Source organism: Lycium barbarum, chromosome 11 (assembly GCF_019175385.1).
Source record: "Lycium barbarum isolate Lr01 chromosome 11, ASM1917538v2, whole genome shotgun sequence".
Taxonomy (NCBI): Eukaryota; Viridiplantae; Streptophyta; class Magnoliopsida; order Solanales; family Solanaceae; genus Lycium; species Lycium barbarum.
The window spans coordinates 9,739,227-9,805,327 of NC_083347.1; the positions used below are offsets into that span (position 1 = coordinate 9,739,227).

At 32.9% G+C, this 66,101-nt stretch overlaps 3 protein-coding genes, 3 long non-coding RNA genes and 1 pseudogene across 6 annotated transcripts in view; all 7 read right to left on the bottom strand.

Annotated features, from left to right (window-relative positions):
• Nucleotides 1-5,324: 5,324 nt before the first annotated feature.
• Nucleotides 5,325-6,957, bottom strand: LOC132617539 (heavy metal-associated isoprenylated plant protein 16-like). The gene is made up of 3 exons (XM_060332557.1): nt 6,808-6,957; nt 6,581-6,665; nt 5,325-5,739 (listed from the first exon to the last, which is right to left on the bottom strand). Exons 1-3 carry the CDS (start codon nt 6,811-6,813, stop codon nt 5,456-5,458), a joined length of 375 nt encoding a protein of 124 aa, XP_060188540.1. The 5' UTR covers nt 6,814-6,957; the 3' UTR covers nt 5,325-5,455.
• Nucleotides 6,958-13,195: 6,238 nt separating this feature from the next.
• LOC132618480 (uncharacterized) lies at nt 13,196-17,419 on the bottom strand. Its single transcript, XR_009574142.1, has 3 exons — nt 16,958-17,419; nt 15,799-15,858; nt 13,196-13,969 (listed from the first exon to the last, which is right to left on the bottom strand). It is a non-coding gene; the product is annotated as an uncharacterized LOC132618480 (long non-coding RNA).
• Nucleotides 17,420-32,024: 14,605 nt separating this feature from the next.
• On the bottom strand, nt 32,025-32,710 carry LOC132619405 (glucose-6-phosphate/phosphate translocator 2, chloroplastic-like; annotated as a pseudogene).
• Nucleotides 32,711-46,515: 13,805 nt separating this feature from the next.
• On the bottom strand, nt 46,516-48,802 carry LOC132618548 (uncharacterized). Its single transcript, XR_009574167.1, has 2 exons — nt 48,011-48,802; nt 46,516-46,808 (listed from the first exon to the last, which is right to left on the bottom strand). It is a non-coding gene; the product is annotated as an uncharacterized LOC132618548 (long non-coding RNA).
• Nucleotides 48,803-53,371: 4,569 nt separating this feature from the next.
• Nucleotides 53,372-54,944, bottom strand: LOC132618673 (heavy metal-associated isoprenylated plant protein 16-like). Its single transcript, XM_060333692.1, has 3 exons — nt 54,712-54,944; nt 54,407-54,491; nt 53,372-54,003 (listed from the first exon to the last, which is right to left on the bottom strand). Exons 1-3 carry the CDS (start codon nt 54,715-54,717, stop codon nt 53,759-53,761), a joined length of 336 nt encoding a protein of 111 aa, XP_060189675.1. The 5' UTR covers nt 54,718-54,944; the 3' UTR covers nt 53,372-53,758.
• Nucleotides 54,945-56,508: 1,564 nt separating this feature from the next.
• Nucleotides 56,509-58,841, bottom strand: LOC132620345 (uncharacterized). The gene is made up of 2 exons (XM_060335008.1): nt 57,038-58,841; nt 56,509-56,960 (listed from the first exon to the last, which is right to left on the bottom strand). Exon 1 carries the CDS (start codon nt 58,237-58,239, stop codon nt 57,541-57,543), a length of 699 nt encoding a protein of 232 aa, XP_060190991.1. The 5' UTR covers nt 58,240-58,841; the 3' UTR covers nt 56,509-56,960; nt 57,038-57,540.
• Nucleotides 58,842-64,547: 5,706 nt separating this feature from the next.
• LOC132617839 (uncharacterized) overlaps nt 64,548-66,101 on the bottom strand; it is a 2,173-nt gene continuing 619 nt past the window's right edge. Inside the window, exons 2-3 of the long non-coding RNA XR_009573853.1 lie at nt 65,967-66,014; nt 64,548-65,000 (exon numbers count right to left, since the gene is read on the bottom strand). This is a non-coding gene — a long non-coding RNA (uncharacterized LOC132617839). The remainder of the gene's footprint in view (nt 65,001-65,966; nt 66,015-66,101) is intronic.

Genomic DNA, 66,101 nt, shown 5'->3' on the forward strand with positions numbered 1-66,101 from the left:
TTATTAGTTGGCCAGGTAGCAAGTATACAACACATTTACCATCAAAGGATGATGTGGTGCAGCGGATGGGACTGCTCTTCCTTTAACTGGAAGTCTCGGATTTGAGTCCTGAGAATGAAAAAAAACTTAGTATGGAGCGCTTCCCCCGAACATGGCCTTATGCAGCGGGAATCCAGACCATAAGCAGTAACTGGGCCTTCCACTCAAGGCGAAATGTCAAATTCTGCCCTGTAGAAATGCATTATGAGTGGGCTAAGCTTTTTAGTTCCCTGAAAGAAGGCCCAACTGTTTTCGGCAAAATAAAACAAATAAAACTCAAACTTTTACAGGAATAACACAAACGTTTTCCAAATTTTTTTCTCAAACCTAGTTCGGAAACACTTCCATTGTTTCTAGAGTTTATTTTCAAGAAATAGTCTCAAAAAAAAAAAAAAAAAAACGGTTCTTTAGTAATTTTGGCTGAAAAGGAGATGGTTAGCGTAGATCCCTATGCCCAATACCAAAATACATAAAGCTGCAAAATACGATATTGGTTAAATGTGTCTATATCAACATTATCAAAATCTATATATAATATAAAGCTAGGCATAGACAAGGTGATGTGACACCTCTCTATGGCCACCATTGCTATTTATCTTTTTTGTCAATTTTTTGAGCTTTTACCTCATTTTGTTTTATTAAAAAAATCTAATATATTCATTGGAGAAAACCCCTAATTCATTACAAGCATAAAAAGAGTAGTTATTGCAACTAATTCAATACAAGCATAAAAAGAGTAGTTATTGCAATTAAATGGTCATTTATCCGTAAAGAAAGCTAATCATTCATCCGTAAAGAAAACATTAACTATAATATGAAGAAAGTTGTGAGGCCCTTTTCTCCATTTTTGATTATTAAGTTTCATTAAATTTTGTAACAACCATATAATTAATTCATTATGTATAAGTTATTGTATTAATTATTAAATAATGTATATATTAGTGGGGAATTGAAAAGCCACCATCAGCTTTCAAGTATTTCAATCGTGCCTTCTCCTTTCTTAATTCCTTTTAATTACTCTTCTTAAATTTCACACTTTATTGTTTGTGAATTTAATATATATTGATGTGGTATTCATAATTTGGAAAGTGAAATTATTGTCTTTAGTCTTTGTAATGCGAGAGCTAATCAAAGATTATAATCTCTATTAAATTCCCTAAACATTATGTTTAACTAATTTTTTATTAGTGTGTATAGTAATGTGCAAAAGGTAGGAGATAAAGAAACGTTATGGGTCTTCTCGCTTCCCTTTAATTAATTTTTTATTAATGTGTATTAATATGCTAAAGATATGAGATAAAAGGACAAGAACCAACCTTTCTCTCATACTACCGAGCTATTCATATGTGAATTGTGATTTATGATCATCCATTTTAGCTTCAACGTGCATTAGGAAATTCTCCAGCATGATGAGGTCCATTGTACCATTTTTCTGTTTTACTTTTCACAGTAACAATTTGTTTTATGAGATTCATGTGTTAGTGAATATATCTTTGACCTTATTTCTGTGTTATTTTCGCAAAAAAAATCAAATGGAACCATTACTTTACAGGCAAAGGTTTGTCAATGTTTTTGTTGAAAAGTTTACACTCTTACGTCCCACAATTTCTTACTCAATATTTGAAATTTTGGTGATTCATGCTATGCCATTTTCATCGAGGAGCTTGGTACGCTTGGTACCATCTACCTCAATGTTGAATGCATTTCATCTAAGGTAATTTTGAACAGTCTCTGAATTCATAATTTTATTCTACTGTATGAATTTATTTTAATTTCTTTTACAATGATAATTTATTGATTAGATTTGTTCTGAGAAACCAATCAAATCCTTTTTGCATTAGCTTTACTTGATTTCTCTACTAATTTAGGTTCTTTAATATTTTATTTAGCAAACGAAAACTATATGTAGTTATTCCTTGTTTCTATGTTTTAATTTACATCTTATCTTTTCTTTTTCTTTTTCTTTTCTTTTTTTGGTTCTTGACAAAGATAAAAATCTTTTTTTATTTTTATGTAAATATAAGGGAGAGACGAAGGAAAAATAAGTGAGGGAATTACAAGAGAATCAACTCCTCACCAATAAGGTGAAAGTCCAGGTAACAAACAATTAGACTATTAAGATCATCCACAGTGATCAGAATCTCACACTATATTACCCCTCTATTTAACTTTTTCATCTTCTTATTATTTTTATCTGCTTGATTATACCCTATATATATATATATATATATATATATATATATATATATATATAGGTCAGCTCAGTGCACTAAGCCTTCGTTATGTGCGATATTGGGGAAGGGTCAGACCATAAAAGGGTCTATTTTTCACAACCTTACCCTGCAATTCCACAAGAGGTTGTTTCAGTACAACGGAAACTTAAAATGATGGAAGTATTGACATGGTATTTCTTATAATAAATCTTTCTTACTTTTAGTAGATGGATTTCTATTACAGTGTAGCTGAATGTATATTCTGCTCGATATCAACTTATAGTTTGAGAACCGTGAAAGTTAACCATCATTATAGACTATATTAAAAACAGAATAAAGTACAAAATAATGAGATGCAAAACAACAGAATTGGTTGGTAATTTTGAGGCAAATCATAAAGGGATCGACGATTGACATCGCGAAATCATATGAGTAATCATGGGTTCCGGTCTTTGCACTTTTCATTCCCTTGAAATGTGAATGAACATGTAATTTATTGGCCATTGTTTTTCGCATCCAAAATACACATTGATTTCACACTTTTTTAAAGCTTATCTTTTGAAAGACAAACTAATGATAACTTACTTTAAGTTTCAGAAACTATACTTTGTGATCATTTTAATATTTAGATAACTGAAATTTAATAGTATTACAGATTTAAGGAGGTTTTAATACCGCGCGATGTGCGGCTAAATTCACTAGTTAAAGTATGTAATGTCAAAAAAAGTCAATGAGTTCAATTTGAGTGCGGAGTACTTTTTATTTTTATTTTTTATTGAACGCATGGTCATTACTCAAGGAAGAAACTTAACCATATAGCCTACTTACATGAAAGACCTAATTTTGTATTTATGGAGTATGACGTGGAATTATAATTTAGTACCTTGATACCAACTATGTGTACTTATGGAAATTCTTTTGATTATTTTACTTTCTCTATCTTCTATTTTTATTTTTATTTTAGGGAAAAGGGCCTTCAAGTATGGTTTATATTTTAAATTTACCCTATATTAAAGTTTGGGATCAAATTTACCCTTCCCATTAGGATACTTGATAAATTTACCCTTATATGGATGGAAGTCTGACTTGGATTCCATAACACAAAAAAAATTAGTCACATCAGATCCACATAGACTCCACGTAAGCTCCCAACCCAATTATTTTAACCCGCAATCTGTGCATACATCCCACTGAACGTGCCAGCTGGACTGATTGTCGAGGCATCATCAGTTATAAGGACATCAGGTACATAGACGATTTCCAAAGCATTTATATAGGCAAACGAATAGCTTTTAGGAGAGAATATGATTACAAGGTCATATCAAAAACTTGGTAAACAAAAGGGTAAAAATAAAGGCGAATCCAATGTCTTCATGTTTGGCTAATTGGGAATTTATAAGTGGATTGTTGAGTGAAAATTCTAGCAGTTTGATAAATGGGTGAATCATCAGAGTTTGTAATTGAATTGGAAGGGGTACCGGCTAATATATCCTGTGAAGTTGGTAAATACTTTGAAGATGATTTATCAGAAATAAAAACCCTATTACCAACATCAGTCTCTCTACATGATCCACAGTCTATTAAGAAATTATCTTTAGGATCAAATCCAAAAACACACAAAACTCCCAAAACCAATATAAATAAACTCTTCATTAACAATCCAAAACCCCAAGATTTCTTCATCATTTAAATCCCAAAAGAACACAAAGAACTAAAAATGTCAACTGTTTGCACCAAGAAACACAAAATATCAAAAACCCATCAAAAGAAAGAGCATCAAAAGGGTAAATATGTCACTTTTTTTTTTAATCAAAAGAGCTCCAAGACAGAAAAAAAGAGCTAAAAATATAAACTTTTTTCACCAAGAACCACAAAATATCAAAACTGTATGCACTTTCGGTGGTGTTTGATATTTTGTGTTTCTTGGTTAAAATAATTGGGGTTGGAAGCTTACGTGGATCTGACGTGGCTAATTTTTTTGTGTTGTGGAGTCCAAGTCAGACTTTCATCCATATAAGGGCAAATTTATCAAGTATCCTAACGGGGAGAGAAAATTTGATCCCAAATTTTGACAGAGGCATATTTAACGTTTTAAACTATAAACCATACTTGGAGGTTAAATTTGGCCCTTTTCCCATTTTTCTATTTCCTATTGTTGCCGTCACATAAATACAGGTCACAAGGGATTGTAAGCAATTATCCGTTTCTTAATATTCTATTGGAGAAAGTTTACGTAATTCTCTTCTAAACAACACAAAGCGAATTGCTTTATGACGATTTAAAACATCAAAATCCAGTTGGTTAACGAAGTTATTTGCACCGATAGTGTAACATATATTTACACCATCAGAATATTATCAGTTAACTACAAGCAAATTCTCCGGATACACATTAAATTAACAATCTAATAAATATAGTACTATTTGCTATCACAAGTTAAAATTCGCTAATAGAACCGGCAGAGCCAGAGGATTCAACATATATATATATATAAACACATGGTCTCGCTGTAAAATTACATATTTTATGTATATATTTTCTAAAATTAGTATCATACTACCTACTAGAACACATACTACAAAAAGACTAAATGGTGCACTTAGTTAAAGGTTGAGTTATTTACCTAGGGGACTAGGGACTAATTCCCGTTTAATACGTTTTTTCCTTTTTTTTTTTTTTTTTTTACTGATGAACTCATGTTCCAGATATTCTAGATTCTGTTATGTTAATTTATATATATGCATAGCGTGGCTTCTAAGTTCTAAAAATAAGGCTAGTTAGTAAGTAAACCATGCATCCATTTTATCTACTCCTCGTTCTTTGCATGACATTATAATTACATGGACGGAGACAGAAGGGTACAAGGAGTAAATAGCGTAAAAATAATTTTTTCATATATAAGTTGTTGATTTCTTGAACATAAATTTTTTTAAAAAAAGTTCCCTTGTTTGAATTCTTCACTCTGCACTGATTATAAAGTATCACATTAGTATACTGTATTAGCATTTCCTCTAGCGGTACCTTGACAGTGCGTTGATGAGACAATTTCCAAAAAGTAGAATATACAAAAGATCATCCAAAAAGGAATATTTAAACTTTGCAAAAAGGAAATCAAAACAGGTGATCGATGTTCTACTAGTTTAGATCATCAATAGCTCCAAAATACAAACCGTTTCATACAATATAATCCAAGTAATTTACATTCACATAATGGAGCAGCAAGCCGGATTGGGGTCTCTAACTTCGTAAACTTGGTATTGAGGTACGCCAAAATCGGGGTAACTATAGGGTTGTGGCTGAGGCCTCACAGGTTTTGAAGCTTCAGGATTTGCGCCAGAACCTGCAGCAACAACGGACACAACACTCACCAGTTCGGCTTGGCCCACTTTCTTCCTGAGGCAGTTGGTAAGAACTACTGGGTCAACATGCTCTCCCACTATTTCTAATTGGTAATTTTCACCTCCCTGTATGGCTGCTGATTCCACTCCTATGTAAAGCAGATCAATAAAATTAGGATACCAAATGAACGAGTTAAGCTGAATTGATTTAGTTACCGAACAAAGTTTGATTAGGATAAAGTTTGATTTTCTTTTTATTGGATATGTCTAATATATCAAATAATATTTTTTTGAAACATTTTTCCCAATTTTCTTATGAATCAACACGGGCTACATACTTGCCCAATTTAGCTCAACTTTTAGATGAATTAAGTGGAATTGTACCGAATTGACCAGCCATGCATGAAACTACGGCCAACTCAACTTTGCCTAAACTTGAATGGAATGGGTTAATCATATTTTCATGAGCTAATGAAGAAAAATGCACAATCTATAAGAACACATAGTTCTCCTAGGATTCATATATTTGTGTCACTAATCAACAGTATAATCACATGCCGTAAAGTTCACAGTCTAAGTCGTACCTGAATTACAGAATTAATTGCCCTTACGAACAATGAGTTCACGAAGGTTCTTGACCAAAGAAAAGAGAGTTGTTCTTCGTTGGAGTTGGAAAGGGAGAAGAGTAAGGAGGAGAAGAAAATCTGCAGAATTAACGTAAGGTTTCTTCTAATAGAAACCTATTTATAATTCTTTAAGGGACACAATTATTCAGAAATTTTTCCAACAGTTGTGACTCTTCTCTTGTATTTTCTATTAATATATATATATATTAAGACATGGATCCGGGTTGACCCACATGGTGACCCGAATTCAATTTCCAACAGCTAATTTAGTCACCTACAGATAAAGCCAATCTCAATAACGAGTTCCACAAGATTTTGATTGGAATCATTAAAATCAAGAAACAGGAAGGAGACGAATTAATACCTGGTTGAGAAACAGCAATCTTGAAGGCCTTGGTCCGACATCTCTGATCATTCCTATCCATGAATAATTTGATAATCACCTTTTGCTGTCCATTTTATAAAATTATGTCAGTATTCACTACTCAATCAATACCACAAATATAAGAACTAGTGCAAGGTACATCGTACATGTTATAGAAGCTAAGCCCTAGACTAAATTAAGTATACTAAAAATTAAGACATGCGTACTTTCATTTTGTACTATTGTTGATGGAAAACTCGGTTTGCAATATAGCAATTCAGTAGGGAGAGAGTAGAGGTGGAAGGTTTTGTAATTCTTGAAATGATGAGAAATTGGCTTGGAGAAAGAGTACTTCTAAATTTGGAGTATTTATAGTTGATGATAAGCACGGAAAGAACACGTATTGAAGGGAAAAAAATAACTCATCCATCCCCGCTTCCCCTCCCCCCCGCCCCCCGCCCGCGCGGCAACCCCCCGCGTCACCTATAGAAAATATGACAAAAATGGTCGTTTATAATTGACGGTCGATCTAAAGTAGTCCCTTAAATATATCGTTGAATATTTTTAGTCCCTAAAATATATTGACAATGAGCACTTTTATTTTTGTCAAATATTTTGACAAGCTTTATTTATTAGATTTGAAGGTAACTGTGAAAAAAGATACTTAACTAGAAACACAGGGGAAGTCCCATCAAATCCTAGAAAATTCATAAGACACAACAAATAGATTGAAATAGCAAAAAACTGCACTTTAAAAAGTTGCACCAAACTCTAGAAACAAAAAATAGCAGATGCTGCAAAAAAAAAATATATCCAAATGTGAGTTTTCGCTAAATCTTTTTTTTTTTCCATAGTTCACGTCAAATCTAACTGACAGTGTTCATTCGATATTTGATAGATGTAAAAAGTTCTCACTTTTGACAAATGTAAATGACTAACAACCTATTTAGCCAAATTTATTTTTCCCCCAAAAGTACTTATTTTTTCAATAAGTGCTTATTTGAAAAAAAGTGAGGTGTTTGGCCAAGCTATTGGGAGAAAATAAGTGCTTCTGGAGAGTAGCAGAAGCAGTTTTTCAGAAGCTAAAAATAATAGTTTTTGCCCAAAAGCACTTTTTTGAAAAGTATTTTTGAGAAAAATACACATAGAAGCATTTTTTAAAAGCTTGGTCAAACATCAATTGCTACTCAAAAGTGCTTTTTAAATTAATTGGCTAAACACAAACTGTTTTTTGTCAAAAGTACTTTTTTGAAAAGTACTTTTAAAAAAAATACTTTTTAAAATAAGCTGATAACTTGGCCAAACAGGCTATAAAACTACTCATGAATATATTTGAGGGACTACTTAGAACCTACCTCAAACTTAAGAGACCATTTTTGTTATTTTCCCTCATAAATACGTCATGGATATGACTTAATCAAATTGATGTGTGATGAACAAGCAAAATTTTGGGTCCCAAAAAAGTTAAATAGTCAATATTGCTTTTTGCTTTGTTATAACTTATAAGTAAATGAATTATCCTGCAATCCACACTCCACTGGAATAAAGAGTCGTCGCAGTAGGTTAAAATTAATGTAGACGCAGTGGTGGGAAAATGATGTGTTCTAGAGGTTTCCAACTGAGGTAGTTTGCAAAATTACAAACTTTAAATCTCCAGTTTATATATACTACTAGACGGCCTATGCCCGTGCTGTGCACGGGCATAACACTTTAGATTATAGTGCATCTATGTGTATGTAGTTGTTTGAATAGTGAATATATATATTATGTTTAAAACACGATTAATATAACATTTTAGTTTGTGCTCCGTATGTAAAATTTTATTATATTAATGTTTGTTACGAATACAAAATCGGCAAATTTATTAATATTTTTTAAAAGAGAAGACTTGTTTAAAAGGAAACTATTTTTTTCTCTTTGAGATAAAACAATAGCAATATTTAAGCATCAGTTGATACTTTCAATTTTAATTCGATTAATTTAAAGGTGTAAAATACTTATTATTTTTTATCAAATTTTGATTTGGATAATTCTAATTCCAATTATTAAATTAATGTTACATGTTTAAAAGGAAACAAAGTAGAAATTAATTTTCTATTTAAACGAAGAAATACTATTTTTTAATTTTTGGTAAATATTCTCGGTTTAGCTCATTTTACTTGTCATGTTGTCTTTTGGATGGTTTTTTAAGAAAACGTTGATTAGAATTATAAATTAACTAATTTACTTTATTCATTATTTGATCTCCATTTTATATTTTTTTTACGACATTAATCTCTTTTCACATTTATTAGAGTAAGAATAAAAATAAAAAAGTAATTAAGTTCTATCTTATTTTAAAATATAAATATTTTAAGTATATTTATTTTAGTGAACATAACAAATAAATGACATGGCGGAATAGCAAATACAACAGTTTAATATCTAGATTAGATCTCAGGCTAATATAAAAAATAAAATAAAAACTGTATGGTTTGACTACTTAACTTTTTGAAGGAAAGTAATTTCATTTGCTCTCATTAATGGATTGATACGCACGTGGCAATGAATCCATCATTATTGACTTAATGAGATACTTTGGAAATTACATGAATATTGTTTGATTTTTTAATATGAAGTGCACTTTTTTTTTTACATTATTAATTTGCACTATTTTTATGTATATATATATATATATATATATACACACACTATGTTCAAAACACGATTAATATAACTTTGTAGTTTGTACTTCGTATTTAAAACTTTAGTATATTAGTGTTTACAACGAATACAAAGTCTCCACTTTTTTTTTGACATTATTTCTTTTTTAATATGGGGTTCACTTTTTTTTTATATTGCTTGATTTTGTTAATATGGGGTCCACTTTTTTTTTTACAGTGAGTTTGGAGATGGTGGGTTCCACTTTTTTTTTTGTCTTTTTTTTTTAATATTGCTTGATGTTGTTTAGTATGAGGTCCACCCTTTATGGCGTGCACTTTTTTTTTTGACATTATTAGTTTGTACTATATATACTATGTTCAAAACACGATTAATATAACATTGTAGTTTGTGCTCCGTATATATATATATATATATATATACATATATTATGGGGCCCACAATTTTTTTTTTGCACTTTTTTTTTACATTGTTTGTTTTTTTAATATGAGATTCACTTTATATATATATATATATATATATATATATATATATATATATATATATATATATATTGCTTGATGTTGTCAATATGGGATACTATGTTCAAAACACGATTAATATAACATTGTAGTTTGTGCTCTATATTTAAAACTTTATTATATTTCTACCATTAAGAAGAGCCGGTTGGGCTAAAATTTTTTTTTTTTTAATATATCGCTTGATTTTGTCAATATGGGATACTATGTTCAAAACACGATTAATATAACATTTTAGTTTGTGCTCCGTATTTAAAACTTTATTATGTTAGTGTTTGCTACGAATACGCACGTGGAAATGAATCCATCATTATTGACTTAATGAGATACTTTGGAAATTACATGAATATTGTTTGATTTTTTTAATATGGGGTGCACTTTTTTTTTTACATTATTAATTTGCACTATTTTTATGCATATATATATATATATATATATATATATATTAGAATTATGGGGCCCACAATTTTTTTTGCACTTTTTTTTTGACATGGTTTATTTTTTTAATATGGGATTCACTTTTTTTTTTGTATATATTGCTTGATTTTGTCAATATGGGATACTATGTTCAAACCACGATTAATATAACATTGTAGTTTGTGCTCCGTATTTAAAACTTTATTATATTTCTACTATTAAGAAGAGCCGGTTGGGCTCACTTTTTTTTTTTTTATATATCGCATGATTTTTTCAATATGGGATATTATGTTCAAAACACGATTAATATAACATTGTAGTTTGTGCTCCGTATTTAAAACTTTATTATATTAGTGTTTGCTACGAATACGCACGTGGCAATGAATCCATCATCATTGACTTAATGAGATACTTTAAAAATTACATGACTATTGTTTGATTTTTTAATATGGGGTGCACTTTCTTTTGGACATTATTAATTTGCACTATTTTTTTAATAATAGTTATTGTTTAATATATATAGGGCCCATAATTTTTTTTAAATTGGAACGGATATATAACCATAGAATTATGGGGTCCACAATTTTTTTTTAATATTAGTTGTTTTTAAGATATATGGGTGGGGCCCACATTTAAAAAACAAATTGGAATGGATATATATATATCATAGAATTATGGGGCGCACAATTTTGTTTTAATATTATTTGTTGTTTAAGATATATGGGTGGGGTCCATAATTTTTTTTTTATTAAATTGGAAACGGACGACGAAAAGTGAGGTCCAACCTTTATAGGGTACACTTTTTTTTATATATATTATTTGTTTTTTAAGATATATGGGTGGGGCCCACAATTTTTTTTATTATTATATTGGAAACGGACGACGAAAAGTGAGGTCGACCCTTTATGGGGTGCACTTTTTTTTTTTTGACATTATTAGTTTGTACTATTTTTATGCATATAATATATACACATAATATGTTCAAAACACGATTAATATAACATTGTAATTTGTGCTCCGTATATATGTATATACTATGTTCAAACTATGTGCAAAACACAATTAATATAACATTATAGTTCGTGTTCCGTATCTAAAACTTTAATATACTATGTTCAAAACACGATTAATAACATTATAGCTCGTGCTCCGTATCTAAAAATTTATTATATTAGTGTTTGCTATAAATACAAAGTCTACACTTTTTTTTTACATTGTTTGTTGGAATGGATATATATATATATATCATAGAATTATGGGGCCCACAAATTGTTTTTATATTATTTGTTGTTTAAGATATATGGGCGGGGCCCACACTTTTTTTAAAATTATAAATTGGAAACGGACGACGAAAAGTGAGTTGCAACTCACTCTTCTATATAGTACTAACTAGATGGCCTATGCCCGTACTGCACACGGGCCCAACACTTTAGATTATAGTGTATTTATGTGTATATAGTTGTGTTTGAATAGTGATTATATATATATATATATATATACACACATATATAGGTATATGTTAAATAGTCAATATTGCTTTTTGTTTTGTTATAAGTAAATTAATTAGAGCCCGTTTGGATTGGCTTATAAGTTGCCTATAAGCTGTTTTCAGCTTTTTTGAGTGTTTGGCTGGCCAGTTTAAAGCCATTTTGTGCATAAAATAAGCTCAAAAAAATAATTGGACCATTTTGGCTTAGCTTATCTAAAGCAACTCGTAAGTTGAAAACAGCTTATAAGCCCAAAAAAATAGATTAGCCTACCCCAACTTTTTTTTTTAGCTTATAAGCTGCTTATTTTAAGCCCGTCCAAACAGGCTCTTAGTCATCTTTCCTGCAATCCACACTCCACTGGAATAAAGAGTCGTCGCATTAGGTTAAAATTAATGTAGACGCAGTGCTGGGAAAATGATGTGTTCTAGAGGTTTCCAACTGAGGTAGTTTGCAAACTTACAAACTTTAAGGGGTCGTTTGGTAGAAGGTATAAGCTGGGATATCCCGGCACTAATTTTTTATACCATGTTTGGTAGAAGGTATAAATTTATCCTGGGATAAATTTATACTTGTACCAAACAAAGTATAAAATGCATCCCATGGTATAAGCTGAGATATGCCTTCTTATACCAAGATATGGGATAAATTAGTCCGGGGATTATAATCCCGGGATAATTTTGGCCATGCACCAAACGACCACTAAATCTCTAGTTTATATATACTACTAAATGGCCTATGCCCGTACTGCGCACGGGCTCAACACTTTAGATTATAGTGTATCTATGTGTATATAGTTGTGTTTGAATAGTGATAATATATACACATACAAACATGATTAATATAACATTGTAGTTTGTGCTCCGTATCTAAAACTTTATTATATTCGTGTTTTCTATGAATACAAAGTCGGCAAAAATTTATTAATACTTTTTAAAAGAGAAGACTTGTTTAAAAGGAAATTATTTTCCTCTTTTTGAGATAAAACAATAGCAATATTTAAACATCAGTTGATACTTTCAATTTTAATTCGATTAATTTAAAAGTGTAAAATACTTATTATTATTTTTTTTTATCAAATTTTGATTTGGATAATTCTAATTCAAATTATTAAATTAATTTTACATGTTTAAAACGAAACAAATTAGAAATTGATTTTCTATTTAAACGAAGAAATACTATTTTTAATTTTTGGTAAATATTCTCGGTTTAGCTCATTTTACTTGTCATGTTGTCTTTTGCATGGTTTTTTAAGAAAACGTAAATTAGAATTAGAATTTGATTAATTTACCTTATTCATTATTTGATCTCCATTTGATATTAATCTCTTTGCACATTTATTAGAGTAAGAATAAAAATAAAAAATTAATTAAATTCTATCTTATTTTAAAATATAAATATTTTAAGTATATTTATTTTAGTAAACATAACAAATAAATGACATGGCGGAATAGCAAATACAACAATTAAATATCTAGATTAGATCTCGAGCTAATATAAGAAAAGAAAGGGAATTGTATGTATTTGCCCACTTAACCTTTTGAAGAAAAACAATAATATGGGGTTCATGTTTTTTGCTGTGCAATAATTTCATTTGCTCCCACTAATGAGTTGATACGCATGTGTCAATGAATCCATCATTATTGATTTAATGAGATACTTTGGAAATGACATGAATATTATTTGATTTTTTAATATGAGATGCACTTTTTTTTTTACATTGTTTGTTTTTTAATATGGGATTCATTTTTTTTTTAATGGAGGACGGACGACAAAGCATGGGTCTAAACCCATACTTCTATATAATTAAAATACTATAAACTATAAATAATTAATAGCTTGTTCCAATTTCTAATTTCCTAAAGTTACAAACATATTTTTTTTCTATATTATAGAAATGGAGTAAGGTTACGAACACATGCTGAAAACATTGTACTTTGTGTAACATTGAGAATACTAACCAATTTTCCATTACGTTCCATTGCCTAATTGAAAACGAAGCGCATTGTTTTTAACCATTCAACTATGGATGCTTAGCGGGGATCCACCCTCACCTCTTGTACAATTCCCACTGTGTCCTTAAGCTTTCACACGTGTCTAATCACTTGCAGATTCATACCAGCTAGTCTCATTAACTAATGCACATGTCTTTTGGACTACCCATTGATGTTAACACCCTTCTTTTTCCACTGCTTCAATTATTTGGTTTTCTTCCGTGTCTCACTTTGTTTCACTTCGTTGGGTCTTTCTGCTGCTGCTTCTTCTTCTTCTTCTCTTTCCATGTTGATCCTAGGTGTAAAGATTTGCTGAAATGTGAGTCAAGTGACAATATTTCAACATTGGTCCAAGTTAAAGCCGCTCTAATTTATCTTAAGCCAAATAAAAATCTTAATTTCCATCAGTTATGTCACAGATTCATTGAATGTATATGAACGAAATGAAAATTTTGATAAATCTATTGCCAGAGATGAGGACCTCTTGAAAGATGATGATTCATAAAAGGTGCAATGTTGGGGGATGCATTTAGTTAAGTAGGTAAAATGGCTTATCATGGGTACAAGACACTCTTTTGTTTCTTCTTTAGTATTTCTTTGAATTCTTTTAGTCTACTAAGCTCTATTTGATGGAAAAAGACTAGCATTTAAGGAAAACATATTTATGTGGTTGAGCGAGTTAATTGACGAAATTTTCTCATCCATATTGACATGAAGAGCAAATGTTGGCAGGGCCGGCTCAACAAGATAGGGGTCTAAAGCCAAATTTTAGAAAGGGGCCCTATTTTTTTTATTTTTTTTAAAGAAAAGATTGTCATAGATATTTTATTTAAAATTTATTTTTCTAGCTTTTTTAGATGCGAACTCGTGAATTATTGTTTTATAATAGATTTATTCTAATAATTCCTTTTTAATTGATAACTAGTATTCGTACCCGCGCGATGCGCGATCGGTATCAAATGAAACTAATCATAGAAAATTATTATCTTATTTTTTTGATATAATAAAAAATCACTATATATCATTGAGATATTTAAGTAAATTTGTAAAATATTAAATATAATTTTACTTATTTTAACACATTAGATTTCATTAATTTAATAAAATCCAAATCTTATTATGATTAACTTTGTTCATCAACAATCCTGATTAAGTATTGATCTATGACATATAAAAATCGTATCATTACAAAAGAAAAGCTTTATTTGACACAACTATAGTTAAATAACTCATTCTAAATGTGACTTTGAAAGCGAAAGAACTTATGAATGCTGTGTGCTAGAGTTACCCATATGATAAATTAATTTATATATTTAATTTTTTAATGTGGTACTTGAATTAGTTTATATCTGATATTTTTTCATTTGATTCTATTTATTAAGTCTTCTGTATATAATTATTATTATACGGTCTTATTCATAATATAATTATTATTCTAATTTCAAATGCTAATAAATCTTATATTCTGAGAAGTTACTTGTTAAAAGTATTAAGGCAAACATTTTGACTGAAGTATAAGCAATAACTCTTTTTCCCATTTATTTTTTACCATTTTATCAATAAATAACATCATTTAATCCCCCACCCAATTTGTATGATCTCCCAACGTTTCAGTACTATTTCACTTTTTCTCTGACAACAATGGACCAACAAATAGTAGTTGATTTTACTTTATGTCACTTCCCAAATCAATAACTATAAGTTCTTCAAATATTTAATTTGAAATCCTTCCTTTTTTTTTTTTGGCACTTTTAATGGAGTGATGTGATTTGAAAGCAATATCACATATTGAATTTGACTGCAAATCCACATAAAAATATCATATGTCCAAGAATATTAATCTTTTAACTTTTAGTTCCGTACAAAAATTTATCAACATACTTTACTGTAGGATTGTTGTTTATACTTTAGATTTTATATTTCCTTGCTCAATCCTCTCGGATACGCACCTTCCTCCCGAACAGTTGTACCCCCTTTATAGAAAAGAAGAAAAAAAAAAAAGGAAGAAGCGAGAGGAGAAGTAATAAATGACTGGAATATATATACCTGATTAAAATAATTGAATTCTTTTTTTTATGCGAAATTTGTTACATTTCAAAAATTTCAGATAGTGAACAGACATATATTCTAGGATATCATACCTCATTAATTTGTGACGATTCTCCATTTATGATTGTAGCTCAATAAATATATATCTTCATCTGCATATAATTGCAATACATTTTATATAAGTAAAACAGAATTAACATAAGATAAAAAAATATGAAAGTGGAATTCAAAGAACGAAGAGAAGGCAAGAAATGTACTAATTAAACTCTTTATATAGAGGAAAATAAGATTCAATTGTATCATATGCTCTCGTTATCTTTACAACCCCTCCCCCCCCCCCCCCCACCCCATACAAATTTGATTCAAAAACTTTATCTTTCACAGTTTGTTTTCAAATTTGAAAAATTTAATCTTTCAATTGAAATTCAAAAAAATGTATTGATGTATTCGAAAACTTCATTTCTTAGCATTAAAAATATTCCTTTCAAATTACCAAAAGATTACTTCACAGATACCAAATAAATTTTAGATGTATTTTTTTGGTGATACGAAATAAATTTTAATACTTGTCTTTAAAAAATTGTAAAAGTACAAAACAGGGAACACATTTCACATTAAAAAAAAGAAAATCTAACATTATTTTGTGTATTGCAAGGGGTATATATAAGAGGTTAAAATTGATTTTAAACTCAAGTTTGATATTCATATCGGCAGCAAGCTTTTGAAAATAGAATATATTTAAAATTCTATCGATCCTTATCCTACACAGATACGACTATCTAGATAATCCTATAAAAATGTTGAATGGTATTTGCATGAATTTATTTCTGAACTAATTTTAGATAAGACATTAAAAAATAACAATTTATACCAAACCTTTAAGCTACCTATCCTGTTTAAAATGAAATATAATACCTATAATATCCATAGTCCAACATTTACGCCTATTTGGATTAAAAACTGATTACAAATAAAAATGTTTTTACCTTTTAATTCAAATAAAATTCAAAATTTTGATGTCAACTAAAAAACATTTATCTCAATTCAATCTTGTAATCTTTCAATTAAATTTGTTTTATTTTTATTCAAATATCTTCATCTTACAATATAAATTCAAAATCAAAATTTGACACTATTAGTTTTCAAGAAGTGCTTAATAACATCCCGAATCTCATTCCAGTTGATTCATAAAATTTTCATATATTAAAGACATTCTTATGGAACCCTATATGTAGAAAATGAGAGTGTTACCTTGTATGCGGAAGTAGATTTTCGGCTTGCAGTGAAATTGAGATCTTCAATCAAAAATAGCTTATGTATTAGGAGCCTATAGAAAAAGGAAAAAAAAAAAAAAAAAAAGCAAACCATGAGTTTTCCACAATCAACATATATAACACCTACATATATTCCTAGATGCAAATAAGAAGTAAATAATTGAAAAAGACACACAACTAAAGAATTAAATTAAGCATATACCACCCAATTAATTAACATCACAAAGACAAAAACTACCGCTAAGGCTAATTATCCCACTCTAATATGTTTATATGCAGTCAAATAAATCAATGTCTGTCCTAATATTCATTGCATGTCGTCTATGGTTGGAAAGAACAGGAAATACAAAAGTAAATTGAAAGAGCATAAAAAAAAGGAGGCAACAGATGGGTTTCTCTAAGGGGAAGTACAAAAGCAAAAGAATTGTGAGAGTAGCTAGAAATCCTCCGCCTCAATATATATATCCTTCTTATTCAAATTCAAAATTAAAATCTTTTACCTCAATCTTATCTTTCACTTCAAATTCAAATTCAAATTTAAGCATTTTTTTAATAAGATAGGATTCTAAAATCGTATTTATCTTTTTGTTTATTTTTTATACTTCTTTTATATATATTTTGATACTTTCTTCTTCTTTTCTCTAAATAAAGTGATACCAGATTGCCGTTACGATATTGCGTATAATATGGAAGATATCTTTGTAATAAGTAACTCATATCATTTTAAGAAGGATACTAATATTTATCTATTTATTTATTTTACTAAGCCAAAAAAATACGTACTAAATTTTGTTAAAAGAATCCCTCGTCGTTTATACATATAGGAGTAGTAGTTGATATTTGTTCAAATTCAAATAATTAGCTTCTTATCCGTTCAAAAATTTTAGCTTGCAATTTAAATTCAAAAGAATTATCAATAGATTAAAAAATTAATCTTTTAATTTAAATTCAATGTTATTACATAGTGAAATAAAGTTTATCTTAAAATTGCCAAATGGCTTGTTATTAGCTGGCCACTTGGCTTAACCACATTGTTTGTACCTCTTTTTTTTTTTTTTATATATGTATAGATATAGTTAATCCATTCAATCTCTCTTGAGGCATTGTTAATCTTAAATAAGATTTTATTAATTTTAGTTTGAAAAAACTTCTTTCGGCCGAGGCAACAGTTGCAGGAACTGTTAACATTATTCTATAAGCAATATATGTATTAGGAAAAAAATCAAGTCTTTTTATTTGATTGAGTATTTCGATTAGATCATTATCTTCTATTTGTATTTTTTCTCTGAACACTTTTAATTCAGAAAATAAATCTAAACCATCAATATCAGAATAACTATTTAGTGTTAATGAAAGTTCAAAGGTTAAGACAATATTTGTTTCAAACTCTCATCATCCAGTGATCTCAATTTTTTTACCATTAAATAGAAAATCAAAAATATTTTCATATGCTTCAAATTATTATAAATCTATCAAGAGCTCCTTTTTGGGAATTAATTAATTGTTCACATTTTCTCTTTTTTTCTTTTTTTTCTCTTTTTGCATGACCGGATGGATATTTTCTAGTTGACATATTTAAATTGAATAAATAATAATAACTAAAACAAGAGTACATACAAGAATATTGACGATGACAAATTTTCAATGAAAAATATAATATAAAGTGAGAATGATAAATCTGGCTCAAGAATTTGATAAGTTGATATAATGATATTGAAATAGTGTTGCGCTGCTTCAATGTTATGATTGTTTCTTGCAATGTTGAAATTTTGAAGACCACGCCAAAAAAATAAATCTTGGCTTTAGTAAGTTTTGAGTAGAATTTCGGGGTTTAGGTATTTAGAAGATTTGAGAATGGAATAAGAATAATAAGAAGAGTAAAAAGGTAAAGAGAGAATAAAAATAATAATCTGATTGTTATATAAATGAGAAATTATTTCCTTCCCAATGCAAGTCCAACCATTCCACTCCCCAAAAAGTGATTGTTCTCTCCTAAAATAACTCTTTTAACGGTAGGAGACTAGGATTTCTTTTCAAATAATAATATTATGTAGAGTACTTTTTTAGGAAAAGTGGGTCCCCCAATATTAAATGGAGAAAAAGTGGATGTTGAACTTCCTCCTAAAAATAGTTTTCACGTGTACCTTTTATTTTTAATTTTAATATAAGGATATTTTTAAAGTGGGCCCCACAAAAAGATGGGGCCCCAAGCAATGGTTTGACTTGCTTTATTGATGAGCCGGCCCTGAATGTTGGTTGCTTAATTCTAATCAACTAAACAAGAGCCTTCAACCAATGGTTGTACTAGAGTATAGTATTACGGAAATAAAAAGTACTACTTATATATATCATTATGCAATTAAAAGGGAGAAAAATGGAGGGCTGCAAAATGAAAACATATAGGATTCATGATAACTTTTTTTAAAAACTTATCTTTCAATAAAAAGAAAAGCAAGTTAAATGCAAGAAGTGGGAACCAACTAGAATAAGATGCCTACTTCAATTGGACCTTCATAAAGAGACAGGTACCAGAGGGAGAAGGATAGTCAAAGAATATGTGTTGTGACAGAAATTAAATGAACTGGTTTACTTTTACGTATTCGCAAACACATTGATCTTGGAATTGAATTAAAAGATAACAATCCAAATCATTTGTGGCGTAGATCACTTAATCCTCTATATATTAAGATTAGAAGTGTTGCAATTTTCTTATGCAGAGGTAAGTTAAATGTTAGTAATAATTTTTTAATTTAGTTGTTATAAGAATTATCCGATAGCATCTTTTTCAATTATTAAATGTTTTATGAGTCTTTTCGAGTTAAATAGTACATAATCCCTTTATGTTGTACACTAAATATCAGCCCACTTATGCAGGGTGACTAAATGACTAGCGGTGAATGATGGAGTATATAAAGAATACAAAAAGGATGTTAAATGAGAATTGATTTGTAGGGATCTAGTAGCTCAATTGGTTGGCTATCTGAACTTTCATCTTGTTGGTGAGGATTTGAATCCACATTGTAATCCTCTTTCCCATTTTTCCTCCCCCTCCCCTATATAATAAAAACAATTTAAAAAAAATGAGAATTGATTTGTCTTTAAAAAAACGGAAAAGGTCCAAAAATACCCCTGAACTATTGAAAAAGGCTCATAAATACCCTCCTTTCACCTTTTGGTCTAAAAATACCCTTAAGGTTTGTTTTTGGCTCAAATATACCCCTCAAACTAACAAAGTTAAAGTTAACTCTTTTAAAAAGCCAAATGGCATTTTGTGATTGGACACATATATTATTTAATTTAAAAATTAAAAAATATGAACAAAACTGATTTTTTTTTTTTGCATTTTGTGAATTAATCAACGAAATATGTTTTTTTTTTTGCATTTCGTGAATAAAAAAACGAAATAGGAAATTATAAATTTTTTTTGCATTTCGTGTATTGAAAAATGAAATAGGATAAAAAAATTAATTTTGTTCATATAAAAACAAAATTGGAAAATATATTTTGTCCAATTTTCCAATTTCGTTTTTATATGAACGAAAATAATTTTTTTTTATCCTATTTCGTTTTTTAATACACGAAATGCAAAAAAAAATTATAATTTCCTATTTCGTTTTTTTATTCACGAAATGCAAAAAAAAATCATATTTCGTTGATTAATTCACGAAATGCAAAAAAAAAAAAAAAAAAAAACAGTTTCGTTCATATTTTTAAATTTTTTAGTTTTTAATTTTTAAGTTTCCACACAATTGTTTTTTTAAAAAATATGTAAATTACGGAATTTTATTATTGGCAATTTTTTTTTAAATATGGAATTTTAAATTACTGGAAATTTATTATTGGCAATTTTTTTTTTAAAATTTGGATTTTTTTTTAAATTACGGAATTTTATTATTGACCAATTACAAATTGCCATTTGGCTTTTTAAAAGAGTTAATTTTAACTTGTTAGTTTGAGGGGTATATTTGAGCCAAAAACAAACCTTAAGGGTATTTTTAGACCTAAAAGGTGGATGGAAGGGTATTTTTAGACCAAAAGGTGAAAGGAGGGTATTTATGAGCTTTTTTCAATAGTTCAGGGGTATTTTTGGACCTTTTCCGTTAAAAAAATACTGCATCAATGGTTTGGGAAAATAGAGAAATTGACATAAATGTATTGATAAGAAGGCACAAGCTCAGAGACCAATAACACAAAATACTCCAAAAGGTAAATGGAGCGTGCCGCATATCTCCCTTAAAATACATATAGTAACGGTTTAAACATGTTCTAGGTAGCATGCTTGTGGTTCTCCTTTGCTTCATATTATAGGTTTAATGGATTAGTAATTTACTTTGATTTTTTAAGTTTATTATCTTTGAATTGTTTGAACCAAGTTGTGTCTTTGATTTGTGCTGCTGCTTATCAAAGCTATAGTAACATTATTCGTTGACCTTGCACTGCTCAATTGACTTCTTTGTGCTAATATGATCTTTACACTATTCATCCAATTAATAGTTACATTTTCTAATGGTCTCATACCTACGTAAATTTATGTCGTCTTTATGCTTCCTACTTTTCCATCACTGAATCTTTTGAATCAGCCACCTTCTGGTAGTTCCTTCATCTACAACATTATTGATAGTCAAGTTAATTCTGTGGATCGTGAGCTTTCAAAGTCCACATATCCTCCAACTCTTTTCATCCTAATGGTTTCCTAGGGCAGACAATTTGAAAGTTAACCTAATGTTTTTCCAATGGCATTAGGCATACAAATTGAGAGTTCAAATGGCAGAAGACTCGAGAGATCGGAGATGGACTTCCATTAACTGTTTGAAGATATATTTAGTTTTGATAACTCTTATTTTTGTAGTAAAGAATTTCAAAAGTTGTCATTAAGATATCTAAGTTTATACCATTAATTTGGTGGCACTTCGTTAATGCTTACACGTAATTAGTATTGGGCTCATGCCCTAGCACGGGCAAGTCGTTGCTAGTCTCTGAATAATGAATAGTAATTGGGGTTTTAGTTGACTCTACATTTTATTTTGTTCATTTTCTTTTTCATGTGTCATCTGATACATACCACATAAATTTTTCGATTTACCATCTCTACATTTATTTTGCTAGATGATTCTGGAGTAAAGACAAAATATTAAACCGTGATCAAGCCTTTTTTTTCCCCCTCCTCTTAAAAAGAAGGGTATTGTTTGCAACAAATTTTAATAGCCTGTTTGGCCGAACTTATTTTTCTCCAAAAGTACTTATTTTTTTCAAAAAGTGCTTATTTTGGAAGAAAATAAGTACTTTTAGAGAAAAACAAAAACAGTTTTTCAGAAGCTACCAAAAGTAGTTTTTGCCAAGAAGCACTTTTTTGAAGAGCACTTTGTAAAAAAATACACTTAAAAGCGCTTTTTAAAAACTTGACCAAATGCTAATTGCTACTCAAAAGTATTTTTTAAATTAATTGGCCAAACACAAACTGTTTCTCACAAAAAGTACTTTTTAAAAAAGCACTAAAAAAAGTATTTTTCAAAATAAGCTGAAAAGTAAGTTGATTTTAGAAGTTTGATCAAACAGGCTATAAGTGATTGAAATAAACTACATATCACAAATAAATATGTTGAAACAGAGATTTTATTGATAAAGAATGCGGGTATAATTTTATTTATTTCCTTGATTCTTCTCTCTCAATTTTCTCCGTGATTCGAGGGCCGCTAGTAGCGTATTTCTCGAACGTAGGAAGACCTTATTGTGATGTATTTGATCTCCAATAACATCGGGCAAGCTTTGTGAAAGGCAGTATTTGATGCCTTGATCTCTCTATGAATATTCCAGAGTTTGTGGGATATTCGAGATATCTTTTCAAGGAAATATGTATCCCTTTATATAGGTTCGAGCTAAAATTTAGGGTAGAGTAGCCTCTAAAAAATCTTAATAGGCCTTAAAATTTGAAAACGGACTTAACTCATCTTGTAGAGTCATATTTTAAATTTTATACAATTTTGGTGTCTACAGGCATGAAGCAATGTGGAAAGCTTGTTCTTTATTTCAAAAAACGCAAGGACTCACATGTAATAATTTCTACGCCCTTGCACATAATATGTTCAACTAAATTGTTTCTTTTAAGCAAAATATTCTAGAAAAGCGTTCAGACGGGAAAATAATGTTTTTTTTTTTTGCTGTATTTTCTGCAATCTTGTCTTGAAATTATTGGGAGATCGGAGAGGATGTAGCTGTCAAAGACTCACGCCGGGTAAAAGGACGGTGAGAGGGTTGATAATTTTCTGAAGAATTAACATAAAATAACTAGTGATACCTTATCAGTATGATTTACCGTATTTTGTATTTATCTATTGGTAAGTCCTTTAGTATGAACATGATTAGGCCTAGTGATTAAGCTACGTACGCCCGTAATTATTTACTCCTTCTGTCTCAATTTATATGATACTTTTTTATTTTTCGAGAGTCAGATAAAGAAAATATTGGATTGAAATTTATTCATATGTCCTTTAAATATTTACATTGTTAATTATTGTGACTTATTTACTTATAAAACTTTTCATATAGTTTCTAAATATGCAAATTATTTTTCAAAATAAAATAAAATTGCATATCCGAATTCACGGTAAAAATAAAGAAGCTTGATTCTCGAAATCTGAATTGTGTCACATAAATTAGAACATATGAAGTAATAAATAGTCTTACTGTTATGTAAACATTTCCTACAACTTTAAGTAGGCGTTTTGAAAACCAAATATTTTTCACTTTATTTGAAATATTGAAGTTGGAGTTGAAGATGAAGTTGTATTTGGTTATAGTTTTGGCAAAAAATATTTGGTTGTTTGAATGTATTGAAAATGAAAATGAAATTTTAGGTATTTTTTAAATTTCAAATATAACTTCAAGTTGTATTTAAAAATTTTACGGACAAATACTGAATTGCAAATAAAGTGAAACTTTTTTCCAGAAAAATAAAAAATATAATTCTCACGGCCAAATGGATCCTTGGGACTTACTAATTCTTTTTTTCTTCTCTGCCTATTAATTGTCCTGGTGACCTCTTCTTTTGGTCCGTGTGACGTTTACGCAGGAGTTAGGAGTTAGGACCATAGGATTATACTTTATAGGAAATCAAGGTCCTGGTACGTCATGTTCAAATCTGAGCCAAGTAAGCCTGACAACCGATTCAAACCGGACCGGACCGATAATCAGTTAGTAAACCGATCGGTTTCAGGTCTAAAAATCGAAACCGGCTACCGGTTCTGATTTAACCGGTTCCAATTTACCGGTTTCAAACTGGAAACCGGACCGGACCGGTCCAAAACGTTAAAAAACCCCTTTTTGTTTTTTGTATAGTATATATATATATATATATTATAGTATTTATTAGTATATTGTAGGTATATTTACATGTGTTATATAAGTTTATAAGTAAAATTTATATATTTACTGACTAACGGTATATACGTATATATATATATTAAGTTATATGGTTAAGTTATACTACATATAACTAAAATATACTAAGAATATACTTATATATATCAATATACTTAGGTTATATATATATATACATATACATATATACTTATAAGTTATATGTTATATGTATACTATATATACTTATATATGTTTAAGTTATATGTATTATAACTTAAGTTATTTATAGCTTAAATAGAAGAAAGCTCAATGAGCCATATATTTTATTCATTCATGGATAACATTTATTTGCAAGTTGTAGTTTTTTTTTAACTTGCAAATAATACATGAGTTGCAAAGAAATAATAGAATAATAAAATCAAAAAGTGTCAATCATTTGGCTAATATCCGCCATATCATATTCGGTTATGGAGATATCTTTCAAGTCTTCCATTTGGTCCACTCCACTTGCTATCAAATCTTCAATCTCTTCCTCTTCCCCTTGCACCGCTTCTAAGTTTTGGTTGCGTCGCTTCGATCTAATCCAATCACGAATGCACACTAGTACTTTGCAAGCTAAATCCGGATAAGGAGTGTCTATGGTCTCCAATTTGTTGTCTTCCTTGACTAAATGCACTCTTCGAAGCCACGGTTGATAATTGAACCGTAAGGATATCTCGAGCCATTCTTGAAAGTATCGGATGACTTGCCTTTTATCTCTTCCGCCATGCTAAGACGTCCAAATCATCTAGTTCCTTGATATCCACATTTTGCTGCATCAAATAAAGGTGATATTTATCAAAGTTTGCATTATAAGAAGGAGTTGGATGTGAATGTAAAACTTTTAAATGCGATAAACCCCACAAGCCCTTTTTGCTACTTTGAGAAGTAGTAGAGCGTGGAGCAACGGGTGTAGCATTTTCTTCCAAATTAGAATAATGACTAAAAAATTTTCTAAACTCGGCATCAATAGTGAGCTCGGCTTCAGTTAAAGATGGTTCAACTTCCTCTTCAACTTCTAAAAAGGTATAAATTTGATTAACCAATGCTCTAGTATAAGACATTTTTAAATAGGGATTTAAAAGAGAACCCAATATAAATAAAGTTGGGATGAGAAAAAAGTACTTCTTAAATTTTGTTGTCATATTAAAAATAGGCGCTTGATAACCGGATTTATTTTATACTCTTGTAAAACTCTAGCTATTTCCGCTAAGTAGGCTAAAATTCCAGTTACCGTGGGATAGAATTGTCTAGAAAAAGCAAAAGTTGCATTATAAAATTTTTGTAAGAGTTCAACACATTCCTTAACATCTTCCCAATCAGTAATATTTAACCAATCATCATTATTTGATTAAAATGGTTGTGAACTTGTTGTATGAGAATCCTATAATCATATGCTTGTTGTAACATAATGTAAGTGTAGTTCCACCTAGTATCAACTTCTACTTGAATTTTCCTAGGTCTAAGGCCATTTTCCACACAAGAATTCTTAAAATCTCTCAGTTTTGCCCTATTAGCATTACAAAAAAGAAACGCAACTGCATTTCTAACTTTTTGAATAGAATCTTCAAAACACTCAAGACCATCTTTAACAATCAAGTTTAAAATGTGACAACTACATCTCACATGAAAAATATTTTTTAGCGGAGGGTTTAATTCCTCTTTTAAAAGACCAATCGCTTTTGTATTATTAGAAGCATTATCTAAAGCAATACAAAGTGTTTTTCTATAAATGTTAAAAAATTCATAATAGTAGACATTGAATCCGCTAAAAATTTTCCATCGTGATGACCTTTCCCTTCATCATATAAAAAAGCTAAAATTCTTTTTTGCATCTGTCACGATCCAACTAGGGGCCATGACGGGTACTCGGAACTGACCACCGAGCACCATTCGTTCTACTACTCATCATACTCATCGTGCGTTCATTCATTATTCTCGTGCTTCTAATCATAGGGAAAACCATTTTCACTTCGAAACATATTTATCTTTATATACATAAGCCCTTCGGATCTCAAAATAATATATATACAATGAGGAAATCGTGAGACCATACTACCCACACATACGTATCTACGAGCCTCTACTAGAGTACTAGACATCTGGACGGGACAGGACCCTGTCATGCCCAAAACATATATATACGCAAAAAAAATCAATGGCACCTCCGGAACAATAGAGTGCTCTCAAGGTCTGCTGATAGCTCCTACGAATCTGGATCACCTCTCTGTCTACCTGTGGGCATGAACACAACGTCTAAAGAAAAAGGACGTCAGTACGAGCATTGTACTGAGTATGTAAGGCATGAATAAAATGAACATAATAAAGAAATCATAAGTCATGAGATGAAGATATAACCTGCTCGACCTTTAAGAGTAAACACACGTTACACATCATACATATATAAATATATCTTATGTACCATCGTCATTAACCCGCGTCCGGGTAACCATCATACGCCGCCCACTAGTGGTGTCATGTCCGGCCCTCTAGGCACGGTGTAATCATAAGCAACCCGCATTAGCGGTGACATGTCCGGCCATCTAGGCACGGTGGAATTATATGCAGCCCGCCTTCGCGGTGACATGTCCGGCCATCTAGGCACGGTGGAATCGTATCATCATATACTCATCATAAACTTATCGTAAACTTATCATAAAGCATGCATTAGCATTCAAGACAATCTATAACTATACCAGGGTGACGTAAGGTCGAGAACCCCCGATTTCATTATGGAGTAATCATGATCATCATACCTCACCTTGAAAGAACTAGCGTCATAAGGTGGGTCTAGCAATAATGAATAGCATCAAAGAATCGTACAGGGATCATTAGCTTTATGGAAATATTATATCATAAGCTTTTGGATCTCTATGCTTAAACTCATCATTATCGTTATCATAGTCGTGACATATCTCTTATCTTTATCTCATAGGAAGCTCTTTATAAATATCGACTCATATTTTCTGGAGTGTAAGAAGGTCATGGAACAATAAAGGAAGTCAGGTCGTAGGTGTCATGCCTTAGAAAACAAGGGACTATCCTTACATACCTTTTCATTTAGCTACTGAATCACTTGAATGCTTCTCTCCAATACTCACGTTTCTACCTTCAAGAGAGTTCGTACTAAAATTAGATAATCAAAACATGCTTAAGCTTAGGCTAAAGCTAATGAAAATTAGATAACACCTCCTTTATTTGATGACTTTCTCCACATAATAAACAACTCCCAACATTAATAACAACACTCACAATACCTTAGTCAATGACTTCATCAAACTAGACGTTATTAAATATCCGACATTCCCTATCCAACTCTTTTATAACCCAAACTATGGAACCACACTGTATCCATCCTCATACTATGACTTTACAACATCTTTAATACTATTTATAGCAAGGTTACACTCATTACATATCAAGAACTATGATTCAAGTCAAGCCATGATTCAAGAATATCTTTATTTTTCATATTTGCACTTCATATTCTCCTCCTTTCCATAATCCAAGTCTTTCAACCCCTCAATAGTCTAAATAACACGGAAGAATCATAAAACTTACCTTGATGATATGAGAATAGCCTTTGGATAAAAATACTTCACTTGACAAAAACCCTAGCTTCAATCCAAGGAGATTTCTTGACTTGCACAAACCCTAGAGAGTATCTTCACCTTTGATTCCACAATTTCTTGGTGTTTACTCCTTGATTTCCCCTGGATATATGATAATATAATGAAAGAATTTTTCTAGAACCTTCAAAACTTAGAGAGAGAGAGTAAAATCTAAAATTTTGGGGTGTGACTCGTCTATTTATAACTGGAACTGGAATATTCCAGATGAGCAGTTTGACGAGCGGGTCGACGGTCACGTCGATGTGTCGACGGTCCGTCGATTTGCTCCGTCGACCTACTTCTGCAGATCAGTAGCTGCAGAACCGTATCGACGGCGGCGATCGACGGCCTGTCGACGCGTCGACGGTCAGTCGAAGTTTCTCGTCGATCAGTTTCTGCATATCAGAATTCTCAGAACATAACGACGGCTCATATTGACGGCTCGTCGACCTGATCGACGGTCTGTCGATAATGTTTGGTGTCTGTAGTTTTTTTTTCTGAGTCTGCTCAACCTGCGTCGGTTCTAGCCGTTCAACTTCTAATCCTGCAATATACCTGATGTCACGACCCAAATCTGACACTCAGGCCGCGACAGGGCACCTGACGAGCTGCTACCCATAAGGCGAACCCTCTAAGCTAATCATGCGAAAATTAACGAATAAAATGAATAATACGCAAAGTCTCATAATATAAAGAAAAGTGCGGACGCGACATACAAATACCGAGTCTTGCCCATAAACCCCATAAAAATGTCCATAAGTCATGGAACTACTAGTCTAAATATAAAAGTACGAGACTTAGCTCATAATACTACTAAGTCAACCAAAGAAGAAGAGGCCGTCATGATCTAATGGTGGCTCACCTCGACTGAACGAAGCTGGAATGAATCAAGTATCGACTACCTGGTCACCGTTAACCACACCTGCACACATACAACATCAACAAGCGTGAGTCTAAAAGACCTAGCAAGATCACCATCACTCTCAGCTTACCCCTGGGGCAAGTCTTTGAAATCCCTGATAATGCATAAAAGCAATTACATAGTACAAGTATATTTAATATATACAAACACTGAAGCTAAAGCTGAAATCATGAAGCATAAACAAGCAAAATATGAAATACTCTAAATCTAAATCTATGCTCACGGGACATAGTACGTATTTATTTATGTTTTACCCGTCTTCCGGAGAGGGCATTATTTACCCCCATCTTACCCGGACGAGCAATACATGAAATATACTGAATCTAAATCTATGCTAACGGGACATAGTACGCATTTGTCTATGTCTTACCCGTCTTCCGGAGAGGGCATTATTTACCCCCATCTTACCCGGACGAGCAATTCATTAAATACACTGAATCTAAATCTATGCTCACGGGACATAGTACGTATTTGTCTATGTCTTACCCCGTCTTCCGGAGAGGGCATTATTTACCCCCATCTTACCCGGACGAGCAATTCATGAAATACACCGAATCTAAATCTATGCTCACGGGACATAGTACGTATTTGTCTATGTCTTACCCCGTCTTCCGGAGAGGGCATTATTTACCCCCATCTTACCCGAACGAGCAATTCATGAAATACACTGAATCTAAATCTATGCTCACGGGACATAGTATGTATTTGTCTATGTCTTACCCCGTCTTCCGGAGAGGGCATTATTTACCCCCCTCTTACCCGGGTCACTTAAAATTCTAGCATCTATCTCTCACCGAACATCAATGGGACCTGTGGAAGTATGTCTCTCTTATAATGTGATAAGTGGAACATACATCCAATCATTACCACTTCTAAAGTTTACATTTATATAAATAGTATCTATTTAAGCGAAATTACGCTAAATGACTCATACGGTCATTACTTTAGAAACTTGAAAATTATCCAATTTAGATCATGCTTTCCCACTCACACGAACTAAATGGTTTAAATGCATACAGACAACACAAACCATATGCTTTTTATGAAAAGCAAGTAAAATAAGAGTTTAAGCCTCACTTGTCATATAACCGAAATGCAAACCTCTCTTGAAATGCCAAATTCTCTTCAAACGATCTCCAATAACCTCAATCTATTCAATAACAAAAATGACGGGTCCAAATTAGTCTAGGAAAACTAATCCTATAACTTTAGATTTAGAACTAAATCTCAACATTCTATACTCCAGTTCTTGAAGTTAAAGATTAAAAACATATCTCATAAATTGCCATTCAACTCAATATTTTATATATAGCTCATACATAACTGTTTGCATAGCAAGAATGATACTTAAACCAAAGACTAAAGAATTCACCTTAACCGTACACTTGCTGTCGCCCAAAAATTATAAGCCTATGTGAAAGTTTTCTCTTAATCTCTTTGTTGATTCCCTGGCCAAACCAAATGACCCTTTATTTCCAAGAAAACTCTCCGCAATCATAAATGGATGGAATTGAAATAGCAGTGGTTTGGTTTCCAATAGTGCCGGTGCCGTAATGCTTTTATTTCTCCAAACTAAAATAAAGGAACCAACTTCACGTTCTTTATTTTCCTTCTTTTAGGCTCTCTACTAGTCAGCCATATAGGATGGGTTTGGGCCCACTTATTAACCCGTTAAACTAATGTAAAATTCTATGCACTCTTTACTATTTTCTTAAAACATTATTTAGTTAACCGATCATTAAATCTAACCCACCAACCACTAGTTATTCATAGGTAGATCACATATATACTAGTATTAAATCCCTATAATAAATTTACACATATATATACATATTATATGAATATAATCAATACCCGCTTCGATATCTAACTAGTTAAAATTATATAAACTATAAATACAGAAGTAATTCTAAACACTTAAAAAATATCGGGTTATTACATTCTCCCTCCCTTAAAATAACGTTCGTCCTCGAACGTAAGAAAAGTTCTACCCGTGGTCAAAGAGGGACGTATTGGCAAACCTTAGCCATCGTAACAAGTCTCTTAGGTCTACCGAAATTTCGACGAAATTTTCCCTGTAATTAGGACTAATGTCATTTTTATACGTGTCTCGAATCAGTTGAAGACAACACCAAACATTTATACTTTATAATAACATATACTACAGAGTTCTAAGAGACTCTGTACCATTCATCCTATGCAAAAATTTCAAATAAGGTATATATAACCATCGGAAAATCTTTAGGTAGCTACTACTGTAAGCTAAAACAGCAAGTGTTTCATCGAACTAGCTTGACCAACAAGGTCTTGGATTTCCTCATATAAATTTTTGTATACGACCACTCTTATAAGCTGTTAATTAACACACGGTACTTGTTGAACAACTTACTTCATTCATTGAACTTCCCCTTATTGCATAACCATGTAGTAGCCAGATTACACCGTGGTGCTCCTTCACTTGCTGTTAAGCTTTTAGCATTTCTAGAGTCTGTAATACCTAATTTTGACAATGTATTCTTCACACTAATAAGACTACATGCATGTCTCCATTACTTGCTCTTGGGTCCCAGCCTGGTGTGCCTGCATAGTTCCCTCTTCCCATTCACGTTCCAGGCTTCTAGTTAGTATATTACTCGTCATTTTATCCGTGCCCCTACATAATCGTGGTAATTATTGATAACTCCAATTTCAAAAAATGGAAAATGAAAAAGTTTCTTATACAGTTCAGGTTGTTTTGTCCATCTAGTTTCTGAATCTGATATGTAGTAGCTAATCCCATGGTCAAATTAGTTTAAAAAATGATTCCACTCGCTTTTCTAAACCTCCCAGTCAACTGGTACTATTGATGATACTAATTTTTCCATCATTGCATCTTATTTACTGAAGATTAAATTTGTTGAGGTTGGATGGAATTCTGACAGTTTTGACTTTGATCAATCTTCCTTTGCAACATCACTTACGACCCCTTTACGACGGTTATCATGGCTAGCTAATCACTTATTTTGTTTACCTTATAGCTAGATACAAATGCCTTTATTTTCCATCCATCAATGGCAAAGAGTGTTCAAAATGATGAATCAAGGGTCGCGCGTTCCATTCTATATGAGAGCATTTTACCATCCTACTGCCCACATCTGGGGCCCCTCCATTGCAATTGCAAAAGGTATAAGAATTAGCAGAGACATAACGCACAAACACACATAATAGTCCCGCTCATAGACTCCCCCTTCATTCCTATCTTTGAGAATATATTTCGGAACACAAATGCAAGATTAGATATCATTGCCCCCATAAAACTAGTCATGTTGAAATTGAGCTCGGTGGCAGCTGAAAGTGCACAAACACCAACAATTGGCAGAGGCGACAAATATATCGGAAGCGGGATAGTCTTACCAATCAAAAACATTGAAACCAACACGTTAAAAGTCGGTTCATCACTTTCGATTGTTGTCAGAGCGAAGGAAACTGCAACTTTGTACATACTAACAGTGGATGCCACATGCTCAATTGTATGAGCAACTACAACCGGAAACAGATTCTTCCAAACTCAAGGTTTTTTTTTTGGGTGTGTGGGTGGGTGGGGGGGGGGGATTCAGCAAAATTCCTGCAGCCCATAAAACCAATATAATCGATGGACCAGTGGCAAGGGACAGAGTAGAAGTCAACCAGGGTACAGGATAAGCATTAAAACGTTCTTGTTATATATGTTACAAACAACATTCAAAACCCACCATGTAGCAAAAATATATGCTGGTTTTAACCCTCCGAGCAACAACGTGTCATTTTGGTAACTCAACATTCAAATCCAAAGCCTGTGATTTGTCAACTTCATATGTTTTTCATATCAGTGGCTTTCCAATTCTTGATATGTAGAGAGGTTTCTTGGTTGAAAAAGAAAAAAAATATTCCAGTTTTGAATCTTTGTTTTGGGGAATTGGAAGCAATGATAAAAACCCAAGATTTGGATTATAACCCCCCCCCCCCCCTTTTTTTTTAGTTTATCACGTGACTAGACTTTACCCCCATTATTCAACTTTTAATATCCATCACAATTCCAATTTTTCACATTTAGACCCTGCTTACTCTTTATCCATCTTCTATAGTATTAGAAAGTTCTGAAACATAAGATCATCCTAGTCTGAGCCGTATTAAGGCATTTTTTTTAAAAAAAAACTGACCTTATCCAAGATCGATTACACTAATTCCTAATTCTTTAGCTTCGTCCCCTTGAGCTCCAGCTACTTAACTAGTGGACAACACTGATAATTCATGATACCCTAGACCAGTTGCGAGAAAATTTACTCACATGTGGTGTTGACATCAAATTGCATTGATGTGTCAATTAAGCAATAAAAGTGAAATACATGTTAACTTAATTATAGTTAAGTGATGAAAGTGTATATAAAAAATACAATCATGTATGTAGAGACATTAGGGATAAAATCTCTAACATAATTAATCACATCTAAAAACTGTTGGAGCTGCTTTGTCGTAAAATTAGTGTCTGGGAATTTGAGCAGTTCTTGACAAATATGTGAGAAGCTGGTCTCAAGCAAGCCTTTGTTTCATCACTTCCAAAGATGTTAGCAAGCCGGACCATGACGATCATTGAGGAGAAATTTCAATCTATAACGATCCCACCGGTCGGCTACATCAGGTAAGCAATATTTCTAGCGTTGGATGATATCTGCACAAAGAGACATATAAATCCTCAAATGACATGGTTTATGCGCACTATCCTTACGTGCAAACTCTTGCTAAACCACTTTTCGTTCCAATGACTATCTAAGTCAAAGTTAGACATCCTCAAAAAGTTTCCAAGTATCACCATTAACCTGTTCAGACCGTTCATTAGCGGGTGACCCCAAATATCATCAATTAACGCACATCAGTATCCATAACACTTGATACCATCGTTCTGGCTGAACGGTGGGCTGAATTCTGCCACAAATGTCCACCTCTCTAAACCTTTAGCTAATGCCAGCACCGAAGTTATCGTCAAAATTATCTCAAATATTCGACAACTTAACTAACACCCAACTGTTCTTCAGAACTGAATACTTATCTAAGTCAACTGAGTCGAAAATGATGTCATAGTCAACACCTTCAGATGACGATCATCACATTTAGCTAGATACACAATGTTGCGTACCCCCACGGTGGTAGTGTTTCGATCTGGTACTGAACTGTGCCAATCTATTTAGGATCTATCTAAATCCTATATCTAAACTGAACTCATACTATTATGCTATGGTATAAACCTAGAACTTGCTTACTAAGAACTCAACACATAGGTACTCCCGGTATCTATAAAACTGCTCTCAAATGCTCGTTGCTACAATATGAGTATCAATGCTGGCTCGAACCCTTGGTTCTTAGAATCCACAATAACTGACCATATGTTGTTTATATCATAGATTCCAAAGCCCTTATCATGACCTCAACAGATCTTGGAAAATTATCTCCAAAACCTCTAACTCTTTTTATTTCTTAGTAGTTATGACAGACTCCAAGTAGATCTCAAAGAGGCAAATTACACCCCGTAGTGAATTATTAGATCTAATAGACTTTTGTCGGTAACCCACGTATTTGATCCACCAACACTTCCAACTCATGAAAATGACATATATGACAGTGTAAAAGTATGTTGATCTGGAGACACATCACCTTAGACCTTTATTACCTCTTTAGATTCTCGTAACCCCCGAAGTATCCCCTTTGGAAACTTGCAACCTGTGAGACTGTCTCGAGAGTCAACACTCTACTTTAGTGTTCAAGCTGACACAATTATATACGTCGAACCCATTCTTCTCGATCTTACTCAACATGTCATAAATGACCAACCTTGCCCCTAGGCAACCGTGAACTCACTTCCATATAAAGTTCTAATTTGATTAAACCCATTGCTCCATGCTAAACTTGACTTTCTAGTCAACATAACAAACCACATAAGGTCTACCATAATGCACTTCCCCTCTTAGGGCTGAAACTATATTAACTCATATAGAACTCAAGTTCCATCTCTTTCCATGAGAAATATGGAAACTATCAACATCTTGATTGTTTTCCTCAAACTCATGCTATATGAAGCGTACACATATCGAATCGATTATAGGAATCGGAATCCATGATCGATAACGGTCATATCACCTACCTTTAAATGTATCAAACATTCTCTGAACTCGTATCTTTACAAAATATGTGCAGTAGTAGTTATACTTCAGGTTTTACTCAAGATGTGATAGAAGTCATGCCCTGGTGATGCGCTTAGTCTCATTCTCAACGTCTTACTAGTTATAAATGAAGGTACTCTCTGTTATGCTGAATCTCGCACTTCAACTCCCTACTAGCTATAAAGGATAACAAACTGTGATGACAATTATGACCCGCTATACTGAGACTGGTGATCAATGTATATATAGTTGTAAATAGTGGTATGTTGATATTTTCTCAAGTATAACTTGGATGAACCATAATTCTTGCTTTTCACATACCTTTTTTGAATGTGCTATTGACTGTATAGATAAAGTTGTCGCTTAACTAAAAATGTACCTCTGCTCCCACTTCAAGGGACATACTAAGGTGTTATCTCATGAACTCAACTTAAATCTTTTGAGTCTCCAAAGACTTTATATTAACTCGTTCATAACTTCTTCCAGCCTTGGCGGCTAATACTATGACTCCGGTTGTTCTTTATATATATTTAGGCATGTCCTTTAAACCTGTCACTTCTCTCTTGAGACTTCTTTACCACTTCTTTATGGCATCCTATATTGTTGGTTCGCAATCCATGGAACGTGTCTCCCAAATGTCGCTTACGAAGGAAGAATAAAGATTGTTGTCGTCCCTACTTCAATCTCCATAGCACGAAAGATGAATCAAAGAAAGAAGGGAAACTTCCTAAAATGCCCCTGCAGCCTCTTGTTTATAGATATGGTTGACAACATATCCATAAACAAGACTCTACTAGGACACTGTTCCATGACTCACAGGACTCTAAAGCCTAAGCTCTGGTACCAAGTTTGTCATGACCCAAATCTGACACTCAGGCCGCGACAGGGCACTTGACGAGCTTCTACCCATAAGGCGAACCCTCTAAGCTAATCATGCGAAAATTAACGAATAAAATGAATAATACGCAAAGTCTCACAATATAAAGAAAAGTGCAGAAGCGACATATAAATACTGAGTATTGCCCATAAACCCCATAAAAATGTCTAAGTCATGGAACTACTAGTCTAAATATAAAAGTATGAGACGTAGCTCGGAATACTACTAACTCAACTAAAGAAGAAGAGACCGCCATGATCTAATGGTGGCTCACCTCGACTGAACTAGACGGAACGAAGCGGGAATGAATCAAGTATCAGCTACCTGGTCACCGTTAATCACACCTGCATACATACAACATCAACAAACGTGAGTCTAAAAGACCCAGCAAGATCACCGACACTCTCAGCTTACCCCTGGGGCAAGTCTTTGAAATCCCTGATAATGCATAAAAGCAATTACATAGTACAAGTATATTAAATATATACAAACACTGAAGCTAAAGCTGAAATCATGAAGCATAAACAAGCAAAACAAGAAATACTCTAAATCTGAATATATGCTCACGGGACATAGTACGTATTTGTCTATATCTTACCCCGTCTTCCGGAGAGGGCATTCTTTACCCCCATCTTACCCAGACGAGCAATACATGAAATATACTGAATTTAAATCTATGCTCACGGGACATAGTACGTATTTGTCTATGTCTTACCCCGTCTTCCGGAGAGAGAATTATTTACCCCCATCTTACTCGAACGAGTAATTCATGAAATACACTGAATCTAAATCTATGCTCACGGGACATAGTACGTATTTGTCTATGTCTTACCCCGTCTTCCGGAGAGGGCATTATTTACCCCCATCTTAACCTGCCAAGCAATTCATGAAATACATTGAATCTAAATCTATGCTCACGGGACATAGTACGTATTTGTCTATGTCTTACCTCGTTTTCCGGAGAGGGCATTATTTACCCCCATCTTACCCGGGTCACTTAAAATTCTAGCATCTATCTCTCACCGAACATCAATGGGACCTGTGGAAGTATGTCTCTCTGAAGATGTGATAAGTGGAACATACATCCAATCATTACCACTTCTAAACTTTACATTTATATAAATAGTATCTATTTAAGTGAAATTACGCTAAAGGACTCATACATGCATTAATTTAGAACTTGAAAATTATCTAATTTAGATCATGCTTGCCCACTCACAAAAACTAAATGGTTTAAATGCATACTTACAACACAAACCATATGCTTTTTATAAAAAGAAAGTAAACTAAGAGTTTAAGCCTCACTTGCCTTATAACCGAAATGCAAACCTCTCTTGAAACGCCAAATTCTCTTCAAACGATCTCCAATAGCCTCAATCTATTCAATAACATAAATGACGGGTCCAAATCAGTCTAGAAAAACTAATCCAATAACTTTAAGTTTAGAACTAAATCTCAACATTCTATACTCCGGTTCTTGAAATTAAAGATTAAAAACATATCTCATAAATTGCCATTCAACTCAATATTTTATATATAGCTCATACATAACTGTTTGCAGAGCAAGAATGATACTTAAACCAAAGACTAAAGAATTCACCTTAACCGTACACTTGCTGTCGCCCAAAAATTGTAAGCCTATGTGAAAGTTTTCTCCTAATCTCTTTGTTGATTCCCTAGCCAAACCAAAAACCCTTTCTTTCCAAGAAAATTCTCACGCAATCATAAATGGATGGAATTGAAATAGCAGTGGCTTGGTTTCAAATAGTGCTGGTGCCGTAATGCTTTTGTTTCTCCAAACTAAAATAAAGGAACCAACATCACGTTCTTTATTGAAAAATTTACTTGTCATAGCTACCTACCTCTAAGACTTATTTATGAATAATAACTACCTTATTTTTTTTAAAATTTTTATAGCTTTATTTTTCTAAAATTATATTTCATAACTGGTCCAATAACTTTTGAAATACATCTACCTCTCTATGCTCCCTCACTACACATTTAAGATTTATCATCTTCTCCAAACCCTAAAAAAAATTCTCTCTCCTCTCTCCCCTTCCCCTTACTGCCGCCTCTCTCCCTCCCTTTCTCTATCTCCGGCCTCTCTTCTCCTTCAGCCAAACTTCGTGAGGAAACTGAGCGTTAAAGCTCATAGAAACTATAGCAACATCGTTGTTGCACAAGTTGTTGCTGCTTCCTAGTCGAATAACAATGTAAAATTCTATGCACTCTTTACTATTTTCTTAAAACATTATTTGATTAACCGATCATTAAATCTAACCCACCAACCACTAGTTATTCATAGGTAGATCACATATATACCAGTATTAAATCCCTATAATAAATTTACATATATATACATATTATATGAATATAATCAATACCCGCTTCGATATGTAATCAGTTAAAATTATATAAATTATAAATACAGAAGTAATTCTAAACACTTAAAAAATATCGGGTTATTACACTTGGAATACCCGCTAGTACCTCCATACATGGTATAAAATGCTTAGCATCTCAACACTCGGGTATAAATTTCCATTTCAAGGCATACTTGACTAGGAAACCGAAAGTTCTTCCCACCACGAAAGCGAGAGGTGTAACAACATCACCCAATTATCATCAACCCAATGACATGTAATAACAAAAAAATCTAACTTGTTAAGACTAAGACCCAAATCGACGGTAAGAGAAACATTACAATTTAAAGAATTAAATACATGGCGCAAATAAAATCTAAATTTTTTATACAAATCTATAACATCCGCTCTACAAGTACTTCTAGTAATACCCTCAAATAACGGATTATAACAATGTTGAATATAAGTAACAAACCCCAAACCTGAAGGAAAGGAAAATGGTAGAGCATCAAAAGCAACCATTTTAGCTATTTCTACACGCTCTTTTTTTCTTGTCATACTTAAAATTTTTACCGGTTCGTGGGTCTATTGTCATTTGAAATACCCCCCAGATTTGAACCCGTTTGCTCTCCCCAAATATCGTTATGTTTACTTTTCATATGATTCGTTAGTATACCCGTTTCACCATCCTTACTAGTTTGTTGCTTAAAAACAAATTTTTGTCTATATATATTGCATGTAGGTGTTTGTATTTCCTTATTCTTAGTCATAAATCCCCAGATTTTAGCGGTTGGCTAACGAGTTCTTGGAGGTTTGTCTTGTGTATGTGATTGTGCAGGACCTGTATCTCCTATGGGATTTTCGGAGGCATGTGTTTCATCATCATCGTCAATTTAATTAAAAGTGTGGGTATAATGTTGTTGCATTGCCTCATGATCTAAAAGTGGATTATTTCCACCAACATCAATACCTCAATTAGGTGTTTCGTTCACAAATGTTTCCTCATTAAACTCACCCCTAACAATACCACTACTACCGACACCACGTCTAAATCTCTTTGCCAATATTAAATAGAATTAATTTAAATTACACTCAAATAAATCACAAGAAAATAAATTGCAACAAATTAAATAGCGAAAAATAAAGATAGAGTTGGAACGAAGGTACCAGGAACAAAGGTACCAAATTGCCGGATTAATTTCCAATAAAATGAAGGCTGCTAGAATTGCAAATCCACCAAAGCTACTTCGAATTGTTGCAAAATCACCAACTCCACCAACAATATTATAATTACAAAATTAATAATTGAAACTAGAACAAAAAATTATAATATTTAATTGAGAGAAATTTAAAATGGCTAATTGTTGCAAAGTAGCTATAATTGAGAGAAAGAGAAGAGTGAATTGGTGTGGATTAAAATTGGAAATGAAGAAGGACTTATATAGGGGTGGGGGATGGGTTAAAGCGTAAAAAAAAGTTTGGGGGGGCTAGGGGACCAAAAGGGGAGTTTGGAGCCGTTGGCAACAACCATTTTTGCAAAATGGACCGTTGCCCAACGATCCAGCCCACACAGTTAATGGCCAAATTTAAAAAAAAAAAATTATTTTGACCGGTTTAATCGGTTCCGGTCCCAAAAAATCAAAACCGAACCGGTAGGTTTTAAATGGTTAACCGGAATCGGTAAACCGGTTCCACCGATTTCGGTTTTACCGGCCCGGTTACCGGTTTTGAACCGGTTAAATTAAACCGGTTGCCAGGCTTAAAGCGAAGGACTTTCATAGACACTGTACTTTGCAGTTATATACGTCATAGGGTAAGCTGGACCATAGGAGCATAATCCCTATAGCTTTTAATACTTTTTGCACGAATTGACCTTCTTTTGGGGTGATCTTTAAATTTTGGCCCGTAAATTGTTGTTCTTTATGTTTTGCACTTCGCTTGAAAAGGCGGCCGAAAATGCTCTGAGGTTTTGGGTTCAAATTCCCGCTTAGTAAAAATAATAATTTCATAAGGCAAGGCTTTGTAAGAAGTTATGTTTTATGCGGCATACTTTGCCTTAAAGCATAACTAAAAGTCAACTTTTCCTTAATGCATAAACTTTGCTTTACAAGGCAAACTTTTATGGAAAATTTACTTGCCATAGCTACCTCTGAGACTTATTTATGAATGATAACTACCTTATTTTTTATTTAATGTTTGTAGCTTTATTTTTTCAAAATTACATTTCATAACTGGTCCAATAACTTTTGAAATACATGTACCTCTCTATTCTCCCTCACTACACATTTACGATTTATCATCTTCTCCAAACTCTAAAAAAAAAAAAACTCTCTCCTCTCTCCCCTTCCCCTCACTGCCGCCTCCTTCCTTCTCTTTCTCTACCTTCGGCCTCTCTTCTCCATCAGCCAAACTTCGTGAGGCAACTGAGCGTTAAAGCTCGTAGAAACTGTAGCAACATCGTTGTTGCACAAGTTGTTGCTGCTTCCTAGTCAAATAACAACCATGACTTTACTCCGACGGCTGCTAAAGTCGTCGATGTCGCTGCCATTGCCCCTGTTATTGATGATGATGAGGTGGCAGTGACGGTGGTGGAACGTCGCCAAATCTGAAAAAGAGGGAGCAGTGGGTTTCACCGGAGCCGCCACCACCACCATCACTATTACTTCCATCTCCATCCCCAAACTCGAAAAAAACCTCAAGGTTCTAGCTTTTCAAATCTGAACTCCATATGTTTCATGTATTAATGGTTTTTGGTGGTGGTTCGGTATTGTTTTTGGAGTGAAGGAGGACAGTGGTGGATCGAAGAAAGGTGGCGGAAGAAGGAGGAGGTTTTTTCCAGTTTGTTGTGGTGGTTTGGTAGGGTTTTTGGAGTGAAGCGGGATGGTGGATCGGAAGAAAGGCGACGGAGGAAGGAGGAGGGTTTTTCTAGTTGTTGTGGTGGTTCGGTAGAGTTTGTGGTTGTGGTGGTTTCAGTATATTTCTGTATATTTTGCTATATTTCAATGTACTGTTTCAGTATATTTCAGTGTATTGTTTCAGTATATTTCGCTATATTTCAATGTATTTCTAATTTACGACACAGTTTCTGATACATTTCATTGTATTCCATTGTATATACGCATACTACAATTTTATATTTCTTAAACAATCAACCATATTTCATTGTACTCGAAAGTATATTTTTCGGTATTTGGGAGTATTTCTAAAAGTTTGGAATGGAGCAATTTGGAGAGAGAAACGTGGGTTTTTATGGAACTTCAGTCGTTGCGTGATACATGGTTGATTTAATTTGACTTACCATTTAAAATGAAAGAAGAGAATATGTTCCATAAATACAGCCTATTTTTACTCTGCCAAATTTTGTATTTTCGTGTCTTTCAAAAACACGAAATACAACCGAATACAATAAAAACCAGTAAAAAACTTTTGAATTGAGTGATTTTGATAGAGAGACGTTAGTTGTAATGGAACCTCATGAGGTTTGCATGAATCATGGAACCATTAATACAAATTACCATATAATTTGAAAAAGATTTTTATTTCCATAAATATAGCCTTTCTTTTTATTCAACAGCCACGCTGTATTTCACTGTATTTCAAAAACGCGAGATACAACTGACATACAGCCAAAAGCAGCTACGAATTGTAAATCTTCAACTTATAGTTATAGCTTGTTAGAAGCTGTTAAAAGGTAGTTATTTGTGTAAGTTTTACAACTTTTATTAATGCCTCAAGGAAAAACTCTGCTTTATGGGGCAAACTTTAAAGTTATGCCGTAACTAAAAGTCTGTCGAAGAGTAAGGCAAAATTCGGGTAGACTTTTAGTCATGCCTTAAGGCAAAGTCTGCCGCATAAGGCAGACCTTTTTGCAAAGTCTTGCCTTGCGATTTGTTATTTATTTTTATGACTAAGCCGGTGTTTGAACCTAGAACCTTGGGGTATTTTAGACGAAGGGTAAAAATTAAAGACCAACAATTTGAGTGACAAAAACTAAAGACCACCCCCAACAAAGGACAATCGTGCAAATTGCCCGCTGCTAATTCGGTTTCTTGGTTCATGGCCCGTTACAATTTTTCTTAGTTCTATGTCAAATTCTGGAAAGATTTTTATTTTTACCCCTAAAAGATCATAAAATAAAATATAAGAAAAGTTTCTTTTATTCAAATTATAAATTGTTACGTAAGTATGTTAATATAGGTAAAGCGTACGCATATGTATGTAGACTAATAAAGTAGTTCTTGGAAGCCGTTTCTTTATCAAACAAAATCAATCTCCTTTATTTTTCATCAAGCCTTTCTGAATTTCTCACCAAAAAATAAAGATATAAACACAAAACCGAAAAATGAAAAACTAAAAGTGGTAACCTCTCCATAAAGGTCAGGACTTCATTGCTACTCTGTTGTGCCGTTTTGACCATCTTAGTGCACAGTATGTGGTTCAAGATGCCCGTTATTTCAAGTAGGATCATAATGCACTATATATATGACGTTTACATAATTGAGCAGCCTTGTTGATATGAATCTCTAACTTGGTAAACTAGATATTGAGGTGCCGCATAATAGGGATAGTAATATGGTTGTGACTGTATTGTCACAGGTACAACTGAAGCTTTTATGTCAGAACTTTTATCTTTATTGCCAGCAGCAGCAGCAAGGCCAACGCTCACCAATTCCGCCTACGCCAAATTCTTCCTGAGCGAACTTGTCAGTGTCACCGCGTCAATCTGCTCTCCCACAACTTCTAATTGGTTCTTTCCGTCCCCTTGAATAGCTGCTGATTCAACCCCTAACATCCAAAAAATCCGTCTTATTAATTAGTTTGACAAGATTTAGATTGAAATCATAAGAATTTATAAACAAAAGGAGACTAGCTACTGAGCTAGCTAGTACCTGGCTGAGAAACTGTTGAATAACCTTAATAGCCTTCATTATGTGATAACAGACGATTGGCCATTCATTAACCTTTGAATTCATATCATGTAATTACAACATACCATTGATTTCCTCTCATTGAATAACCTTTATTAGCTTTAAATGACATTTACGTGCATGTCTGATGGATACAATATCCGTCGTAACATCCTTCTACATCTTCATATAAATTATCATCCTTTGCTTTCACCTTGAATAGTGGACATATACAGAGGAGAGCCAAAATTTATCTTCTTCTCATTTCCTTTTGTTGGGTTTTATAATACTATATCTTTGTTAAATTCTGGCTCCTAATTTTGTACTAGAAGAGCTTGTTGAATCTTGAGATACACCTATACTGGTGAAATATTCTTAAGGACAGTGTCTTAATTGACATGCCTCAAGCTATCTGAAATTATTAAAGTGTTCATGATCGAGTATTTTTCGTAAATTCCAACCGAAACATAAATTTTTTTTTTGTGAATAAAACAAACCTTTTTACCAGTGAAGAATTACAGCACAAATAAAAGACTAAAGGATACAGTCCAACCTCAGTCAAGCAGTAGCCAATATTTTCCAGAACAAAAAAAGAAGAAGAAAGAAATAACTCTAAACCTATCCGTTTGGTAGCAGCTCACAAAGGATATACGGAAGTTTAGAGCCCTGATCAACTTCCTTTCTTATTAATGACTTTGATAAATATTTTTATTGAAATAATTAAAATCAAGAAAGTAGGGATTTATTAAGTACCTGGCTGAGAAACAGCAATCTTGAAGGCCTTGGACCGACATTTCTGATCATTTCGGCTCAAAGATTTCTGATCATTTCGGCTCAAAGATAATCTGATAACCACCTTTTGCTGTCCAAATCAAGAGCATATATGTCAGTAATCAAAATTACCTAAACTATTACAACAAAAAATGTAAGCATAAGAATTATAGCCTGGTATAATTTTCTTAGAGTCAAAACTTAGATTACAATTACTTCCTCCATCCAAATTTATGTGTCAGTATTTGACTGGTCGTGAAAGAAAAAACAGACGTTTGGAATTTATTAATAACAGATTAAGACATGCATGTACCTTCATTTTTGTAGATTTGATGGAAAACTTGCTTCGCAATTACTATAATTCGGCAGGGGAGAATGGCGAGAGAGGAAAGAAATCTGTAATTGTTGAAATATCTGAGGAATTGCCTAGGAAAATGGCTTCTGCTCTGTACTAGTATTTATAGATAGTTAGGAGTAGGTACATTGAACTCAAACAGAACCCGTAGTACGTATTGTGTAAAAATAATTTTATCATATATCGTCTCTCTTTCGTCAGGAAGATGACTTAATAGTTTGATTTATGATCCATAATTTTATATAATCTGTGTCCCTAGAAGGCCGTAAAGTTAATCTTCCTTTTCGTTCTGGAATATATATATAAATTATTAAGTCATCTTCGAAGTAATTCCCAGGATTTGAAAGTCATAGCAGTGCGAAGTGTGGTCGGCAATCCAAGCCGTATACTGAAAAAGAACATCTTTTCTAGAGAGTTCGTTAAGGCCCGGGCTTAAACTCAAGATATAAAAGTAGATATTTTAACTAAAAAAATATAATCTGTGTTAGTACAAGTGTACAACAACAACAACCATATACCCATTGTAGTCCCACAAGTGGGTAATTATATAAAAACAAAATTTTCATTCCACTGCTTTAATACTTTAACTTCCATTTTGATAAAATTATTTACTTCAAATCAAATGCGGAGCCAGAATTTGACATTTATAACTTATGTATCCTAATTTTCTAAAGTTATTTAGTTCTAAATAAATAATCTATACATAGTTAATGAACTTTTAAGACAAATACATAATTTAACTTGTGCAGCGGATGGAGCTGTTCCTCTCTTAATTAGGGATTAGGAGTTCGAACATGGATATGGAAAAAATCTTTGGAGGAAGCGTTCCCTCCGAATAGGCGCGATACAGTGCTAATTATCTAGATTAATTGGGCTTAAATGCGGATATCGAGCACGAACCAGAAAATCAAAGAACATGAAAAATGAGGTAGAAGGTTCGATAGCTTTTGAAAAGTAGACCTTAAAAATAAAAAATAAAAAAATTGACTTAAATAAATAAGATTAGGACCTAAAAGTAATTAATTATTTTTTTTTAAAAGAATTAGAAATTATTGTGAGGACTACAAAAGTCCTCAGGTTCGATAGCTTTTGAAAAATAGACCTTAAAAATAAAAAATCAAAAAATTTACTTAAATAAATAAAATTAGGACATAAAAGTAATTAATTAAAAAAAATTTAAAAATTTGGGAAACTCTTGTGAGGACTACAAAAGTCCTCACGTTCCCTCTTATATTATATAGTAATTAGCATCTTCATTATTTCCTAAAATTACAACTATCTCTCTTTAATTTGAAGAACTTAATTTTCGGTTATATTATATAGTAATTAGCATCTTCATTATTTCCTAAAATTACAACTATCTCTCTTTAATTTGAAGAACTTAATTTTCGGATTTGAATATTTCTTGCTTCTTGTTGATTATACCTTCTTTTACTTTTTAAATTAATCTCTCCGTTTCAAAAAGAGTGTCCACTTAGTCATTTACACATCCTTTCAAAAAAACACCAACTCCTGGATAAAAATAGATAATTTGACTAAATTACTCTTAATTCAATAGGTAATGGATTTGATCACTTAACACCTAATAAGGGCTGTTATACCCCATTCTAACCGGAGTCAAAATGGTTTACAACATTTCGATAATTCCGGAATTAATTAAAGTTAAGAAGTCGCCACCTAATTATTTATGGTGAATTAAGACACCTAAAGATTAGTAAAGTGGTTGTCTAAAGTTAACTCCATTTTAAAATCTACGAAACTTAATCCTAGATAAAGATTCAATTAATCTAAAAGGAAGGTGTTAAGCATCCTTTAAGATGCATTAAAAATGGTTAACCGACCGGAATTAAATAATTAGAACTAAAGGTTGATACGAAAATGTGAACATTTTATAAATCACGATAAGTGATAGTAGTCTGAGTATATGCGTATAAATATAATATAGAGTATAAAGTTGGCAAGTATAATGTTTAGGAAAACATGTTTGTTTTTTAAGAAAAAAAGACCTTTAGTTTGGCAGAACATCCAATGAAAAAAAATTACGAACCAATGTCATTTGGTTCAAATTCTAATTCAAAGCTTAAACTCCCATGTTTACTAACATCTTAAGAAATCAGTTTTACCATGCGACATTTACAAGTTTAAAACTCTTACTGCGAAAGTTAGAAAAATAACTATTTATTAGCTAAAGGTCAAAATACTAAGAAGTCTCTGTTTTATGCAGTTAAAGTCATGACCAAAATAAACAATGATAATTTAGTCAAACAACAAACAACAAATCATATAAAAAGACAAGATGGAGATGGGGTAAAATAATCAACTCGAAGAATCCGACTCCTGCGAAAGGAGGAAATCCTTTCAATGTCGCTATTTAACAGAGGGACCGAGAGAAGGTGATATATGACTTCGTGTGGCAGCGGTGTCGTGGAGTCTCAAAGTGAAACTCTTCGGCTTCAGTGTTCATGCAACAAAGAGAAAGAAGAAAATGAAGGAGTTAGCAAAGGGACCAAATCTTTAATAGGCATGGAAATGAAACAACAAAGCTGAAAATCGCCTGGTGAGAATATTATATTAAACTATCTCATACAACTATCTCATACATCATAATGACGGGAAACACAAGAAAAGCCGCCTAATGCTAACTGATATTAAGTAAAGCCAATCATTTGAAACCCATAATCTCAGGCAAAATGTCAACAGGACATCACAAACAAAACAAAAGTAGATAATGCATCAAATACATATTAGACCACCTTGTTCATACGCAAACACCTAATGCAATGTTAGTCAAACGTGTAAAGCTCAAGCTGCCATAGATCATATTGAGTTACGCTGCTCTTGTGAAAGAATCACGTGCAAAACTTAATATAAGTGAGCAGCTCAGTAAAGCTCGCAGAACTGCTACATACCTCATCCAACTCAAAAAGACACATAATGCTAACTGATATTAAGTAAAGCCAACCATTTGAAACACATAACCTCATCTCTATTTAAAATGGTAAAGGTTAGAGTATTACAGGTTCATTACAACTCCCTAAAATAGAATTCTTATCGGATGAAAGTGAAAGAAAAGACCAAACTTGTATCAATATTTACTAATACAACATCAACATACCTTCACATTCAAACACAATATTCAGCTAAGATTCAGTTGACAATTAAGCTGTAAAATGATATCCCCCATATTATAACAACTACTAACAGGTCATCTTGTTTTATTCAACTTATCATCTATTCGAAATAGAGTCAAGCAATTAGAACAGATTGACAGGGAAACTTAAAACCTTAACTTAGTTAATCCAGGTTCTAAAATAAATATGTAAGAAAAGAACATGGAAGGGAAGCTCACGCTGCCATGATAACCATGCTCTCATGGACTCGACAAGAGATACAAGTAATAAAGTTGATAAATAATCTAATCGCAAACAGGTTAGATACCATAACCTAAGTGACATCGACTACATAAATCAAGCTACTAAGTACAGATTTATATCTTATATTTAAACATCATCAATAATCAGAAAGCAGACACTAAATTTTTTTTATGATATTTAACACATAAAAATCTGAAAAAACCCGACAGTCTCAACACACATGACAGAACATGAATATATCAGAAATTTTAGATTTGAAACAAAAGAGACTACGCCGACCTGTTTTGGGTGCAGTGAAATAGGACGTCGGGGCCTCGAATCTACTCTCTAGTTAGGGAGAGATCGGAACCTCGACGCAAACAATAACTCTGTTACAGCTAGAGTCTACCGAAACAGAAAGGAGGATTTCTTTGGGTTTTAGAGATGACAACCGTAGGAAGAGTAGAGGTCTCTTTCAAGGCGGCTCAAAGTTCCTTTAAATAATAGTTTTGACCATTAAACTATGGTAAATCTCCCGTCCCCCCTCTTTGGCTTAGGAGTTAGAGATGTATGTATAGGTGGGAGAAAAGTGCTAGGGTTAATGATTTTGAGCGGGATTTCAAGGTCGGATTTGAAATGTAGCCGTTTGCAACATCAATTTCTCTGAAAAATTATTTTGGCTCTTTGCTCTAACCAAATCTCCTTAAGGACAGCGTATGGAGATGAGGTCACGAACTTCGTCAAAAGTTGAAAGCTTGTACCCAAATAGGCACATCCACAACTGGCAATGGCTAGCGAAAATCGAAACCTTCATAAAAATAGGAAGAAGACAAAAGTTGTGTTTGTTTTGGGATTAGGATTGAATCTCTGCTGTTCGATTCCGTTTGTAGAAAAATAAGATTTCGAAATGCTTGTTGCCTTCTTGTGTTTGCTGAGTCGAGACTTGCACCAAAATGGGGTAGCAAAAGTCTGCCATTGTTGTGGAAAAATGAATCTTTGTTTGAAAGAGGAAAGATGAGGGAGAGATCCGTGCGGCTCCTCTTTGTTTTTAGGGTTAAGGAGTGTGTTAAAATAATTATGGGTTGGGTTGAGTGTAAGATGGGCTGCTGATGAGAATGCTTTGTTTGGGCCGCGATTTGGGCTCCATATGGTCGAATTTCCATGGCCTTTTCTTCCTTCAACTTAATTTTCTTTGGGCTTCTTAGTAATTAACTTTTAAGTGATTAACTTGTATATATATTGTGATGACAATTAGTGATTAATATGTAGAAAATAAAAACTTAATAAAGTATTGACTTATAATTAATTTAACGAGTACAAATTCGAAAATGAAATAATGACGAACCATTAAAAATTGTGATAAAGTAATGCTAGTAATGTTGATAATAAAATAGTGAAGATGAAAGTAAAAAGTTACTAGTAATGTTGATAGTAAAATAATGAAGATGAAAGTAATAAGAAGGATAACAATATTAATAGTAGTAGCAATAAAAATAGTGATGAAAACAAAGTATTTAACTCGTTGATAAATTTAGAAGCCCAAGAAAATAAATTGGATTAAAGGAGGGACAAAATTGGGTGTTAACAAGAGCAAATTCGAAAAAATAAGGTTAATTCTTTCTTGACTCGGTAAGTGAACACTCTTTTTTTTTTAACAAAAAAAATAAAAACAAAGGCTAAGTAGATACTCTTTTTTGAATGGGAGGGAGTATTAATTAGTGTTATTTTTAAAAAGGGAAATACGTTCTTCTATTGTATTTTCTTTTTCATGTTTCCTTCGGATATTACACAAATTTCTTTGGTTCATGGTGTTTTTAGGAGACGATGTTCCCAAATTGGTTTGTAAGTGGCACTGCTAACTCTTTTGAACATATGATGTCCTTAATGAAATGGCTGTTCCTTTTGTTGAAAAGAAAATCAAACTCTAATTAATATTGCAATAAATTAAAAAAAAAAAAAAAAAAAAAAAAAAGGCAATAAGCATTGAGGGAAGCTTGTTATTTCATTTCATTTAAACGGGAGGTGCTCTCGTGAAATTATTCTAGTTTGACCCTTTGCTCATAATTAAATATGTCTTAACTCCATCGTTTCTCTAAATATCCTAGAGGCGTGTTCAGACATAAGATAATATAATATTGCTCTTGCTTAATTATAGACAAAAAGCAAGTCAACCACACGGGTTTAAAAATTTACTACATGCAGTGTCCACGTGTTGTTTACAATCTTGATAGTATTGATAAGTATGACAACCCAACATGGGAGGATGGTGGTTACAATGAATGTACTTGGAAAAAAAATGGCAAATAACTAAAGCTCACACTCAATTTTAATGACCCCCGTTCTAATTTATGTCTTAGTTTGACTAATAAAGAGGGACTTTTGAATGTTATGATTCTAAATTAAAGATGTTAATAATGTATGAATATGTCATTTGAATTTTATGGTTATAAACTTGACATGTATGATATTGTTTGAATTGTCAACTTATTAATAGCCTGTTTGGCCAAATTTATTTTTCTCAAAAAATGCTTATTTTTAAAAAATGAGGCATTTGACCAAACTTTTGTGAGAAAATAAGTGTTTTTGGATAGTAGCAAAAAAAGTTTTTCAAGAGCTAAAAAGGTAGCTTTTCTCCGGAAGCACTTTTTTGAAAAACACTTTTGAAAAAATATGTACAAAAGCACTTTTTAAAAATTTGGCGAAACACAAACTGCTTCTCACTAAAAATAATTTTTTGAAAGACACTTTTGAAAAAAGAACTTTTCATAGTAAGCTGATTTTAGAAGTCTCGCCAAACATGCTATAAGAGGGGCTTTTTGCTTTTGACTTATAAGCCAAAAGTCATAAGTTAAAAATTCTAACTTATGACTTATTTTTGTCATTTTGACTTAAAAATAAACTCTTAAAGGCATTTTTTTTAATTTTATCCAAACTCATCAAAAACGTTTAAAAGCTATTTTAACTTATAAGCACCTAAAATAAATCGATCCAAATAGGTTCTAAGTATAGAAAAAGATACTTCTTTTACCAGGGAGAGAGTAACAAACTTTAAAGAACAGAACAATTTAAGACTTTTTAGCCAAGGAAGGGGAAAAGCAGTTGTTTGATGCATTAGGAGTTTATATTATATACAAAAGTGTAAAATATTTTCATACTAACAAAGTACTTAGTATTTTATGCAGGTAACCTATCATATTTTTCAGATTTCTACTCATCTCACTTTTTATGAATGTCTACTGTAGGCTTTTTTTCTTTTCTTAAAGATGATAAGATAGCTTCAACTAGAAAAAATAGTGGTTAAGCAAGTGGTAATCATATCACATGTTGTGTTTTCATGCCATCAAGTGTTTTGAGACAATAAGAAAAACGATATCCACTTATGCGGCATCCGAATACAACGTCGAAAATTATCTTAAAGCATATGCTGGAGGTTTCTACCTGCTTGGTGATCAATCTTATTGGCCAAACGAGCCATTTTCAATGATTGCTAACAAGGAGTATATTTGTAAAATTTATGTTAAAGCACGAACTCGGATTCCAATCAAATGGATGGTTCCAGATAGGACATACTCTCGAAGATGCTCAACGTGTAAGGAGTTTGGTCATGATAAGCTTTTGTGTCACCTACGGGGCTGTGGTGGTGCAAGTACCTCTGGTGGTGGAAGAACTTCTCGTAGTGGAAGAGCCTCCAGTGGTTGAAAATTGTCTTGAATTATGAATGTATTTTAATCCTTCTTGATGTATTGGAATTGCCTTAAATTATGAATGTATTTTAATTCTTCTTGATGTATTCAAATTGTCTTGAATTATTAACGGCAAAAAAAAAAATAAAAAAATCTCGACATATCCTTAATAATGTAATGCCTTAACTAAATAATAAAACGCTTATAACAAAACCTTATAAAATAAAACACTTAAACCTAAAGATAACAAGTTTCCAAACAAATAATACTTACTTCGGAGCCCTTTACAACCCCTAAAACGACGATCCAAACGTTTAAGCATATTTGATGTATTGAGCCTGCATTATTGTTCGCAGAAAAAGATATCAGGTTCTATATAAAATATTGATATTCTGGTGTTTTGAAACATGACTAATCTTTGGTCAAAGTATGGAAAAAAAACATGAAATTACACAACTGTGGGAAAAATGAAATAACTCCTTTTGCGCACTAATTTTGTGAGCAATAGGACCTAACTGTAAAGTACAGTTAAGTCGTGCGCACTAAATTAATGCGCAAAAAGTATTTTGATTACTTTTTACTTAATGAATTATTTTGGTATCCAAACTTATTTTTTAGGTCATTTAAGTTGCGGACCCGAGTTAGGACTTAGGACCATAGGATTACATACACTTTATAGGAGCATAATGACTCGAAAATTAAGGTCTGTGGCACGTCATGTTCAAATATGGGCCAAGGACTTTCATACACACTGTACTTTCATTTTTTTTTTCGCGCGGATTGCCCTTCCTTTGGGGTGACCTTTAAATTTTACCCCTTATATTTGCGATCTTTAAATTATGCTTCTCATATTGCTGGTCTTTAATTTTTACCCTTCGCATTGTAATTCTGAGCGTTCACGCAGAAATCATGAGGTTCTGAGTTCGAATTTCCGCTCAAGCATAAATTTAAAAAAATGAAATGCAAGGTTTGGGTCGCTTATTAAGGAATTACCAAAGTTATGCCGGATCCGGCATAGTCATGCCTTATGAGCAGACTTGGCATAAGTATACCGGGTCCGGCATAACTTTGGTAAATCCTTAACAAGTTTATGTCGGATCCGGCATACTTATGGTCAAACTTTTAGTTAAACTTTAACTAAAAGTCTTTTCTTAGTTATGCCTTATGGAGCAGACTTTTAGTCAAGACACAACTAAAAGTATGCCCCATAGGGCATAACTAAAAGTATACCCCATAAGACGGAATTTTTCCTTAAGACATAACTAAAAATTTGTCTTATAAGACAAAGTCTATGTCTTAAGAAAAAGTTATGCCTTATGGGCATACTTTTAGTTATGCCTTAACTAAAAGTCTGTCCCATAAGACATAACTAGGAAAAAACTTTTAGTTAAGGCTTAACTAAAAGTTTTCCCATTAAAAGTTTGCCATAAGTATGCCGGATCCGGCATAAACTTGTGAAGAAATTACCAAAGTTATGTCGGATCCGGCATACTTATACCAAGTCTGCCCATAAGGCATAAGTATGCCGGATCCGGCATAACTTTAGTAATTCCCCAACAAGTGTATGCCGGTAGCGAAATTTAAACTCTGTCTTGTAATTTTTTTTTAAATTTTTGACTGAATGGGAGTTTGAACCTGAAATCCATGAATTTTAACCGAAGGGCAAAATTTAAAGATTTTAAATATGAGGGGCAAAATTTAAAGACCGTACTTTCCAATTATATGCGTCATAGGGTAAGTTGGACCATAGAAGCAGAATCCCCAATAGTTGCTAGTTCGGTGGTTCGTGGCCCGTTACAATTTTTCTCAGTGCTATGACAAATTTCTGGAAAGATTTTTATTTTTACCCCTAAAAGATGATAAGATAAAATATAAGAAAATTTTCTTTTATTCAAATTATAAATTGTTACATAAGTATGTCAATATAGCTAAAGCGTACCCATATGTATGAAACTAATAAAGCAGTTCTTGGAAGCCATTTCTTATCAAATAAAATCAATCTCTTTTATTTCTCGTCACGCATTTCTGAGTTTCTCACCCAAAATAAAGATATAACTATAAAACCGAAGAATGAAAAACTAAAAATGGTAATCTCTCCATAAAGAAAGGTCAGGACTTCATTGCTACTCTGTTGTGCCGTTTGACCATCTGCAGAGTATGTGGTTCAAGATGCACGTTATTTCAAGTAGAATCATAATGCACTATATATATATATATATATATGACGTTTACATAATTGAGCAGCCTTCTCGTTGATATGAATCTCTGACTTGGTAAATTGGATGTTGAGGTGCCGCATAATAGGGGTAGTAATATGGTTGTGACTGTATTGTCACAGGCACAACTGAAGCTTTTATGTCAGAGCTTAATTGTCAGCAGCAGTAGCAGTAGCAGTAGCAGTAGCAGCAGCACCAGCAGCAGTAGCAGCAGCAGCAGCAATAGCAATAGCACTATCTTTATTGCCAGCAGCAGTAGCAGGGCCAACGCTCACCAATTCCGCCTGGCCTAATTTCTCCCTGAGCAATTTTGTCAGTGTCACCGCGCCAATCTGCTCACCCACAACTTCTAATTGATTTCTTCCGTCCCCTTGAAGAGTTGCTGATTCCACCCCTAACATCCAAAAAATCCATCTTATTAATTAGTTTGACAAGATTTAGATTGAAACCATAAGAATTTATGAACAAATGGAGACTAGCTACTTAGCTAGCTAGTACCTGGCTGAGAAAAATCAATTTTAACTTAATTTATTTGTTAATAAAACAAACTTTATTACCAATGAAGCATTACAGCACAAATAAAAGACTAAGATATAGTCCAACCTCAGTCAAGCAGTAGCCAGTATTTTCCAGAAAAAAAAAAAAAAAACTCTAAACCTATCAGTTTGGCAGCAGCTCACACAGGATATACGGAAGTTTAGAGTCCTGATCAACTTCCTTTCTTATTAATGACTTTGGTAAAGATTTTTATTGAAATAATTAAAATCAAGAATTGAAAGTAGGGATTTATTAAGTACCTGGCCGAGAAACAGCAGTCTCGACGGCCTTTGACCGACTTTCCTGATCATTTCCCTGCCAAGATAATCTGATAACCACCTTTTGCTGCCCAAATCAAGAGCACATATGTCAGTAATCAAAATTACCTAAACTATTACCAAAAAATGTAAGCATAAGAATTATAGCCTGGTATAATTTTCTTAGAGTCAAAACTTAGATTACAATTACTTCCTTCGTCCAAATTTATGTGTCAGTATTTGACTGGTCGTGAAAGAAAAAACAGACGTTTGGAACTTATTAATAACAGATTAAGACATGCATATACCTTCATTTTTGTAGATTTGATGGAAAACTTGCTTCGCAATTACTATAATTCGGCAGGGGAGAATGGCGAGAGAGGAAAGAGATCTGTAATTGTTGAAATATCTGAGGAATTGCCTAGGAAAATGGCTTCTGCTCTGTACTAGTATTTATAGATAGTTAGGAGTAGGTACATTGAACTCAAACAGAACACCTAGTACTTGTTGTATAAAAATAATTTTATCATATATCGTCTCTCTTTCGTCGGGAAGATGACTTAATAGTTTGATGTATGATGCATGATGAACCCTTTGTTTTTTCCTTAAATGTCCTTACTATTTCTTAAAGCACATTAAAAATAGGGACATTTTTGACCCTGAAATCTTTAACTATGGTGGTCCATAGATTAGTAAGGACATTTTTAATGTGTTTTAGGAAACGACATTTTTGACACCGTAATCTTTAAATATAGTGGTCCATAGATTAGAAAGGACATTTTTAACGTGTTTTCAGAAAGGACATTTTTGACATTGTAATCTTTAAATATAGTGGTCCATAGATTAGTAAGGACATTTTTAATGTGTTTTAGGAAACGACATTTTTGAACTGTAATCTTTAAATATAGTGTCCATAAATTAAATATAGTGGTTGGGATTTTTATGTATTGGTTGGAATTTAGAGGAAGAGCAGAAGGATGGCATAAGTTAGTACACGTCTCCAATCAAAAGAAAAAGGAGAGCTGCAGCACGTCTATTAAAATGAATGAACTTGGACAAAAAAATGGTAAACAACTACAACTCACACTCAATTTTAATGATCCCCGTTCTAATTTATGTCTTAGTTTGACTATATAAGGAGCTTAAAAAAATAAAATGAGGCTTTTGAATGTTGTGGTCCTAAAGTAAAGATGTTTATAATGTATTAATATGTCATTTGAATCTTGTGATTATAAACTTAACACGTATGATATTGTTTGAATTATTAATTTACTAATAGCCTGTTTGGCCAGGTTTATTTTTCTAAAAAAGTGCTCATTTTTAAAAAATGAGGCATTTGGCCAAGCTTTTGCGAGAAAATAAGTGTTTTTGGGGAGTAACAAAAATATTTTTTCAGGAGCTAAAAAAAGTAGCTTTTCTCCATAAGCACTTTTTTGAAAAATATTTTTTAAAAGTTTGGCCAAACACAAACTACTTCTCACAAAAAATACTTTTTTGAAAAACACTTTTGATTTATTTTTTTCTTCAAAATAAGCTGATTTTAGAAGCTTGGTCAAACCGGCTATAAGAGGGGCTTATTGCTTTTGACTTATAAGCGAAAAGTCATAAGTGGGAATTTCTAGCTTATGGCTTATTTTAATCATTTTGACTTAAAAATAAGTTCTTAAAAACATTTTTTTTATTTTACCCAAACTCTTCAAAAGTGTTTAAAAACTATTTTAAGAGCAAAGGGCTAAAATGATCTCTTATCTATGGGAGTAGGTTCATTTTGATCCCTTAAATATGACTTGAGTATATTTAATCCCTTAACTTTACTAAAGTGGTGCACTTTTTATCTCCCTAACGGAACCGTTTAAAAAGTAACGGTAGGAATAATTTAGTTTCAACTTACAGTGCTATCTCCTTTCTTGATTGATGAACATTTTATTTCTTCATGCCTTCTTTATTTCTTAGGATAAAGGAACCAAGGAACCAAATCCTTTTAAAACCATAGCTGATTGAGCAGATCCTTCCAAATAGTCAATAAATAGTTTCCAAAGTTACTTTAAACTTTCATATGCTTTGTCTTCACTTGCCAATGTAACAAAAACTAAATCAAAATTAAATAAGGAGCTAATAAAAGTATCTCCTTTATAGATAATATCCATCTTCTGAGAAATATAGTACTGTAGCTCTTTACAGTAACTAAACCAAAATGAAGAGTTACTAAAATCTACTCTTTTACATCAATCTTTAGCAACAAAAAATTAACCCTTTTATGCATATCAACCTATCCCTTTTAGTCTGCTATGCATATAAACCTGTCCACATCGTCTTCAACAGCAACATCGACTCATTTACACCAGACTTCAGCAGCAAAAATTAACCTTTCACAACAGCAAAACTATCCTTTTAGAGCAGCAAAACTTATCCTTCTATAGCAGCAAAAATTTTCCTTCAACAGCAGCAAAACACAATCTTTAACAACAACAATTTACATACTAAAAAATGAGTTGTCAGACACTCCACTTTCTTGAGTTGCTTTCATATGTTCTTCGCTAGCAGGTCCTCTTCTCACCTACAATTTAAAAAAATATCAAGATTAACTAAATAGCAACATAACTAAAAAGAGTGTTATATGTAATTAAACTATACCGTAAGCTTTGTAGGAGCAAAAGGTACAGTAGGAAATGATGATCCTTGTTGCGTTGTCTTATCATCATGAGAATCTGGATACACACGATTTAAACTGCAGGTTCTTATATTATGGCCTGGTTTGTGGCATAAGATACAGTCCAATTTATTTTGCTTCCTTCTCATTTTTTGTCTACTTGCTCCCACTTCATCTGGTTCTTTTCTCCGCTGCTTTTGTTTTTTTCCTTTGGTACTTTGTCTTACCAACCGTGGAGGCAAAGGAGGTATGTTTTTCGACTTAGGCCACATATCTTGACCGTTCATAGGTAGAATAGAAAATGCATAGATTTTTCTATAAGTTTCTACCTTATAACAATCATCCACGTATGAGTTAATGTCATCATGTTTAGCCCAAATTGCGGCAATGGCATGTTTGCAAGGAATTCCTGTTAGATCCCATCTCCTACAACTGCATTTTCTATTTAGTAAATCCACAGCGCAATTGTTCATTATGCTTGCCCCTATTATCTCATAATTCCACTCATTTGATTTCCTAGGAATAAATTCAGCTGCCTTAGCTTGATTTTGTGCAATACATCCTTAATCCTAGGGCAAATATCACCAACATTCCACTGGGCACCTTTATCCCTATTTGCTTGCATCCTCGACATAAGTAAGTACCTTAACTTCTTCAATAGAGTGATAATCGGCTTATCTCTAGCCTCAAGGATCATGCTATTAAAACATTCACATATATTATTGAGTAAGGTATCACATTTCACAGTTTCGGAAAAGTGAGATTTAGACCATTCAGTAGGTGGCTTGTTCTTGAGCCAATCAACAGCTTCTGGATCAAGATCAAAGATATCAACCATGCAATCATCAAACCACTCTACTGTCGTAGCTCTTCCAGCCTTCCAAAGGGCATTCTTGAGTGAGTCACCACCGAATCCGGCCCTCTTGAAGTTGTTATGGAGGTGTCTCACACAGAATCGATGACTAACATATGGCAATACCTCATTGAACGCTTCAATCAAACCTTTTTGCTTATCTGACATGAAGGTCCAAGTACTAGTATCATCAATTTCTAAGTCAATCTTCAAATAATTCAAAAACCATTCCCATGATTCCTTTCTTTCCTTCTCTACAACTGCATATGCTATTGGAAAGATATTGTTATTTGGATCAATTCCAACAGCAGTTAACAATTGAGTTCCATACATTGGGCCCTTAAGCTAACAACCATCGATCCCAATTATTCTTCGACAACCACTCTTGAACCCCTCTTTACAACCACCAAAACAAATGTAAATTCGCTGGAATCTCTTAGGCTTGTCGGGCACCTCATTTTCAACCAATTCCATATAGACAGAGGTATTTGGATTTGTCCTACCAATCTCATTGCAATAGTTCCACAATACCTTGTATTGAGCATTAAGATCTCCATCAATCAATGCAAGTGCTTTTCTCTTAGCCCTTCTACATTGTGATAATGTCACCTGGACTCTTAGCTCCATACTAACGTGATCTCTGAATTCGGAGATTGCCCAAGACCTATTTGAGCCTATGGCCTTAAGGTATCTTCGTGCAATATAAGATGAATTAATTGATTTGTTACGATGGTTCCAATTCTTACAACGATGAGTGTGATTGTATGTTCTGATCTGGAATGCGCTATCTCGATGCATTCTTGAAGCTAAAATCTCCCAGTTGCAATCTGGATGACCACAAGTTGCTCTCACTCTTTCCCAATCATTCTTGCACCACTTTATGTATTTCCCTTGGTTAACTTCATGAGTTATTACAGCATATTTGAACTCATTCTTGTTTTCAAATGTTAGTTCTAATGCCAACACTGGTTTATCCCCATCTGTTTTAGGATTGAACTTTGGAAAGTTGAAACTGTCACCATCAGAGCCACATTCTAAACTCTTTGTATCGTCTGAGTCAACACAATCCGAATCACCTTCTTCAGCTGCCATCTTTTTTTTTAACTTCTTCACTAACTTCGTATCTATGATTCACATTGGTATTGCTTCCCAAGAGATCATCATCATCTAGAAAATCATTTTCTGAGTCTTCAAATTCATCATCACCCGAAGAATGCTCACTGTGTACTTCTTTTTCTTGTTCTGCTCTACCAACTTCATTAGTATGTATAGTCTTTCCAATATATGAATCAAGATGTTCAAAGTATACTTCGACCACCTTGTTATCTGGAATACTTTTGGCTACAATAGTAGCTTCCACATCAGTAGAAATAAGTCGCATTCGGTTACCATACCTCCCGCACAAATGCCAGAAAGTAACTGAATCTCCCTCATAGCCACATAGTTCTGCCATGTATTTAAATTGTGACAAATTCAACTCTGTGTCATTAACATAGTCAATAAAATCTACACGCCCACCAAGATAATATTTGTTAGGCTGATGCTTCATCGTACCACTATGTATTACTTTTATACTGAAAAAAGAAGCCTCATATGCAGGGTCTGCACAACAATTGAACTTATCTTAGACCTTTTTCTAATGGAAAAAGAATATAAACTATAAAAAGTACTGCAACAGAACTAATAATAGCCTACAAAGATTGGCATTTAGCATAGTAATCGGACAAGAAGAAAAAAACATGTTAATGTCGGACCAAATTCACCAACGATTAAACAATGACAAACACAAAATCCTATGTCAGAGACACTTTTTTATTCCTTATTTCTTGTCTTTATTTCAAATTTTTATTCAAAAAGCTTATGTTGTATCATGCATTGCACAAAATAATTGAAGAAATTTAATACTATTTACTAGTAACCTTATTATAATATACTGAAGCTATCATGTACTGCATAAAAATTAGCAAATATACTAAAGAATGAGAAACGGAATCAACATATAATGAAGAATCACTTTTTTAGTTTAATGATACTCAGATAGTGTTTCTTGCTAAAATCTTATCATAATTGGGTATTTCACTATCATGAGATCTAATAATCATTACTGTAGAAGAAAAAATCAGCTTCTTCACTTGAGTTTTCTTGTTCCAGCAGATCAAAAGATTTTCATAGTGGCTAGGGTTTTTTTTTGGCGCGTATGGAATTGGGGGAAGCCAACTGAGTTTATTAGTTTTTTCCAGATGGGTTTAAGAATCACGTGAGTGTCACGTGACCGTAACTTTTAAACGGATTTCGTTAGAAGATAAAAGTGCACAATTTTAGTAAAATTAAGGGATTAAATATGCTCAAGTCATATTTAAGGGATCAAAATGAACCTACTTCCATAGATAAGAGATCATTTTAGCCCTTTGCTCGCTATTTTGACTTATAAGCACTTAAAATAAATCGATCCAAACAGGTTCTAAGTATGGAAAAAGATACATTCTTTTGGTACGGAGAGAGTAATAAACTTTAGAGAACAGAACAACTTAAGACCTTTTAGCCAAGGAAGGGGAAAAACAGTTGTTGATGCATTAGGAGTTTATATTATATACAAAAGTGTAAAATATTTTCATACTAACAAAGTACTTAGTATTTTATGCAGGTGGTTTATCATATTTTTTAGATTACTACTCATCTCACTTTTTATGAACGTTTACTGTATTTTTTTTTTTCTTCTCTCAAAGATGATAAGATAGCTTCAATTTTTAAAAAAATAGTGGTTAAGCAAGGAAAATTGCACCTACAAAGATGAAGCTATATAGTAAAAAAAACTTGGTTGTTAAGGTCAAGTAGTGCATGAACTTGTCAAACGACTCAACCATGGGCTTCCCGTGTGGGCCAGTGGGAATATTGACCAACGATTACTAAATTAATTAAAATCACCACGAGTGACTATGGAAAATAGAGAAAAGATATATTTTAACCCCTGAACTTGCCACGAAAATTCACTTTAGCAACTAAACTTAAGTTGTATTTATATACCCCCTTTAACAACTTTCATTTCAATTATTTTTCACCCTAAAAAAATAATACCACTCTCACAATGTGAGGTGTATTACACTCGCGCCACGTCATTGCCACGTCAATGCCACATCATTACCATGTCAAAATTACCAACACTTCATTTTTTATTTTTATTTTATTATTTTTCTCTTTCTCTTTCTTCTTCTTTCTCCTCATCCTCACCCTACTTTTATCAACCACTACGCCGCTACTACCGCCGCCGCAAAAAAAAATATTATTATTAAATTGGACGAACTGCCCTTCAAAAAAAAAATCATCACCATCATCTTTAACCCACACCCACCCACCACCATCACCACCACCATCATCTCCCCACCAAATTTCATCAAATTCCTTCTCAAATTATAATATCATGTATATCAATGTATATATCACTCATAAATCTTGATGGATATACACAGACATATGTGATACACCTGAGATACACAAGTACATAGAACGATATGCATAGATATACATCATATAAACAGATATATATCATCTCAAAAATTGAATTTCACACCTCCTTCACTGCACCTCCATCATAACTATCAATCATCCTATTATAAAAATGCAAATAATAATTTCATCCAGCAAAATGAAAAAAACAAAACAAGAAAAGGGAACTTGAAATCTGATGCTTGAAACCAAGGCATCAATGAAATGGCCAACAAGGTCTCCAATTTTTCCTATCAGATCTAGTTTGTCAATGTTTTTGTATTAGCGGCTGAAAATATCTAATTCTTTTTTCTCTTCTCTTGATTTTTGCTTCTGATCATGGCTTATGTGAAGAAGATGATTTTTATTTTTATTTTTATTTTATTTTTTAATTATATATATATATATATATATGAGCGGGTTCATTTTTTTTGGTTTTCATTCTTTTAATTATTTTTTTTGGCCACGTCAGTATTTGGGGTGAAAAATAATTAAAACGTAAGTTGTTAAGGGGGGTAAATAAATATAAATTAAGTTTTTAAACTGAATTTTTGTGCCAAGTTCAGCAGTTAAAACATGTCTTTTCTCTAGAAAATATTTTATCAGATCCCTCTATAGATAGCTTTTCGTTTCTTCAAATTCAAGAGTTAAGAAAGAGGAAGGGTAAAAGAAGGATCTTTTTAATTTTGCCGTCTCCTCCGGTGAACCTCAAAACCTTTGGAACTTTTAATATTAAATAGTAGTATGTCGTATATTTGCTTGGTAATAAAACTTTTAAAACATGCGATTTGAAATCATAATTTGAAATCATGAGATGAAATCAGCGTTTGGATATGCATTTCATCTTATGGTTTCAAACCATGGTTTGAAATCCCAAATCATCCAAAAAGACATGATTTGGGGTTTCAATATTTATAAATATAAGACTTGACCCATAAGTTTATATTTTGTAAAAAAAAAAAATTCATAAGTTGGTAGATATTTTTTAACAATACTCTCACCAACCATTTACCAACCTTTATTTATGTCTACCATGTGGGAGGATTATATTAAAGAGTAGTTACATTACTATTCTTGTTAAATTTTCTTTTTTATTGAACTAAAGATTGATCAATTGATGTTGTATTTCTTAGAAAGGCCTTCTAATAGCGTATTAATTTTATTATGAACTATGACTTGCTCATTTGGTAAGATTGTATAAGAATTGAGAATATTTTGATAGTTTTCACAACTTGTGGAGTTTTTATGTCTATAAAAAAAATACAACTTAAGAAATTCAAATTGCATATTCAAACATGATTTCAAATTATGATTTCATCTCATGGTTTCAAACCATGTTCAAATAGCTCCTAAGTGTAAAAGAAAAAGTACTCTAAAGTTAAATCTATCATTCTTTTTTAACAGGTTAATAAAAAAAATTGCACCATTATATAAAATGAAAGAGGGAGCTAGTATGCACTTGTCTTGTTTAATTTGTTCTATAAGGTAATTTATGAATGCAGCATCCGATCAGGTCACACTTGCTTGTATGCTTACTTTTTAACATCAATGTTTGTTTGGATATTTTTTTACTGCTCTAGGAAAATATTGTTACGGAAAATATATAATATAGCATATCATGAAATTGATTAAAAAGAATACCTAATTGTTATAGTGAAATGTTGTTATAGAAAATATTTATTACAAAAAAGCGTGACTGCATATATCATCATCTTTCCTTGTCTTATGCGGTTATGTTAGCCAAAGCTTCGTTAATTTTCATTTCTCCCAAAATTTCGTTTAAAGTGATTTTGCAATGTTTAATTGAGGCTTGATGATCGATCTTTGCTGAAGTCATCCTTCTATATTTGCTCCTACTAAGTACTAATCCAACCAACTGAAGAAATTCTTCCTGCACATGCCCAAATTTGAAACATGTTCCCATATTATGAATTTCTGTCTCATTTTAATTGCAACTGTACGTATATGTATGTGTGTATATATATTAGTACTGTATATAAGAGGGAATGATGTGCTTTTATATATATATATATATATTAGTACTGTATATAAGAGGGAATGAGGTACTTTTATAGTCCTCACAAAAAATTTAATCCTAATATTGTTACATGTGGTTTTGTTTTGTCTTTTTCTTGCCTAATCTCATTTTTTGGACTCAATATATCTTAAGTAAATTTTTGTGTGGCCCTAGGATGCAATCTTTTGTAGTCCTCACAAATTTTTTTTAGGAAAATTTACTTGTCATATCTACCTGTAAGACTTATTTATAAATAATAACTACCTTAATTTTTATTTAATTTTCGTAGCTTCATTTTTTCAAAATTACATTTCATAACTGGTCCAGTAACTTTTCAAATACATGTACCTCTCTATTCTCCCTTACTACACATTTAAGATTTATCATCTTCTCCAAACCCTAAAAAAAAAAAAAATCCCTCTCCTCTCTCTCCTTCCCCTCACTACCGCCTCTCTCCCTCTATCTCCAGCCTCTCTTCTACTTCCCCTCACTTACTCCTCCCTCCCTTCTCTATCTCCACCACCCACGCCGTCGTCAACACCACCACCACTATTACTACCATCTCCATCTCCGAACTTGAAAAAAACCCTAAGGTTCTAGTTCTTCAGATTTGAACTCCATATGCTTCTGTTCCATCATCTACCCTAGATCTCATTTTCTCTTACAAATCAGAAGGATCCTACAGTAGTAGCAGCAGCCATAGTCGACGACGGAGTGAAGCTTTATTAAAAGGAGCCATGGTCGATGACGGAGTGAAAAAAAGAGCTCTAACAATGGTGAAGGACGACGGAGTGAAGCTTTACTAACTAGTCTAATTAAAAGTCTTTATCTTCGGATAACGTCCTTTTTGTAGCAATTTGAGATAACTTGCTTTCTCATAAGAACACAATTGATGAGAGTTGTGGAGCTTCATGCCCACCAAGTGTTTGATAAAATGTTTCAGTATATTTCAGTGTATATTTTAGTGTATTTCAGTGTATTAACAAACAGTATATTTAATTTTCAGTATATTTCTATCACGACCCAACCCCGTAGGCCGTGACTAGTGCCCGAGTTGGGCACTCGTATACATATTTGTTAGCTATAATCAATTCACAACTAAACATAATTTGGAATTTAAAGAAACAGAATGTCATCTCAAAACTGTCACATATTTATATATCAACGCAACCTTCCTCCTGAGGAGTGACAACATCAATAGATAACGTTGAACACAAGCCGACAAGGCTGTCATAACGTGTGAGAACGCCCCAACTATATATACGCAAGCCGACAAGGCTGCCACTACACACAACATCCCAAAATATACATATACGCAAGCCGACAAGGCTGCCACTACGAATGGGAACGTCCCAAAACATAAATCATGCTAACACAGCTGATCAACGTCTATATACAACCCACACATATGTCTACAAACCTCTAAGAGTAATGACGAAGACATATGACGGGACAGGGCCCCGCCGTACCCCTGTATAAACATATACATATATCAAAGATTTGTACCAAACGTCTAGGCTCCGGAACAACGGAGCACTCCAATACAGCTGAGTAGAAGTCCTATGCTGATGGGTCACCAACCGGCTATCTGTACCTGCGGGCATGAACGCAGCCCCCCGAGGAAAGGGGGTCAGTACGAAATATGTACTGAGCATGTAAAGCATGAAATATAGTAAATAGGATCATACTGAGACAAGGAGTGTAGAACCCAGTACAATAACCAGAAAACCATAAGACTTACCTTTGAACATAAATCATACGTGTCAACATCATACCCATACCGTCATAGGACTTAGCGACATAACTAGATAATCATCCTGTACATAAGCATATATAACGTGTCCCGGCCCTCTAGTGAGGGGCTCGGTAAATAAAATCATCATATACATGTACATATAACGTGTCCCGGCCCTCTAGTGAGGGACTCGGTGAATAAAATGATCATATGTCATCCTGGCCGCCATCCCCATATCATCATGTCATCATGTCATCATATCATCATATATATATATATATATATAACGGGTCCCGGCCCTCTAGTGAGGGACTCGGTGAAATTATGTAGTGGATCTGTGCACGAAAACATGTCCTGGCCCGGGACTCAGTGAAGGATGTAACGGTAAGCACGAGCAGAGTGATAAGCAACCATATACATACAAATCATCTTTTGAGACTCAATAGATAGGTAGACTAATCAACTCTCAAGTATCAGGATAATAGTCATATTAAGTTCTTTCTAAATGTCATCACGAACTATAACAAGGAACGTCTCAGGGATCATATACATGTAGCAAATTAACATGAGATAGCTTATGAAAGTCAAGTACACCTCTAATTATGGAATTCTTTAAGAATAGGAACTTCTCTACATCATATATTAGTCGATCATATACTAGACTCGAGGCAATAGCTCGACTATCCTGAAAGTTCTAATGTCAAGAAACGAATAAAAATCTTGAATCATGCTTGGAACTAGAGAGTAGAATTACCCCAAGGCTCATATTATATCTTACTTACGTCTAGGACATGCCAAAAGAAAGAAGGGATAGGCTTTACATACCTGTCGGCGACTATTCGTGATTTCTTTTCGCCTCGTCGCTCTTTTAGCCTATTTATATAAAAGTAACGTTACCGTTAGTAACTATATTTTCCAGTCCACAATTCTACAACTCATTTCTTATTGAACCTATATTTT

What these genes read in the sequence shown, in the direction of transcription:
- LOC132620345 (XM_060335008.1), bottom strand. Translation starts at nt 58,239, where the DNA reads ATGTATGGAACTCAATTGTTAACTGCTGTTGGAATTGATCCAAATAAC.
- LOC132618673 (XM_060333692.1), bottom strand. An exon ending in GACTGCTGTTTCTCGGCCAG is followed by an intron (nt 54,004 to 54,406) that starts GTACTTAATAAA and finishes TTTGGATGTTAG; the next exon opens with GGGTGGAATCAGCAACTCTT.
- LOC132617539 (XM_060332557.1), bottom strand. An exon ending in GATTGCTGTTTCTCAACCAG is followed by an intron (nt 5,740 to 6,580) that starts GTATTAATTCGT and finishes TGCTTTACATAG; the next exon opens with GAGTGGAATCAGCAGCCATA.